Source organism: Phytophthora cinnamomi (assembly GCF_018691715.1).
Source record: "Phytophthora cinnamomi strain GKB4 chromosome Unknown Contig19, whole genome shotgun sequence".
NCBI classification, from domain to species: Eukaryota; Oomycota; class Peronosporomycetes; order Peronosporales; family Peronosporaceae; genus Phytophthora; species Phytophthora cinnamomi.
In genome coordinates this window covers 1279056-1336064 of record NW_027150952.1, presented here as the reverse complement: position 1 = coordinate 1336064, position 57009 = coordinate 1279056, and the positions used below count along the sequence as shown (strand labels likewise).

The 57009-nt window shown below is 51.8% G+C and overlaps 6 protein-coding genes across 6 annotated transcripts; 4 read left to right on the top strand and 2 right to left on the bottom strand.

Annotated features, from left to right (window-relative positions):
• Positions 1 to 7014: 7014 nt before the first annotated feature.
• Positions 7015 to 18505, top strand: IUM83_13111 (Replication protein A 70 kDa DNA-binding subunit; the record flags this gene model as incomplete). The annotated part of the gene is made up of 2 exons (XM_067937770.1): positions 7015 to 7202; positions 18310 to 18505. 2 exons carry the CDS (start codon positions 7015 to 7017, stop codon positions 18503 to 18505), a joined length of 384 nt encoding a protein of 127 aa, XP_067795845.1.
• A 1108-nt stretch (positions 18506 to 19613) lies between these two features.
• On the top strand, positions 19614 to 20735 carry IUM83_13110 (F-box domain; the record flags this gene model as incomplete). The annotated part of the gene is made up of 1 exon (XM_067937769.1): positions 19614 to 20735. One exon carries the CDS (start codon positions 19614 to 19616, stop codon positions 20733 to 20735), a length of 1122 nt encoding a protein of 373 aa, XP_067795844.1.
• Positions 20736 to 20817: 82 nt separating this feature from the next.
• Positions 20818 to 23153, bottom strand: IUM83_13109 (protein-kinase-like protein; the record flags this gene model as incomplete). The annotated part of the gene is made up of 3 exons (XM_067937768.1): positions 20818 to 21903; positions 21983 to 22107; positions 22220 to 23153. 3 exons carry the CDS (start codon positions 23151 to 23153, stop codon positions 20818 to 20820), a joined length of 2145 nt encoding a protein of 714 aa, XP_067795734.1.
• Positions 23154 to 23619: 466 nt separating this feature from the next.
• IUM83_13108 (Ribonuclease H) lies at positions 23620 to 24576 on the bottom strand (the record flags this gene model as incomplete). The annotated part of the gene is made up of 1 exon (XM_067937767.1): positions 23620 to 24576. One exon carries the CDS (start codon positions 24574 to 24576, stop codon positions 23620 to 23622), a length of 957 nt encoding a protein of 318 aa, XP_067795735.1.
• Positions 24577 to 24869: 293 nt separating this feature from the next.
• On the top strand, positions 24870 to 25961 carry IUM83_13107 (pirin-like protein; the record flags this gene model as incomplete). The annotated part of the gene is made up of 1 exon (XM_067937766.1): positions 24870 to 25961. One exon carries the CDS (start codon positions 24870 to 24872, stop codon positions 25959 to 25961), a length of 1092 nt encoding a protein of 363 aa, XP_067795738.1.
• Positions 25962 to 47825: 21864 nt separating this feature from the next.
• Positions 47826 to 48191, top strand: IUM83_13106 (uncharacterized protein; the record flags this gene model as incomplete). The annotated part of the gene is made up of 2 exons (XM_067937765.1): positions 47826 to 47851; positions 47915 to 48191. 2 exons carry the CDS (start codon positions 47826 to 47828, stop codon positions 48189 to 48191), a joined length of 303 nt encoding a protein of 100 aa, XP_067795739.1.
• Positions 48192 to 57009: the final 8818 nt, after the last annotated feature.

The following is a 57009-nucleotide window of genomic DNA, read 5'->3' as shown; positions in this document are numbered from 1 at the left end:
CAGCGAACTCCTCTGCGCGCGTCTCGCAGCGGTGGCGGAGGTGGTGGAAACACGCCTCGAGTATGATCAACGTCGTGTTGACTTTCATCTTGTGTCGCAACACCACCGGGTGACTGTCGTGGAGTAGGTTCCGAGCGCGGAGGTTGCAGCTCTGTATCAGAACCATCATGCCGCGGTTGTGGTGGTCTCCTAAACCGCCTTGAACGTGCCGGTCGGGCGGTATGTCCGACTGTATCAACTGCTCCAGCGCGACTACGCGCTGGAGTGGAGGGCTTCTTCCGCCGAGGCTTTCTCTTCGGATCGGACGAGCTATGTGGCTCGTGCTGGAGGTATGGCTTTAGCCGCCCGACATTCTATGTCGGGTGGAGCCGAATGCTAGACGGTATGTCTAGCGATTAGACATTGCTGTGGCGTGCCAACACAGTGAACGGCCCGAGGAAGTGCGGAGCAAGCTTACTTGCACCGAAATCGGAAACATCATGTTTAGGCATGTTTTGGGTAGCTAACAAAATCAATGAACCCACTTTGAATTCATTTGTGTTGCCCCTGCCAACATTATCGGCGTTCAGCTTCTGTCTATCCACAATAGTTGCAATCGCGTCCTGCCCAAACCGAATTACGGGTTGCTGCGATGGATGAAGTCGATCGCATCCGAGCTGATCTCTTTGAGCTCGCTCTCCACAAGAGGCTCGGCCTCTGCGTGGTTCTTCGCGGTGTCTGTGCCCTGCGCATACCCGCCGTCCTTGTTCCTTGTGGAGTCTGTGCCCTGCGCAGACTCCTTCTCCTTGTCCTGGGTGACGGCGCCCTGCGCTGACCCTTGATGCTTCCTGCCAAGGTCTGCGCGGGGCGCAGACCTGGCTGTCGTATTGGTTGAGGTGCCTGCGCCCTGTGCAGGCCCCTTGTCTTCAGTCTCGCTCGTGCGTTTCGAGCGAAACACTGCTTTTCGTGCTATTGCGGCTGACACTGTGCAAGTATCATCGGCTTTCTGCGGCTGCTGCATTTGCAGTCGTAGATCCTCACCCACTTAAAGCGGGAGCCACCACTCCTAGTAAAGTCGGCAGACGTGGATGCCGCATGGCATTCACGTAGAACGGTGTGTGCCCGGTCGAGGCATGCACTGAGTTGTTGATGGCGAGCTCCGCCATCGACAAACACTCGCTCCAGTAGTTGAACGAGTGAGCGTAGCTCTTTAATAGGTCTACGAGCATGCGATTCACGCGCTCGGTTTTGCCGTCTGTCCGCGGATGATCCGCAGTCGACATGGAAAGCTTACTCCCAAGAAGTGTAAACACTTCTTGCCGCAGGTGCGCTGTAAAGCGCGGGTCTCCGTCCGACACGATGTCGGTCGGCATGCCATGGTGTTTGAACACCATGTCGACGAACAGACGGGCCGTCTGCTTCGCGATCACCTCTGCTGGCACCGCAGCAAGATCGTACATCTTGTTGATGCGGTCGACGAAGACCGCAACACCGGTATTCCCTCCGCTGTCCGGGGGAAGACCAAAGATGAAGTCCAAAGACATGGATTTCCTACACCCCGACGGAGTCGGTAGTGATTGCAAAGGAGCCTGAACAAATGGCGCAGGCTTTACGCGTTGGCATACCTCGCAAACACGGATGTCCTTGCGCACCCACCTATACTGGCGGTACCTGTAGAGGTCACGCGTATGTCATCTCACGTCCGAAACGTCCCGCAGTCGGGCATCATGATGATCCTGAGTCGCAGGTCATGGTCGGTCGGAACGACAACGCGGACAGCGTTGCCGTCAACTGCGTTGTAGAGGAGCAATTCGTCGTGCACCCGATAGCGGTGTCCACGCGCACGAAGATGCTTGGGCAGCTTCTGATGAGCCTTGCCAGAAGGTGCAGTGCCATAGGCCAGTAAGCGTTTCGTGTCCACGTCGTGCGCGTACGCGGCCTTCACGTCATCCAACGAAGACGACGTGGGCGTGCTCGATCGCATGGCGTCGATGGCATTGATGTCAGCAGCTTCTGCGTAGTCCGGCCGACGTGATAATGTGACGTGGTCCCAGCCAATTCTAGGCTAGGACATATCAGCCAGAAGCCCAAACCCTACCATGTACCGGCCACATGTCACTCGAATCGTGGATATTTGTTGACCCGAGTCTGGTCTTTGTACAGAGTTCAAGTCGTACTGGCTACATCTGGAAACTGGGCTCTGTGGACGTCAAGATGCAGCGACCCCGGACTCCAGGTCTGAGATTTGAGTTCGGTCTAGGGGCTGAGGTCTGAGATTCGCTCTAGCGGCCGCAGAGCTGGGGTTCCAGGCCTTGATTTTAGCCCTGGGCAGAGAACTGAGCTTTGGCCTTTTGGATCTGTGACTTGGGATCACTTGGTTGATTAAGTCTCAGATCTCAGATCTGAAATCTAAAAGTTTGGAGTACCGGTGGTTCTGGGACCTGATAATGATGTCGAAAGTCTGAGACTTTGGGCTTTGGAATTCGGTCTGAGGTTTGGCTGTGCATCAGACTCTGAGATGTTCAGTCTGGGGTCTGGGAAGAGAGCGTGGTGTGCGGCGTCTGATTTCACCTCAGCTCTGGGGTGCCACAGGTGGGATATAGATTCCGTATCGTGATTTTGTCCCCAGCTCAGATTTCCAGCAAGGCAGTCCCCGAACCTGAGCCAAAACTGAGATTCGGCAATTGTGCGACGCTGAACTGTGTTCCCGGTCTAGGATGATGGAGTTAAGCGGCTGGGTGAAAGTCAGCTGCTACCCCGAGACCAGGACGAGACTAAGAGTCTGCGGCGTGCCTGCAGGACCCGGGATGTGACTTCGTGGTCTCGTATATGAAGTGGCTACATCGATATGGCTACATGTCGGTCTGGGAACTGTAGTTGCTCTTTGAAGTTGGCGGTTGCCGTTTGGAGGGTCTATGAAGGGTCGCCGCGTTGTGGCTTTTCGGTACCTGGCGTCTGGCACACAAGATTCGCCCTGACTGGTCGCCTTTGGATATGGGCCAATTGGAGTCACAGGATCTTGGCGTCATCTGGATTACATCTGATTTGTACCCAGAGTAGTCAGTGTAATCAAGTGATGACAGATCCAGAGAGGCCAATGGAAGGACGCCAAAGCAGCGACGCGCATTCACGAGCGCCAAGCCTTTTCGTGTTTCGGCCTGGTTTGTCTTCGTTGTTGTATTCTCCACACGCGGGACATTGGTTTGCAGATTTTGCTTGCTGGTTGGCTGGTTGCCTGGCGGTGCTTCATATTTTCGGGCGGAAGGTGCTACGCTCTGAGGTTTTGGCAGAGCAACACCTGGGATAGTGGTTTCTGGGGTTGCTAGCGGTATCCGTGTGGCGCGAATAGTCTGGGGTAGTGGTTCCCAGCTTCGCTGTGTCGCCTACATCAAGGCGTGGTGCGCGGAAGTCGCAGGGTTTCAGAGCTAGAACCCTGGATCAAGACAGGCTCAAGCCTAGCCAACTCTTGGGGCCACTCGGGTCTGAGGGGCGAGTGAAGACCGTTGTGCGGCTCTCAGTCGGAGCCGCCGGAGGAAGTGTCGTGAATGGAAGCGATTCGAAGCCGGAGTCGCCGAGCAAGGAGGAAGATGTTAAGGCCCAGAGTCCAAGAACCTGAGAAGAGAGGTGGACTAAATGTGTGTGAAGTGGACGTGTTTATATTCAAGAAAACGGGGCACAGCGGACTTCGCTCGTGCGTACAAGGGCCTTCCAAGCAAGGAGTAAGCTTCGTCTGGGGGCAACTGGGAACGGTCGAGTGCGGAGGCAGCTGGTGTGGCCGGCGCAAGTCTGGGCCCACAGCGGAGCCTTAGGAAGAAACAAGTCAAGGGATTGCAAGAGTGAGGAACACACGCCTCACCCAGCTCGGAATCTGAGATCTGATCTGAGATTCTGGGTTGAGTGGTCTGAGATCAAGGTCTAGGCGCAAGGCTATTCCCTGATTTTGGAGCCCGCATCGCCACAATAACGCGTCGGCCACCACATTCAACCTCCCGGGATTGTACTCCACCCGGAAGCTATATTCTGCAAAGAGCGAAAGCCATCTCGCCATTCTTTGTCATATGTGTGGTCGGTGTAGACCACGAATGGTCTACTTCCAAGCAATTACACTACGAATTTCGCGAGTGCATGGTTCATGGCAAGGTGCTTCCTGGCATACACCGGATAATTTCGTTCGGCTGGTTTCAGCTGATGCGACTGATAGTAGACGACACGATCACGGCCCTCGTGATCGCGCTGCATCAACGCGCACCGAACGCGAAATCTGATGCGTCACACACTACGTGAAATGGGCGACTTGGTCAGCCACTGCCAAGATCGGCGCCTCAGTCAAGCCCCGCTTGACTGCATCGAATGCCTTTTGGCAATCGGTTGTCCAATTCCACACATCTTCCTTCTTAAGAAGCTGTGACAGCGGGCGGATCTTGTCCGCGTAATCCTCTACGTACCCGCACAAGTACGTGGCCAAGCCAAGGAATTGCTTCCGTTCCTTGACACTTGAAGGCGTTGGCCATTCATTGATCGCTCTGACCTTTTCCTGGTCAAGGCGAACTCCGTTTTTCCCTACGAGACACCCGCGGACGGGTATCTCGCTCGCCCCGAAGATACACTTCTTCACGTTCGCGTAGAGCTTATGCTTTCGCATAAGCTCAAGTAGCTTCCGGAGATGCACCCTGTGGATCTCAACGTCGGTCTTCTCGTCCACAGCCCGGCTGAGGATGAACACATCATCGAAGTAGCTCGGTGCGAAGTCGCGCACCGAGCGCAACAAGTGCGTCACGCACATGCTGAAGGCCGCGGGTGCGTTCTTAAGCCCCTGTGGCATTACTAGCCATTCCCAGAGCATGCCGCTTGGCGTGCTCACTGTCGTGAGAGGGATATCGCTCTCACGCATTAGGATCTGGTAGAATCCGTCTAGCAAGTCGAGAGCACTGTAAACGGTGCTCCCGGCCATCGAATAGATGATAACATCTTTTCGCGGTATCGGCGTCTGCGCCGGTACCGTCACATCGTTCAGCTTGTTATACGCATGAACGATGCGCCATCTGCCCTGTGTTTTCTTGACACAGAACGTCGGAGCACTGTGCGGGGACTTTGATTCCCGCACTTGTCCTGCTTTGCGACGACTTTCAAAGATGTCGTCGATTGCTTTTACTTGCTCTCGCGGCAGTGGCCACTGCCGCGTGACACAGTACTTCGTGCCCGGCACGAGATCAATCTCGTGCTGAATGCCCTTATCCTGCGGAAGGTCCGCAGGAATCTCTTCCGGGAGTACGTCTTTGTACTCCCTCAACAATTCGTAATAGGGACTCGACTTCAGCGAGTCCCAGCCTTGTTCCTCGAAGCGCTCTCGCTTCGTCTTCGCACTGAGAGTGTCCTCCCAGTGCGAAGAGCTTGTTCAGGGTGATGCCGACGTAAAAGTTGCACATCTTATAGCTGAAAATGCTACAGAGGCATTCATGTTGGAGCCTCGGAGTCGTAAAGATATTACTCGTTGGGTGTCGAGCCACTGGCCTGCTTCGCCCCCCCCCCCCCCCCCCAAAAAAAAAAAAAAAAAAAAATGTTAGTGGCTTTGCGAAGGTTGAAAACTGGGTGACCCTGTCAAATTGGACAATGACATCGGGTCGGGTGACGACGTTATCAGCGATATCAAGGATGATGCTTAATTCTATTTCTTAGTAATAGATATAAGATCTTGCTGATGGTGCCGCTACATCCGCGTCTATCTAGATGAGCAACATGATCAAGATGACCAGCTTGGACTTAAAGACCTTAACGTTCTTGGTCTTGTCGTTGGCCTCCACGTCCATAATAGTTGCCGTATAAGAGCGTGGTCGCTACGCAGGTGGAGATGGAGATGGCACCCAAAATGGATCCGTCTCCAGCTCCAGCTTGTTCGTGAGCTGGAGAAGGATCTTTATGGCCAATCATGCACCGATTCAAACAGATCATTCCCCACCACTCCGATGCATCGAGCAGCAGTGCCTTCTCCCCCCACGCTTGCCCACCCCCCACCCCCGCCGCAGACGCCATGTCACTGTCTGCTAGCCAGACGCAAGGTGCAGCTAGTGCTGCGCTAGTAGCCTCGTCAGTACACGAAGATCTATCGCAAGATGCAGAAAGCCAAGACCCACCACTCACGTTTGTTGCGTTCGCTCAAAATGTGTTCGCGACACCTGCATCAACCCAAGAGCTCCATAGTACAGTTCAGCGCAGGCCGACGAATCCATTAACATCACCGAGTCCTGACGCTGCGTGAAGGGAGCTAGTCGCTGCGGCAAGCAGAAAAATCAATCTATCGGTGTGCTCAAGCAACACAGCAAATCATGGCACTGCACCAGAGCAAGCTGCAACAGGCGCCCCAATGCCCCCCCTCTCCCTCACTCCTTCCCCCTTGACTTACCCGTAGTAGCTGACAGTTGGTAGTTTGGAATGTGTTTACTCGTGTTACAAGCATCGTTGCAAGTAACCAGGCATGTTTTCGTGCAACGAAAATTGCTCTCGCTTGATGGTGCACTATTACAGTCAGCTGCCTAGCCAGACAAAATATGTAACAGGGTTACACGCACAAGTGGCTATAAGCCACTTGTGATTTTAACAGATAAGATATCTGTTAAAAGTTTTAGATACTTCCTCACATTGGTGTAAGTCGCACCAATGAATACATTGAAGTGGGCCACCACAATGAGTGGCCCACACCTACCCAAAGATCCTATTGGTAGAAAGCAGCATCTTTCTACCAATCAGAGACATGCATATTGGCGGGGCTCTAACAGCCAGCCGCTGTCAACCCCTTTCATAGATGATAAACAGTTTTAGCATATTTAGAAGGAAGATCAATTTACAAACAATACAGTTCTCATTTTACCTAATCTAAGTCACTTGGGGTCTTATCTGATTCAAATTATCTTTGTATATTCAAATATAATTAACTCAAGTAATTACTAAGTACTTACGCTTCCTCATACACGTAGCGCGACGTGTAAGCTAAAGTAGTGAGTCAAGTTAGACCCACTACACCTAGGGCCATTCTCGCCCATGTTAAACCCGATCGAGAATTGCTTCTCGACCATCAAGGCGATGGTCAAGCGATTTTTGGCCCGCCACGGCCAAGCTATCCTCGAAGTCCCTCCGCATCGCACCATCAAGGAGCACCGGGAGCAGTACTTGCTGCTGACGGCGGACCAGCTATTGGAAGAAGCTATTACCCCGGGTCTTTGCCACAGGTGCTCGCTGCATACCATCAAGTTCCATGCAGATGCTATACAGCTGAAGGACATGCCAATAGGTAACGCAATATAAAGTGTGGCGTCGGCTCTTTTTTATTTTGTGTCGTTTTGGACTTACAATTTGACGTTTTGAACTTGGAGTTTGCCACTTTGAAGTTAAAAAGGTGTAGCTTTCACCCTTGTGAGGTGTCATTAAATCACCTGCAAGGAGCACTGCAGTATGCACGATACCTGGCTCGCCCGAGAGCGGATGCTTCGTCCATTTCATCGTTTCCACACCAATCTCCAGCTGTTAATACCGTTTCCGTCTCCACCTTCTGAAGATGGAGATGGATACAGTGGGTCCCCCCGTTTTCGCTAGGGCGGACCATATCAAATCTTCGGGTGCATAATATTTACAAAATCAAAGCAAACGTAAACGTAGCCGTTGTTAAGTAGGGACCTCAGCTACTTCGTTAAAGTATTGCTTGCGCTTAAGAATTCCCCGAAAGGTAGATACACCGACATTGATGGGCGTCTTGAACTCGGTAGTTGCCTGTTGGCAGTATTACATGTTGGCTCCATGGCAGTTTTGGCACAAAGCTCGCGCTTTTGGCCAGCGACAGAGTGGAATGGTAGGGGGGGGGGGGGCGACGAGACATTGCGAGTCTTATGGGGAAGAATTAATGAGGCGGATTGGGTCAAAGCGGCTTCCCGCCAAGATTTGAAGAGACGTTGGCGGGTGTGTCATCCCTCCCCGAGGAGGGAAAACCTATTGAAGATGAGCGTGAACCCTATCGCACATACAGTGGTATCCACCATCTTTCGATTTGCCAAGCATAAGGTCTAACAGTTTACCAGAGGTCAGTGGGCGCAAAAACGAGGGGGCCCACTAGTAGTAAACGTGGTCTCGGGTTCATTACGCTAGTTAAGAGTCAACTTATTGAGCCTTCTGGCTAGTGTAGCGTCGGGGGACCCACTGTACGGCGAATATCTCCAGTTGTGTTGCTGTAATGAGCGTTATTTTGACCAATCACAACTCAATATGCTTTTGCTTTCGGGGCCATCTCCATCTCCAGAACAGGCTCTAATGCAGCACTGAGCAGGATTAAAAAGCGATCTGCACCCATATCAGGGTTCGGTAGTAGACCCCAGAATAGTAGCGTTGGTAGTGCTATATTACTACTAATTAGTAGTAGTGCGATGCTATAGTACTGGTGGTTTGGACGATTTGTAGCACTAATTGAATAGTAGAGAGAAATAATATTATTTGTAGTACTGGTTAGCACTACTATAGTTTCCAAACTCCGACCCATGTGTGATCTTCGACGAGCGCGAAAATTGGTGGCTTCGCGGCCTCCCCCACTCGCTCCGTCGCTCATTTCTCATTTTGCGGCTCAAGCAACACACCCATGAAGTGCGCTAAGATTGACTGTCACTGGAGCGAGACAGCGGGGACATCTCCTTGCTCTGTTTGTAGCGGTCAGGTACATCACTTGTGCAGCAATGAGCTCTGCATGAAGCCAGATATCGACCTCTTAAAACGGTAACAATGCTGTGGTGATATCTTCGCGTATGATCTGTTTCCCCCAACAATATCTGAATGCAGGTGCTGCAGTCGCTTGTGTGCCAGCAGATTCTTCGACATTGGCAGTGATTCCCAGGAGCTCAAACCAAATCATATCGTTCACAAGCTGCCTAAGAAAGGGGCTGGCTCTGTTTGGCGTGTGATACACCGCTTAGAGAAGCCTACCACCTACAGGGACAAGACGATCACACACATGTGCCTGCTGTGTGAGAAGACGAAGACATGGCATGATTCGCTATGCAAACACAAACAGGTCGAGTTGGCGATCCAAGTTTAACAGCATCGCCTGAGTATCGACGATCACGTTATGGTACAAGTGTCTCCCAAAGAAGAAGCAAAGCTCCAAGCCCCTCCCAACTTAAGTGGATCAGCGGTGCAACCCACCAAGCATCAAATAACGTGGTGGAAAGCTCCGGTTAGTCAAGAACAAACTTAGGGGCATATTACGCAATGGCTGATACGCGACGGTGCGTGCGAATAACTGATATGCTACGCGATTGTGGATCTAACCAATATGCTTGGTCTATCAAGGACTGGCGCACAACTTGGTAACGTCTTCGGCCTTTTATGATTTCCTAGTGGGTGTCACGGGAGACCCAAACGTTACCATCCCGTTCAGCAAGACCTACAACAGGGTCCTTCGTTATGGGTCGCTAAGGACAAGGACTAACAACGAGAGAGCGCAACGGCAGCTAGTATTGCGCCACGATCATCGGGAACGGAGGAAAACAAATGAAAGCTGTGGTAGACGTCCAAATGGGTACACCAGTACTAATTACTAGTGCTAATTAGTAGTGATACTACTAACGCCAAAGCCGTTCTACTATAATAGTAGTAGTAGTGATATTGGATCGGATTCCGTTAGTAGTAGTAGTATCACTACTAACCCAAAATTCTTACTACTACCGAACCCTGACACTTATTACGATCAGAGATTGGTAGTAATATCAATTTCGCCTTTATAGTAATATTAATAATTCGGGAGACGAATTTGATTTACTAAAAATATTATATTACTAATTGTGCGTGAAAATGTAATATTAATAAATATAGTTGCTAAGAGTATTATGCTTTGCGATGCGTTTGTCGTTTTCACCTAGTGTTTTGCCCGAGTTATAATATCTGGCTCCCGATATAAAACAGATGGCCACTAACTCGACCAAGTTATTTTCACCAGCCTCGATATCGATCTCGATTTACGCTATCTGTAGTCGAATTGCCGATCCAAAAACGCAATTCGGGCCGATTTATTTTAAATCGCGATGACTGTGTACGGATTATAATGCCGTGCGTTATATATATAATATGCAATTGGACACTTACATCTGGACACTTGACGAGTGGTCGGCAGATCGCGCTGCCGATCTGTCGAAGCACCGCATTTTCCGAAAACGTTCATCGTGCACAAGTGCAGCATGCACTCTCCCGACTACCGTTGACGAGCTGTTTTTCTTATGCATGTGTATGGAATCTGTATGTTAGCGATATATTTCGGCCTAACGTGCTGTCACACAAACCGATGCGAAGACCCGAAGCGTGAGGGCGCAATGGCGGGCGCCTGTCGAACACTTGAGAGGAAGATTGGAAGTTGAAAAGTGATTGATTGAATCGTTAGTTTGGCGTCAGCTCATTGCCGCCGCACAACCAGTAGTTCTTGGCGACCTGGACACGCAAACAAGTATCCAGGTCCCATCCTAAGTCTATCAATCTCAGATCCTAATTCTATCCTGATCTACCAATGAGGATCTACTAATCCAAAACGTAGCTTGATCTAAATATGCGACTCGCGTCCCATAATCAAAAGTTCGGCTCGAAAACTTGATTCTTGCACATCTCAAGGATTTTTAGCCAATGAGGTCGCATTAAACTCCATGTTTATGCGTCCCATAATCATGATTATTCTTGATATTGACCAGTAGGATAGCATGTAACGAATATAAACCATGCAATGTTTTATTACGCTGTACAGCGTAAACAGAAAGGTATGCAGGTGTTAGCAATTGACGTGGGAGTCCTCTGCCATCTCATTGGCAGACGGACGTCCACGTCACATGACCTCCCTTCCAAGAAGACCCCGCTATTCCGAAGCTGGCTTTCTTTTCTTCGTTTTCCAGTACTTGTCAATGAGACCTGGAATCTGATTCAGGTTCTCTACTGGTTCCCACGTTGCTTCTTCGCGTGATTCACCAAGCCACCAAATCCGGTATTGGAGTTTCTTCTTCTTCTTACGATGACCAATGACTTCGCGCACAAGTTGACCTTCCGTACCGTCCTTCAAAATCACTTTGTTAACACTTTGGCTCCGTGATTCATCACTGCGATACGGCTTGAGCAATGAGGTGTGAAATACGGGATGCAACTTGAGACCCTTCGATAACTTCAGCTCGTATGAGTCACGATGAATTTGTTTCACAACCGGGTAAGGTCCAATAAACCGCGGTGCGAGCTTCTTTGACTGTGCGAAGCCTTTATGACGAATGTCCAAGTTTCGTCCATCTAGGAGTACCATATCGCCAGGTTTGAAGTCTTGAGCAAGCCTGTTCTTGTCGTAGTAAGACTTCATACGAGTTTGTGCTTCACTCATTGCATCTTGTGCCATCTTCAAAATTGCACCTTGTTTGAGCAGAAATTTTTGCGCCGACTTGTGCAACTGTTCAAATTCCGGGTCCCTAGCCACATCATCTGGCATATAGGGCACATAACCCAGATCAGCCTCAAACGGTGACATACCGATTGAGGAATGAACACGTCTATTGTACGCGAATTCAGCGAGATGCAAATATTCATCCCAGTCATTTTGGAATGGGTTCACAACACCCCGAAGATAGTCTTCAATAAATCGATTAGTACGTTCGGTCTGACCATCAGTCTGTGGGCGAAAGGCAGACGACAGATTGTGGGTCGCCTCCAAAGTCTTGATCACTTCTTGCCAGAACTTGGACGTAAATTTGGAGTCTCTGTCAGAAACGATCGATTTCGGCACGCCATGGTCTTTCACATGATTGACCATGAATAGCGCAGCAGTCTCTTCTGCTGTCGCATTCGTATTGGTTGCGATGAACTTCGCACGCTTCGTCAACCGGTCCACAATAACCATAATGGCGTCTTTTCCGGTTTCCGTGCTCGGCAATGCAATCATAGAGTCCATCGACACATCAACCCATCTACCTCCTGGAATCTCCAAAGGCTGTAGTAGTCCGGGCGGCTTCGTTTGGCGTGCCTTATTCCGCTGACAACGTTCACACGTGTTGACATAGCGTTGAATGTATTTCGACATCTTGGGCCAGTAATACTTTTCTGGACACCCAAGTATGTCTTAAAGTATCCGGGGTGACCTGCCGTGACCACATCGTGGTTTTCACAAATAACACGGTTCTTCAGATCTTCATTATCCGGAATTACCAGTCGAGCATTTTCATCATCTCTCGTTTGGTAAAATAACAATCCATTCTTCACAGAGTAGCGTGGTACCTCTTTACCACTAGAAATACTCTGCAACAACTCCTGAACTCTCCGGTCGGTAGAGTACAGTTGTTTGGCCGAGTGCGTCACAGTCGCACTTGGCGTTTGGATACTAGTAACAATTTCACGGTTTCGAGCAGCTTCGATGAGCTCACTGAGACTAACCTGAGCAGCTTTATGCTCAAAGAGTGGGTTTCGGGACATTGCATCCGACACTTGGTTACTTTCTCCTGGAATCCACTTGAACTGCGGTTGGAATTCAGCTAGCTCGTTAAACCAGCGCGCAACACGACGATTGGTTGTCTTTTGTGTCAATATAGTCTCGATGCTCTTGTGGTCTGTCTCCACGGTAAATGGGCGATCGAGAAGTTAAACTCTCCACACACGAAGGGCATGCACGATAGCCAGTAACTCCTGCTCACGAACAAGGTAGTTGAGTTCGGCTGGTTTCTTTTTGCGTCCTGTGTATGCAATCGGATGCTCCAACCCTCCATCGGTTTGAAACAAGACTCCCTCTATGGCAAAATTCGAGGCATCCATACGAATACCGAACGGTTTGTCGAAATCAGGAAGTTGTAGTACAGGAGGGGTGGAGAGACGGCGTTTGAGTTCATGGAAGCATTCCAACTGATGCTCAGACAAGTGTAACGTTTCCTTTGGGCGTAAACCCTTAGTACTTTCGTGCAGTGGGCCTGCAAATTGTGCGAAGTCCGCGCAAAACCGCGAGACGTAGACCGTCGTACCTAAGAAGCTTTCCGATTGTTTCTTGGTATGTGGAATCGGCCAGTCGCTGATAACGCGCACTTTGTCAGGGTCCATTCGAACACCATGACGACCCACAAAGTCACCGAGACAGCGGATCTCTTCGACGCAGAGTTGACACTTCAACAATTTTACGTACAATTGCTGTTCTTGACACCGTTGAAGCACTCTGTCCAACGCGTCGACATGCACCTGCACTCCTTGTCTTGCGTAAAAACGTAGATGGCGTCAAAATAGATGCGCATCACCTCGCGCAAGTCACTGAACACTCGTTGTAACAGCCTGTTAAATGTGCCCGGACTACCGCTCAAACCCATCGGGGTTACAAGATACTCAAACAGCCCATCGGGCGTCGAAAAAGCAGTAAATGGAATATCAGCTTCTCGAAGTTTAACCTGATAGTATCCCCACAAGAGGTCCATGCAGGAGAACCAATAACTACCGCCCATCGCATCAAATGTGTCCTCCTTTCTCGGCATCGGTATCGCTGACAAAATGGTGGCACTATTGAGTTGACGATAATCGTGCACAATGCGCCAACCCACGGGCTTCTTGACGCAGAACGTCGGAGCGCTGAATGCAGAGGTGCTAGGTCGAATAATACCTGCCTGCGCCATCTCTTTCGTCCAATCCTGGATCACCGTTCGCTGCTCCGGGCTTTGGCGCCATTGTTCACCGAAATCGGTTGTGTTCCCGGCTGAAGTTGAATTTCGTGTTCAATCCCTTCGCGGACAGGGGGTGTGTGTGGTACTTGGCAGCTCAGTGCGCAACACAGTATCGCGATACTTGAGCGAGACTTCATATACGGGGTTGTTCACCAGTGCCTCCCATTCTTGTTGCTTAAAACGCTCAGCCTTTTCTGAGTCGCGTGGATTGACAACAAACACAGCTTCGATATCCTTCTCTTTGCGGAGTTCCTTCAGAAATTGCTTCGTTGTGATCAGTTTCGTTTCACCGAACGCACCCTTGTAACCATGCCGACGGTAGTAATGGAAGATTTCGCGGTTCTGATTTGCGTTCTTGAAACGACGGCCTCCGATCATACGCGTTCGAGGTCTGTTAGGTACCACCAATTGAAGAGCCTGGGGTTCCTCAGTCCTTGTACGCGGGCGCAATAGTAAACGTTCCCAATCGATGTCCGGGTTATTCTCCCGAAGCCACTTCATTCCGAGAAGCACATCCTTATCCTCCGGGACAGGCATGACCGTAAACGTTTCACACGTCACCGGGAAATCCGGAATCTGCAACATCATTTCGACGGTACGTCTCGGTCTTTGCACTGTTTGGTTGTATCCTAGACGAACTGTCATCATGTCGTCAGGATGCTCCTTGATGTCCAGCTGAAGTCGTACAGGTAGATCTTCAGTGACACCGTTGAGGCTGCTTCCATTGTCGACGAATATTGAGACGTCAGTCGCTGCCTCCTCCTGATTGTAGGCTAAAGCTTTCACTTCCAAAATGGCGTAGAATGATCCGCCAACATAGTGATTGTTTTCCTTGGTGGACTTGCATTGCGGCTTGATATGACCGACGTGTCCACAATTATGACAAGTGGCTGACTTTCGCCAATCCTCTTTTGGTCTACTCTTCGGTGACAGCTTTCGCTCCGGCGGCTTGCTTGTATTGCTAGCCGCTGGTTTCACAGATGATGCCGCTTTCGAAGAAGGCTGGTGATTCGCCGTGGTCTTTGCCGAGAGTCCTCCATAGTGAGCAAACTCGAAATTCGTTGCAATCTCAATTACTTCATGCAAGAATCTTGGACTGAGCTCCTTCACTTTTTTCGCTGTCTCCGGCCAAAGTCCGTTCTGAAAGTAGAACCGCTTCTCCATCTCCGAAATCTCCAACTCGGATTGAGACATCAGATCCTGAAACGATGACACATATTCATGGATGGTCCCGTGTTGTTTCAGCTGAAACAATCGCTCACGTAGATTGTATTCAAAGTCTTTGGGACGAAAGCGTTCACGTAGCTTCGCCTTAAACAATTGCCATGTTTTGGGAACTCCTGCCGCTTAACAATCTGACGAAAATGCGCGATACCAGTTTAGCACAGATTTACCTAAACTGCTGGATATCATGGTCACAAAATCGGACGTATCGGCCTCCATCAATCCGCGGTTGTTAGCGTAATATTCCTCCATGGCAAAGATCCATAGTTCCAAATCTTCACCGAATTTCCCTTCATACATGGGAGGATCCTTCTTCCGTCGTTCACCTTGCGATGCGAGCAAGTGTTCAAAACGGTTATTGGCTTGCTGCATTTGCATCTGAAATTGCGTTTGTATCTGCGTCTGATACATTTGCTGTTGTTGCGTTAACCAGATCATTAACTGTTGCATTGACATTGCGTCAGGTGCAACGTTTGCCGTTCCGGCGGGTGGGACTTCGTGGTGAGCTTCCTGCGGCGTTGCCGCCTCCGTTTGAGCCGTCCGTGGCACTTGGCGTTGCCGAGGGTTAGGCGATTCACTCTCAGCTGCCTACTCCTTGTCATAGTCATTAGGGGTAGGACAGATGGAATTTTCGGTGAGTGATCCGTAAAATACGGCGAAATAAAACGGAAAAGGAATTAAAAGCTCAAAAAGTGTTTTACAACTTAGTGTTGCTGCGGTTTCTGGCGAATAAGGCTGTTAAGCTTCGCAGCGAGGTTGTCTTGGCACTCCAAAAGGTTCAGAAACGCCAGGTTAAGATGGCGATCAACCTGGGCCTCGATGCTCTCGTCCTTGATCCAGAAAGTCTCTTTGCGAAACTTGCCCAAAACCCGCTTAGCCGTTTTGATCTGGCGGAGGAGATCCACTTGAAATTTAGCGAAACTCTCCGCCTCGGCTGGCGAGAAAAAAAGACTGGTGTCAATCGCCGTAATAGGTGGAGGAGCAGGAGTGGACGTCGATGATACTTTGACGTCACTCACTTTCTGATGCTTCTTCTTACTGCTTTGGTTGTGGCCCTTCTTGTAGCGGGCCATAGACCGACTCCAAAGATCGAAAAAGAGGCAAGGGACTACCACCGGGTAACCAAGGACCGTTATACTTCTACAAATTTCCGCTTTCGCAGACACAATGCAGGCGCCCTGGTGCTAAACCGGCTTCTAGTGAAAGCCCAGCACATAGCAAAGGTTAGGTACAATCCGATCTAAGCGGAGGCAAAGCCCCTACGTGGTATTTCCACCGGCCACACGGAATGATAATGTACCCACTTCTTCGAAGTATGCTCCTCAAAAGCTGCACATTCGCAACCTAGAACTTCCCCACGATGTGGCTGGCTCCAATAGTCACAGGTAAAATTCGCTTCCCACGATGTGGCCACCAGTAAACCTTTCTTGAACTTGAATCAAAGCTTGACACGGCAAGTGCTACTATGTCACACAAACCGATGCGAAGATCCGAAGCTTGAGGGCGCAATGGCGGGCGCCTGTCGAACACTTGAGAGGAAGATTGGAAGTTGAAAAGTGATTGATTGAATCGTTAGTTTGGCGTCAGCTCATTGCCGCCGCACAACCAGTAGTTCTTGGCGACCTGGACACGCAAACAAGTATCCAGGTCCCATCCTAAGTCTATCAATCTCAGATCCTAATTCTATCCTGATCTACCAATGAGGATCTACTAATCCAAAACGTAGCTTGATCTAAATATGCGACTCGCGTCCCATAATCAAAAGTTCGGCTCGAAAACTTGATTCTTGCACATCTCAAGGATTTTTAGCCAATGAGGTCGCATTAAACTCCATGTTTATGCGTCCCATAATCATGATTATTCTTGATATTGACCAGTAGGATAGCATGTAACGAATATAAACCATGCAATGTTTTATTACGCTGTACAGCGTAAACAGAAAGGTATGCAGGTATTAGCAATTGACGTGGGAGTCCTCTGCCATCTCATTGGCAGACGGACGTCCACGTCACACGTGCGGACACTACAACGTTGGTACAAGTTGTTTTTGACCGATGGTGTGGTTGATGAAGGAGATCGAACTAACCGCTCGTCGCGTTGGCCGAGTGCCGTGGTTACCCGTGTTCGAAAGTACGTGAAAGCCCACCCTACATTCTATTTAGAGGAGCTACAGCGGTTCATACGAAACGCTTTTCCTAAAGTAAAATGGTAGCGTAGTATCAACATGTGGTCCTACATGGCGGGGAGCTGCTCGCGCCACAGAGAAGCGGAAAGCGCAGTGTTGCAGGAGCCGCTCGTGCACTCACAGACGGAGCTATCGAGCCGTTAAACACGCCCAACAGAGCCGTACCGGAGTAGCAGTAGCCGGCGACGTTACCTCGGTGTCCTGAGAACCAACGATGCGCCCGTTATGTTAAGTAGGAAGAGGTGGTGCGACTTACCTACGGCTGGAGGTCGATTTACTACCGTCTCGCATTTTTATGTCTTCGAATTATTTTATCTCAGAGATCGATCTAAGCCCTAAATCCGAGCGACAAAATATCTGCAAACCACAATATAATCAAACAACTAAAACGCCCTTACCACAGATTCCGCTCGCATTTCCTCATCCGCTCAATCTCTACGTCGTTGCGATGAGGAATTAGCTGGCGCTGGGCAGGCTCATTGCACGTGCGTGTGCGGAGAGGGCTCTATACAAACGAACCAGTTGAAAAGACTCTTGAAAACCTGTTGAGGAGCAACGGGCATTCCGAGCTCGGGAGGGTTTGTAATGGCCAATATCAGCCGAAATCTCAACACCAGAATTACGACTCGTTGTTGCTTGAGTACGGTTGTCAGATTCCGTGAGAGTAGCTTCATCCACCTCCGTAGGTTGACTCGACACAGATATCCGTTGGCTGCTTGCTGGGGAGGGCTCACCGTCCGGTTGATCTTTATTCCTGAAGGTTAGAACGCACACAGAACTGCAAAAGCTACGCCTGGAGGTGGCCGCGTTAGATACTAGCAATCCATGGAACCTAATAGTGCTAGCCGTACCGTCTGGAAAGCCCAGGCTCACATCAGAGTTCATTGCTGCAGATATGATGAACAGGATGATCGCAGATGCAACACGGGGCCGTATCCGTGACATTAGGCAAACAGCAATCGGCCTTTGAGCATCTCAACGGACCCGGCTGCGATCTTCAAGGAGGAAAACGCAAAAAGAGCTGGAGAATACGCCAGAGCAGCTCGGCAGCCTCCCGTTTGACCAGGGATGGCAAAAAAAATATGGAAGGATTTTTTCAAAATAAAAATATCAAAAAATATTTTAAATGATTTTTTTACCATTTTTATACATCAAACCCCGCTGAAACGGATCGCCTGGAGCACCGTATAACACAGTAACTACCTGAATAGTGGCCTCAACGCGTGGCTGCCGCCGCAGGGCTACTTCAGCTTCAAAGGTGGCGGAGACGACCACGCCGATCGAGGTCAAGACACCTGAGGACTTCAGCGGCGCCATCGGCGAGAAGCAGCCGACCACCGTGCAGTTCTCGGCGCCGCGGTGCGGTGGCTGCAAGATGGTGACCCCCAAGGTGACGCAGCTGACGGAGAACGGATTCCTGGCCGTCAATTCCTAAAGGTGAGCACCGAGGAGCTGGAGAGCCTCTGCAAGGAGATTGACGTGGACTGCATCCCCACCTTCCGCGTGTGCAAGGACGGCGAGATGACCGCGTCGCACGTCTGCAAATATAGGGCCCCACCTAATAGAGCGCGGTTGTCAGATTGTGTCCGATACAAAACCGAAGTGTTTTATTTTCGTACTTACACGAATAAAAATGAAAAAGTATTTTTATTATATTTTTTTCACGGATAAAAATATTTTAAATTTTTTTTGCCATCCCTGGTTTGACACCCATTGCGCGCGTCCTTTGAAGCTATTGACCTTGAACTTCAACCTGGAATTTAGAAATATATTTTGTAGTTTTTAGTACTAAAATCGTGATTTTTGTTCCTATTAAGTTCATGCTAGTACTAACTGCGATACTCGAAAATTGTAATAGTATAATTAATATTAGTATATTAATATTAGTAGTGTATAGTACTAATCGTTATTTTACTACCAATCTCTGATGAGGAATTTGCAAGCGTGTTTATGGGGTGACCCTTAGGGCTAAGACTATATGGTATTACCAAAAAAAAGAAACAGTGCTCGTACTTTTGGTTAATCGACAGCTTTCTCTACGATGCCGTATTCTCCAAAGTTCTGTCCTTCGTGCACTGGGTGACCTTCCAACAACGACAGCTATTTTAAAGCCGCAACTAGGTCTGCAGCAGCAACGCAGGCATCCCTAGGAAGTAGTCCGTTCGTCCGGAAGCCGATCACAATCATTTCGGTGGACAGATCGGCCCATGCTTGTCGAATGGATACACGCTTTATGCCTGCCTCTGGTCAGGTGCAATCCTCATGGCGCTCATCGGTAAGTGGGTCTGAGATCACGGCCTACGTCTTCGTTCGTTGTAGAGATAAGTATTGAATCGTTTAGAAAAAAAGGCACGACTCTTTGTTAAAGTCGACCATCACTCTCTTCGTCCTCTCAACACACCAATCATAAATCGCCAACTCTCTCAAAAAATCAGCCAATCGCAGCGTGCCAAGCCATGCCAAACTTAGTCAGATGGCTACACTGAAGATGTTGTTCAAAGTTTGACAAGCATCATTCCCCAATCTACCCGCCACCCCCAACAATGGCCCGTGCGTCTGCGATGGAACTGTTTGGCTTCATGCAAAGTGGTGCCTCCCGACTTCAACAAACCGTGAACCAGCACCTCCACTTGCTTTCCACCACCACTCCCCAAACCGTGGAACAAGTCGCGATCTCCCCATCCTGCAGCTTCCGCTCGACCTTCGTGCAGAGCCCCATCAACGTCACTATTGCAGCTTCAAACTCTTCCGAAGCCGTACCTGCTACAAGTTGTGAGGGCCACCTCCAAGTCCTTTCGATCGACGGGGTCGCACTGCTGATCGTCTCGTTCTTGGATGGCGAGTCCCTCTCGCGCGTTCAAGCTGTCAACACTGCTTGGCGAAGTTTCATCCAGGAATATCGGGAGCCTCTGTATCGGTCGTTGGTCGAGGAACGCCGGGTCTTCCACACGGTGATCACCTCCACGTCGGCGTTCAAGTCGTACCTCTTCTCGCTGAGGCACGAGTTGGATCGCGAACTTGCTCACACGCACGCAGTACACCCAACACACCACGCGCTAGAGCAGTACTGCGCCTCGACCGAGAACCATGGTTTTGTGGCCATGTTTTGCGACATCATCGAGTTTCGCGACCCAAGAATCGCGCGATTCGTGGCTTGGAAGCGACAGAGTGCTCTGAGTATGGTGCTAGCGGCGACGCCCGACCATGTCATGAATTTCCGTAAGCGATCCAGTTACGTGGGGCCAATTACTTTCGTGCCGGTGGATAACCCACTCTGGCCGGTGTTCACGTCGTCTCCAGTCAATGCACCAGGGTTCATGGGCTACGCGTTCGACCACGTAACGATGGTTGAGGGCTATGAAGGACTCAAAGACACAGTCGTTAAGTCCATTCTCAAAGAGCTCATGATCTTCGACACCCCCGAAAATGCAGCAGCCTACGGACGCAGCATCGGTCGACCACCATACGCTGCGATTCTCGAAGACGAAGACGCCCAGGTGCAAGTAGGCCAGGCTGAGAGGACCGGCCACCTCACCTTCTCTTCCCCACTACGCCGACAACTCAGCAGGTACCCCGTTGCCGATCGTATACGTCGTCTCCGCAACAAAATCAAAGCCGTCGACGACTGCATCGCTGCAATACCAAACAGCACCACACCAGCGTAGGAAAAAGAAAGCACACCTGTACATTGCAATTCATCTAGTTTCTGGATAATCTTCACGCGCGCTATCTTCTATTCGTCGAGGATCAGGACACGGTGCACTGCGCGACGCTGCCGCACACAAATGACGTGCACGATTGCTGCTGGTCCAAAAGCGCCGCAGTAAACCTATTTCCTGCTTGTTGAACTTCCCCAACGGCATCCTTCCCTATCCCACCGCTGCCACATCCGCCGGCCACTTCTGCTTCCTCTTGCTGTGACTGCCAGCGATCTTCGTAGCTCTGTCTGCGGTGGGCCTTCTGCTGGTGCTTCTCGCGCTTCTTCTTGTCGCGTTTCTTTTTCGCGTTATAGTTCTTGAACGCCTTCGAGTCACCGTAGTAATGACACAGCACCGAGTCAACTTGGTCCACCACGACGCGCGGCTGGCTCATATACGTCTGCGCTGGTATTGTACCCTTCGGGTCTATCGGTCTACTGCCTTCGTCCTTCGGGTTAATTAATGGTAGCTTCAGATATCGGCAGATCGGGTTACAGCGGTGCGAGCCTAAGAATCGTTCGAAGCCTCGCAACGCCAAATTACCTTTACCAAATTCCTTGCCGCGTCTCGTGTGTATCTGCGGGTCTGTGTAGTGGTCACCAACACCCTGAATATCGACAACGAGTATTTGTTGGCCGGACGCCTCGTACGTGAAATGTGAAAAAGCCTGCGGTGTGTTGCGCTCGAGCTCGCTCACATAGCCAAAATTGTTGTTGTGTTTGTGGTACTCCCCTGCAATGAACGGTTCCACGCCACAAATTGTGCCGCTTAGCGTCAGATTTTCGATAGTCTGATCTCCATTTCCGCTGGCAGAGCTAGGAATCAGCTGAAGTACCCATGCCTCCAGAAATTCAACACGTCGCGGTGGATTGTAGGAGTTGTAGAACTTAGCGTACTTGGCGGCCACAGCTTGCATCTCGACATCTTTGAAGTATGTGTCCGGATTTTCATTGGGATCGATGGCTATTTTCGCCACGTAGCTGGTGCACTTTGACATCACGCTGTCCTCGTCAATATCGCCTCCTCTTAATGCAGGAGGTGGCATACTGAGATCTTGCAGATGGAATACTTGGCGAAGTCCACCCTTGGCAAAAGGCTCCGTATCGATTTTTATTTTGATCCGTGATGACGTCCACTACAAATAAACAATAAAGAGAAATCAACGGGTCAGTGGTTATACCAACAAATCACAGGAGGTACAGAACCTTACTTACCTTACGGTGCTCCGAGTCAAATACATGCTTGATGGCATCGCGCTCCCGCAACAGTGCGAAGTCGGGCGGCTCTCGATAAATAATGGGTAGCTCCAAGGAGAGCAAGTCCGACGTTTTCGCGATAGCTACAAACCACAATTGCCACATTATAAAAGCCATTAGTTCCAGAAACTCCAGTGTGTGTGCGCGCACGTGGAAACCACGCAGTACGAAAACGAACATAAATTTGCGGCTTACTTTGATCAGCTTCACTCAACTCGTCCACCAGCTGTACGCGGCGGTCCTTGTACTCGGTCACCGTAATGAACCCTTCCTGATAGAGCTTCTGCAAGTTCCGCAACTTTTCAAGATTCTGGCCGTCGCTCTCCACCGAATAATTAGACGTGGACGCAGGCGTGGAGCCCAGTCCGCCATAAAGCCCTCCCTGCAGGGCCTGCGAGGGCCACGACCCGTCAAAGAAATCGTCCACGGGTTGCACGTCCGACCCCAGTGGACCATCTAAATCCTCCTCCAGCTCCTCACTCAGCTCCGCCAGTAAATTGTCCACTGCCACGGCATCTTCCTCGTCGGTCTTGTGCTCTTCCTCCTCCTCCACCTGCCTCTCCTTGCGTCGTTCCTCTCCGTACTCAAAACTCGTCCCAATATCGTAAAAAGAGTTCTCTTTATGGAAAAATGACGACGGCACCCTTGAGCTTTTGGTAAAGTTCTCCGAGCAGGTCCTTCTCCTTATGGCGAGTCTGGCCAGCTCCGCCGGGTCCGCCAATGGCGGCTCGGGCTCATATTGGTCCTCTGCACTCAAATGACTGTAGCTGCTGGCGTCACTGAAGCCCGCCGTGTTTTTCCTCCAATTGGGTCCTTCTTGATTGTAAAAATGGGTAAACTTGGTCCCACTGCTGCGTAAAATGAGGTCGGAGCTGTGGAATCGGCGCCGAATGGGCACGAAGTCGTCCTCTTCTTGTGGGTTTTGGGTCCGATAAATTGGGTACTTCCATAATAATGGGGCGGCGCTGCCTTTACTCGGCTTCGACAGCGGTTCCAGCTCCGCCGACGACGCCGACGACACGGAGCGCGGCGAGAGCGACGGCGCGCGCGGCTGAGACGCGCACGGGGAGGCGGGCGACGCGAGCTGCGTCTGCATCTTGGCGTCCTCTCCGATGGCCGGCAGCGCCATGGGCGCGGGTCGTTTTTTGGGTCTGCGGCTTCTCGTTCCCTTTTGACAAGTGACTGGCGGTTTGTATGCAGGCGACGCGGGAATCAGAACAGCCCGAATCGAGCGCGCTGATTGGAAGAAACAAATTTGGGTAGGAGTAGGTCACTCCCACGGAACAATGACCGCCACTTCAACGAGTTTGTCTCTTGGTGATTTTTGGGGGATCGTTCACAAAGAGACTCAAAGTTACGAATGGATAGGAGGCTGATCCAGTGGAAATGCGCAATGAACCCCACGCGGAGCTGTGAAGTCAGGTTGAAGTGGTTTACGATGGTGTAAATAGCAGAAGCAATGCGCCTGCTGGTCTAGCGTTTCCCACAGCAATCATCCGCTCATTTTACACAATCGAAGAGTATGGACCCCTGCATTTCATTAACGTAGCAACTACAAAAACATACGCATCTCCCACTCGTATAGATCACCCGCCTCACTGATAATCTTCGTTCTCCACAGGCTCGGCGACCCAGATGCAACTGTTTTCACAGTGGAGAAGCTTGATGCAACGATCCCCCTTTTCTCCAGCGACACGCTTCACTAGATCTTGGTTTTCATTGACAGACTGCCAGCCAGTACTTGAACACTTGCTAATGACATCAAAAAGTTGGCGATTCACCGTGAGTACTGTTGCATTCGTTTTGTAAGCTGGGTCCACACATGCAGCACGTTTCAGGAGTTCCAGCAAGGCCAAAAGGCTCGCGCGCACGATCGTGGCATCAGACCCGACGAGAGTCTGCACAACGCTCCAGCCGGGGTGAAGCGGGAACTGGCAGACCATCTGAACAATCTCTTTGCCTTCGCGGTCGTGTGCTCGGCTTCCACAACAGAGCGCGATAAAGTCGGCATTTCCTCGGATCTGCACGCTGTCGAAGTCGGTTCTGCGGCGTTGAGCAACTCTAGGAGCTTCAGTGCTCTCTTCATCTCGCTCACGCTTTGGGGTGGCCACAGGGCTCGCCGAATCCTGACGGTTTTCTTCTTCCCCCGCGGCGCTACGCGCAGTCTCTTCAGTGTTCGCTGGCATCTTGCGCCAGCTGTGATGGTCCAAGAACTCCACGGCCTCTGCGTACGTCGGAAACCTCTTGAGACTGTTTCCAGAGTAGCAGAGCGTTTGGCTCAGCGCTTCACCTCCGGTCCGGAAGACTCCCATTCGCCGCCCCACCGCCACCGCATAGGCTGGACCGCTCCACCCAACCTCAGCCGCGGTACCACAACTCACCGCACGCTCTCCCTCTTCTCTCATGAAGGCTTCCGCCTCTGGCAGCGTCGAGAACGAGTCAAACTTGGCGCCAGGGTACCCGACGGTGGCATCCAACACGCGATTCAGCGACGTGAAGATGCCCGAGCAGCGACCTCCCGTCACTGCGTAAAACACAACTGTATCGCTCATATCCCGCCAGCAAATTGGAGAACTCTTGACCTCAGCGAATCACGAAATGAAGTTGAAGGCTTTGGTCCCCCACATTGGGACGCTGCGCTTGGGTAAAGTTCTCCTCAACGTGACCGTTAAATCTGCGACTTGTGCGAGGTCGGTCTCAGTAATCATCCGTCGGACCAATCAGCGGTGATGTCCCCCCAACGTGGGGCCGTGCATCAACGTAAGCATCGCCGAGTCCGGTGGTGGGATATCTCCATTCGCGGATCCGCCTCGCCGCGCACAGGTTGGTCTCTCCCTCTTCTCCCATGAAGCTCCCCGCGGCTGCATTGCTCCTTGCTGTGTGGCTTTGCCATTGCCCCGTCGATGCGTCGCATATCGCCGAGGTGGAGCTGGACGCCGAGGCCGAGTGCGTGGCTAACGGAGACGCTGCCTGTGTGTCCCCTCAGGGCCCGTTCGAATCCAGCTCAAGCTCAAGCTCAAGCCCCCCTTCTGGCTTCTCGGCCACCTCCGACAACATGTTCAACACGCGGCGCATCGCCTATAAGTTCATTGCTCGTGAACAGGGAGAGGGCGTCGGCGCCACGGTGCGTCGCTCGCTGGGCTCGCAGCAGCTCCGCAACCTGGACCCGTTCCTCATGCTGGACGAGTTCAACGTCGGACTGCCCGGCGGCTTCCCGGACCACCCTCACCGCGGCTTCGAGACGGTCACGTACATGCTGCCGACGTCCAAGGGCCACATGCGCCACGAGGACTTCTTGGGCAACAAGGGCGAGCTGCGCCCCGGCGACCTCCAGTGGATGACGCCCGGCAAGGGCATTCTGCACGCCGAGATGCCGGCAAATGAGGAGAAGGCGCACGGGCTGCAGCTGTGGATCAACTTGCCGAAGGCCAAGAAGATCATGGAGCCGAGGTACCAGGAGATCAGTCGGGACACGGTGCCCCATGTCTGGAACGACGACAAGAAAGTCGAGGCCATTGTGTTCGCCGGCGAGGTGTTCGGCCAGAAAGGTCCGATTCAGACCGAGGCACCCGTGACATACATCCACTTCTTGATGAAGCAGGGTGCAAAGCTTGAGTATAAGATCCCGGACGGACACAACGCATTCGTCTACACGCTGATAGGCAAGGGTAAGTGCGCGGGAGAAGACGTCGAGGCTCACCACGCGATCGTCTTGGAGCAGAGCGGCGACGGCGTCCACGTGACGACGGACGAGAAGGATGGCCTCGAGTTCATTGTGATCAGCGGACAGCCGCTGAACGAGCCTGTGGTGCAATACGGACCTTTCGTCATGACCTCGGAGGCGGAGATTCACCAGACTATTCGAGACTATCAGAGCGGCGCGAACGGATTCGAGAACGCGCCGAAGTGGTCGTCAGAGATTGGCAACCGCCGTTGAAGCAAGAGTAGTGCGTAAAGCGAAGAAAGGAAAACTGAACATGTGTATTTGATGCTGATGTTCTGTCGTGGCGTAAGCTATGATAGCCGGTTTGCAAAGCGCAAAGTGCATCGGGGAACCCACTCAAGGCTTGAGTCAAGCGGCTGACGATGGTTGCACTGAACTGTAACCTTATGGACAGGGGACTGGTCTGTCACTGGCGGTGTCAGTGACGTACTGCCACTCATAGCTAAGACTCATCGAAGCCTCTCTTGCAGGTAAGCGTTCCGAATATACGTGTACAGCATCTAACAAGCGACAAAACTGTAATGTGGCCCAGTTCATTTGCAGGCTAGTAGGAATCAAATGCTTTCAAAGCTTATTGAAATCATGGACCCTGTAGGCAGATACCCGACCATGGGAGAATATACGAATTCCGATGAACATGCTAAGCTTACCCGCGGTGCTGACGCAGTTTTACGACATTGTAGCATTGTACAGTACAAACCGCCTCACTACATAATATGCATATTGCACAGTACTATAGCACGGTGCATTTTTCATTTTGTGTTGCACCAAAACAGGCGGGTACTTGAGTAACTCTCAATAAAATCCCTTCCACATGCATTGACGAATGGATGGGAATGGAGGTTTTCAAGGGATGCGTGAAAATAGTTTATCAGGCGAGGCAGCAAAAGATGAGGGGCGGTCTCCTAGTTAGTTTCAGATTTTCCTGTAAGCGCTCAAGCCCTCCTGCTGCGTGTCGTTGTGGTTCGCCTCTCGCCTCGCTCGTTCCTTCATTTGACCCCCAGAACTAGTCAGCGAGGACTACGACGAACCGTTCTATGCGAAGGGCTTGCGTTTATGGCGATATGGTGGCATTTCGCAGCCTCGATGGAGGCGAAGGGAGGGTGCCCCGCGTGGTATCCGCCCAACACTCAGTGCTGGCAGGCGAGGTGAACAAGGCGGGAGGAGGGGGGGGGGTCGTTTCTTAGGCGCTCTGTATCTGTCCAGCTTCAGCAGCAAGTTCAGCATGGCCAAGTCATCGCGGTGGATGGCGACCGACTGACAGTTCGTTCGGATGGAGACGAATTTGAGGTTGCCGATCAATACGCGACCAAGGTAGCACCCATTTTCGCGTTCCTCCTGGAACATGTCCAGTTCAATACTGACGAATGGAGTTTCGATTAAATTGAAGTGGTGGAGTCTACAATCCTCGATCGAGTGCTTGGTCGAGCCGAATGTGCACAAGCTAATAAAGTATCCAGTGTATTGGCGGGGTTGATGGCGGCCGAAATCCAGCCGACTCCGACGAAGATATGTAATCGGATCGACCCTAAAACAGGACAGCCGACTGAATTCCCGCTGCAGCATGCATTGAGCTTTGCCGATCACGTCGACGGTGGCGTGGAGCCGGTACCTGTTGTTTGCCGGCCACCAGCACCATCAAGACCTACACGGCAACTTGACGCTGATCACGGATCTACCGTTGAAGTGCATGGGCGATTCAACACCTTCCCCAATGACGATGAATCACCCCAGGACCAGTCCGAGCGCAAACCTGCATTGACAGACCACGCGATACTCGCGCACGGAAGTGGCAAGCGGGCGGGAGAAAACCTAGTTATTCTAGACGATGGAGTTCACCACCGGAAGCGCCACCGATCAGCTTTGGATTGATTGTGGAAAAACTTCACGTTAGCCCTGATGTAGTGGGTCTAACTTGACTCACTACTTTTGCTTACACGTTGCGCTACGTGTATGAGGAAGCGTAAGTACTTAGTAATCACTTGAGTTAATTATATTTGAATACACAAATATAATTTAAATAAGATAAGACTTAGATTAGGTAAAATGAGAACTGTATTGTTTGTAAATTGATCTTCCTCCTAAATATGCTAAAACTATTTATCATCTATGAAAGGGTTGACAGCGGCTGGCTGTCAGAGCTCCGCTAATATGCACGTCTCTAATTGGTAGAAAGATGCTGCTTTCTACCAATAGGATCTTTGGGTAGGTGTGGACCACTCACTGTGGTGGTCCACTTCAATGTATCCATCGGTGTGTCTTACACCAATGTGAGGAAGTATCTAAAACTTTTAACAGATATCTTATCTGTTAAAAGCACAAGTGGCTTGTAGCCACTTGTACGTGTAACCCCGTTACACCATCCCCCCCTTAAGGTTAGACGCGCGGGGTCTCCGCACGTCAATCTTCGGAATTGACCATTCGTCAATTCGCCGCGTTTGGAGAAGAAATCCGCGCTCATTCAACGATGAGCGCGCCACAGAAGAAGTCCACAAAGTCGGTGGGGAGTCATCTCTCCATCGACGACTACTTCGAACGCCAGAAGGCGAAGTACGGCGACGTCGTCGACTTCGACGACGACGATGAAGATATGGAGGGCGAGGAGGACTCGCCCTCAAAGCGTAAAGACTCAGTGTCGAGCGAATCGCTCGACCCTCACGCCAAGAACGTTCGCCCGCGTGAAGGGGAAGAGTCGGACGCTTCGAGCTCGAAGCGTTCGCGAACTGAAAGCGATACCCCACTCGCTTCCGCTGGGGCTCTCAGTACTCTGCGCGTTGCTGCTGCAGCGCGTGATGTCAAAGCTCAAGGCTCTCCGCGCGCTGCGCCTGCAGCGCGCGATCCATGGATGCCGTCCGCGTCCGAGATCGCGGACCGGTATGGGAACTCGGTACCTCCGAATGAGGTGCCGCTGTACGTATGCAGCGCCATCAAAGATGACGCCGTGGCTGCCGAGCTGCACGTTGATGTGGAGACGCATCAAATGCGCGATTATTACATCGGACTTTTCCATGAGCTCCGATGGTTTCAAAGCAAGAAGACATCTTCTCGCAGCAAAGTGCCCGAGTGGCAGGCACTTTGTCAAAGTTGGAACGCTTTTGTTGAAAACTTCAACAAGAAGCCGAGCACTTACCGTGATCGGATTAAGCAAGCGCGTGATCGCTTCGAGACGTACTCGAAGCGTGGAAAGTTGGAGCAACTTCATGTTGCTGCTGAGGAGGCAAATGTGCCGTGCGCTGTGCCCGAGGGCTTTCAGTGCACGAAGTGCTTTCCAGGCGCGGTCCGCTTGAGCGACCGCGACCTGAACGGGTACACGTCGTTCCGTGTGCCCGAGAGTCTCAAAGAGCTCCGTGCTAAGTTCTTAGCACGTGAGGGTTCGGGCGCTGGCGATGATCGCAGCGCTCGCTCTACTTCCGCTGTGCCAGCGCGTACTGCTCTTCGTACGCCCTCACCATTTCCGGAACGTCCTCCAGCAAGACGTTCCGCGGCTCCCATGTATCTCGATGGGGAGGAAATCCTCTCCAACGAATACGAAAACGAGCCCCTTGAGGGTTCGTTTTCGGGATACTATGGTCAACAATCCGCTCAACAATCCAGCGGGTTGAGCCGCGGGCGTCACGGATCGGCGGTGGCGGGGGTGGGAACACACCCCGGGTATGATCAGCCCTGGGCTGATCGGTATGCGCCTCTCCACGACCGGGTGACCGCCGTGGAGCGTCTGCAGGGCGCTGAGTTCGCCGCCCTGAAACAGGAGCTGGCGAACCAGAAGGCCCAAGTCGCGGCGGTCTCGCAGACCGCCTCGAATATCCAGGTCGAGCTGGGGACCCATATGAAGGGGTTGCTCCAGCGCGTCCGCGCGCTGGAGGAGAGGCTGCTCGTCGCCGAGGCCAAGGCTTCCGCTTCTGGCTCGGCTCCTGCCGAGGCTTCGGGTCAGCCGAGCTAGATGGCTCGTGCTGCAGGTATGACTTCAGCCGTCCGACGTGAAAGGTCGGATGGAGGCGCATGCTAGACGGTATGTCTAGCGTGTATGCGTTACCGTGGCGTGCCATCACCGTGAATGGCACGATGAAGCGCGGAACAAGCTTGCTTGCTCCGAAATTCGAAACTGCACGTTTAGACAGGTTTTGTGTAGCTAACAAAACCAATGAACCAACTTTAAATTCATTTGTGTGCCTCTGCCCGCATTGTCTGCGTTCGGCTTCTGTTGATCAACAGAAGCTGCTATTGCATCTTGGACAAACCGAATCACGGCTTGTCTTTTGGTAAGGAAGTTGATTGCATCCGAGCTGAACTCGTTCAGCTCGCTCTCCGCTAGAGGCCCGGCCTCTGCGTGGTTCTTCGCGGTGTCTGCCCCTGCGCAGACCCGCGGTCTTTGTCCTTGTTGTTGGGGGAGTCTGCGCCCTGCGCGGACTCATGCGGTTTGTTCATTGTTGCAGCTGACACTGTGCAAGTGTCAGCGGTTTTCTGCGGCTGCTGTATTGCAGTCGTAGATCCTCCCCCACCTAAAGTGGGGGCCACCACTCCGAGTAAACTCGGTAGACGTGGATGCCGCATGGCATTCACGTAGAACGGTGTATGCCCGGTCGAGGCATGCACTGAGTTATTGATGACAAACTCTACCATCGATAAGCACTCGCTCCAGTATTGGAACGAGTGAGCGTAGCTCTTCAACATATCGACGAGCACGCGATTCACGCGCTCGGTTTGGCCGTCCGTCTGCGGATGATCCGCAGTCGACATGGAAAGCTGGCTCCCAAGAAGTGTAAACACTTCTTGCCGCAGGTGTGCTGTGAAGCGCGGGTCTCTGTCCGACACGATGTCGGACAGCATGCCATGGTGTTTGAACACCATGTCGTCGAACAGACGGGCCGTCTACTTCGCGGTCACCTCTGCCGGCACCGCAGCAAGATGTACCATCTTGCTGAAGCGGTCGACGAAGACCACAACACCGGTGTTCCCTCCGCTATCCGGGGGAAGACCAAAGATGAAGTCCAAAGACATGGACTTCCAACACTCCGACGGAGTCGGTAGTGATTGTAAAGGAGCCTGCGCGAATGGTGCAGGCTTTAAGCGTTGGCATACCTCGCAAGCACGGATGTACTTGCGCACCCACTTATACTGGTGGTGCCAGTAGAAGTCGCGCGTGAGAAGGACGTATGTCTTCTCACGTTCGAGATGTCCCCCAGTCGGGGCATCATGATATTCGTACATGATCCTGAGTCGCAGGTCATGGTCATTTGGCACGACAACGCGGTCCGCGTTGTCGTCGACTGCATCATAAAGAAGGAGTCCGTCGTGCACCCGATATCGGTGTGCACGTGTACGAAGGTGCTTGGGCAACTTCTGACGAGTCTTGCCAGAAGGTGTTGTGCCATAGGCCAGCTAGAGTTTCGCGGCCGCGTCGTGCGCGTACGCGGTCTTCCCGTCGTCCAACAGAGACGACGTGGGTGTGCTCGTTCACATGGCGTCAATGGCATTGACGTCAGCGGCTTCTGCATAATCCGGCCGACGTGATAACGCGTCGGCCACCACATTCAATCTTCCGGGTTTGTATTCGACCCGGAAGTTATATTCTGCAAAGCATGAGAGCCATATCGCCATTCTTTGTGATATGTGTGGTGACTTCACTGCAGTGCGCAGTGATGCATGGTCAGTGTAGACCACAAACGGTCTACTTCCAAGCAAATACACTCGGAACTTTGCGAGTGCATATTTCATGGCAAGGAGTTCCTTGTCATGTACTGGGTAATTACGCTCAGCTGCCTTCAGCTGACGCGACTGGTAATAGACGACACAATCACGGCCCTCGTGATCGTGCTGCATCAATGCGCATCCGATCGCGAAGTCGGATGCGTCACACACAACGTGGAATGGACGATCTTGGTCAGCCACTGCCAAGATCGGCGCCTCAGTTAAGCCCCGCTTGACTGCATCGAATGCCTTTTGGCAATCGGTTGTCCAATTCCACACATCTTCCTTCTTAAGAAGCTGTGACAGCGGGCGGATGTTGCCCACGTAATCCTCCACGTACTTGCACAAGTACGTGGCCAAGCCAAGGAACTGCCTCAGTTCCTTGACACTTGAAGGCGTTGGCCATTCATTAATCACTCTGACCTTTTTGGGGTCAAGCCAACACCATTTTTCCCTACGAGACACCCGAGGACGGGTATCTCGCTTGCCCCGAAGATACACTTCTTCGGGTTCGCGTAGAGCTTATGTTTTCGCATAAGCTCAAGTAGCTTCCGGAGATGCACCCTGTGGATCTCAACGTCGGTCTTTCCGTCCACAGCCCGGCTGTGGATGAACACACCATCGAAGTAGCTCGGTGCGAAGTCGCGCACCGAGCGCAACAAGTGCGTCACGCACCTGCTGAAAGTCGCAGGGGCGTTCTTAAGTCCCTGTGGCATCACTAGCCATTCCCAGAGCATGCCGCTTGGCGTGCTCACTGCCGTGAGAGGGACGTTGCTCTCACGCATTAGGACCTGATAGTAGCTGTCTCGCAAGTCGAGAGCAATGTAAACGGTGCTCCCGGCCATCGAATCGATGATAACATCTTTTCGCGGTATCGGCGTCTGCGCCGGTACCGTCGCATCGTTCAGCTTGTTATACGCATGAACGATGCGCCATCCGCTTTGTGGCTTTTTGACACAGAACGTCGGAGCACTGTGCGGGGACTTTGATTCCCGCACTTGTCCTGCTCTGCGACGACTTTCAAAGAAGTCATCGATCGCTTTTACTTCTTCTCGCGGCAGTGGCCACTGCCGCGTGACACAGTACTTCGTGCCCGGCACGATATCAATCTCGTGCTGAATGCCCTTATCCTGCGGAAGCTCCGCAGGAATCTCTTCCGGGAGTACGTCTTTGTACTCCCTCAACAATTCGTAATAGGGACTCGACTTCAGCGAATCCCAACTTTGTTTCTCGAAGCGCTCTCGCTTCGTCTTCGCACTGAGAGTGTCTTCACTCTCAGTGGTATTTCCCATGAAGAACTGTCTCAGCTCTTCGCTCTCGCTCTCCGTTCTTTCGCTGTTCGAAAGAACGCAGACCTGCTCGATGCGTCCATCGTGCAAGTCGCGCGTGAAGCGCTTCCAGCTCATAACTGGAAGCGAAGTCAACTCCGACGCCGTTGTCGGAGGATTAGCGAGTTCCATTTCGCGATACTGGAATCCAGTATCGGTGCGCGTCAAGACGCTTAGAGTCTCGACGTCCGGCGTCACCGCCCCAGTCTGCCCAGCAGACTGTTCTTGTTGCGTCTCGGTCCCGGACCGAGACTTGCGCAGCGTTCTTCGCTTGCGCCGTCTTCTTGTTGTGCGGAGCCGGGCTCCGCACAGTTGTTCTTCTGATCTAGGTCCGGCCGTGGACTGTTGTTCGCCGGCGGACCCTGTCCGCGGGCGCGCGGTATCAAGCCCGGCTTGATCGCATGGCGCTTCGTCGTGCAGCCCGGCTGCACGACAGCATACAAATTGCGTCAGTGCGGTACGTTTGCAACCGTCCGTACTGTTTGCAGCGTCAGCTCTCGGAGTTGACACGCCTTCGTCACCTCGACGCCAGTTGTTGGCGGAGCTCCTCATCACCGAGGGTGCGTCGACTCCCGGAGTCGACGCGTCGTTGTCGACCTGACCTCTTCGGGTCAGGGACTGTCCCTTACACGCTTAAACATGGGTATTGGTTCCTGGAACCAGTACATCTTTTTCTTCTGACGTCGGCAGCATTGCCGACGTTGGGCTCACTTGTGCGCGCCCTCGCGCACCCCTTGGGCACTCCGGGACAGCGGCATTAAGCGCTGTCTCGACTGGCGAGTCGCGCGCACCTGTTGGTGTGTGCGCTGCGGTAACAGGGCCATCGCTCTCTGTACCGCTGTCGCGGCCGAAGCGCACGAGTGTGCGCTTCCTCCAGTCTATCACCGGATCATGCCGTGCGAGCCACGCCATGCCCATAACAACGTCGAACTTATCGTCCAGGTCCAGGACGATAAAGTGTTCGACAAACACCCGTTGTTTGTACGGGAAGCGCACGTTCTCGATGTGCTTCTCGGTCTTCACGATGGCACCTGTTGCCAATCGAACTTCCAGAAGACTTCGAGGAAAAAATTACCTCCTCGAAATCAAGACTCGGTAAATTCCGCAGTCGAACAAAGTTGTTCGACGCGCCTGAATCTACCAAAGCTCGAAGAGAGTCGCTCGCTCCCTTCGAGTAAACCTTCAAGATGACCAGGTTCGGCCTGTCATCTTGCTTCTTGCAGCGAGATCTGGTCTCACTGGGGGCTGCAGTCCTTAGTGTCGCGTGCCCAATGTCGGCACGCGCGACTGCATTACCAGTAGGGCGCCCCGCGCCTACTGGATGTTCGCGTTTTTTGTTGGTCCGTGGCGATGCCTAGCATCGCCACGACGGCCACCACTGTAGTGCACGGGAGCTGTGCACTCCCGTGCAAAGTGACCGATCCTTCCGCAACGGAAGCATCGCACGTTACCTCCCTGCTGCTGGTAACCAGCCGTGGTTGCGTTCGAGAGGTCCATTGGTTCCGGACCTCCCGTGCTCGCTACCAGGCGCGGTTGCGACCTCAGCACGTTCGCATGCAGTTTAACCTGCCGCAGGCTAAACTCTTCTTGCATTGCGAGAGTAATCGCAGCTTCGAGAGTACTCGAGTACTCTCGGAAGAGATAGGTCTTCACAGGCCCATCTCTCAGTCCCTTCATGAACGTGACGACTTTAGTCGCCTCGTCTATCGGGTTGGTCACGATGTTCGAGACCAAGTACCGTACACGCTGCGTGTAAGCATGGACGTCATGCTTACCCTGCTCAAGGTCGAGGAATTCCGCCCACGACCGGAACTCATTTTGCGGGGACTCAAACGCTTGTCTGAGCTCCTCTTCGAATACTTCGTACGTGCTGAAGCACGTAGGATCAGAGAGTCGGCGTCCATACGCCCAACTCCTCGCTCGTCCGCCAATACATGACAAGGCGAACGCAACCTTTGACAACGGGTCGACGATACGTCGAGCCGCAATGGCTGTGTCGAGTTCGACAAGCCATCGGGGGAGAGGCTCGCCCTCTCTTCCCACGTAATTGCTCACGCTCAATTTTAGTGATTGAGCATGCGGTGTGACGCCGTCGCTGAGGAAGCAGCATCGCTCTGCTCCTTCATGATGAACCCCAGAGCAACACCATGTTGCTCTGTCGGCGATAGCGTACGCAGCATCGTAGCTATCGCCGCCTCCCCAATGACTGTTGACAGTCGTTGGAGGGCCTCCCACTCTGGGTCAGAGAGGTGGGGACAGTCAGCGCGTGCAACATGCGTTGCAGGCGTGTTGGAGCTCTCCATTGGCACGTCCGTGCTCATGGGGTTCTCGGCTCCGCGTTCGTACACTCTTTACGAACGTCACGTAGTCGGTCGTTGAACGGACCAATAAGTGCTACCAGGTGTAGTGGGCCTACTTTGGCTCACTACTTTAGCTTACACGTAACCCCGTTACACCTGAGCTCTTAGATCAATTTCTCCGTCTTAGACAAGTTTCACAGGGCTGTGGCAACTCCGTGGGTGCTACGGAGCGACCTGTAGTGGTTTTGAGCAGCCTGGCGGTGGCCCCATCAAGTGCAGTGGTGACCCCACCGAATAAAAAGTCGTCGGGAGTGTCGAAGTATGGCTTTATACTGCGCGAGGATCAAAAAGCAATACACGAAAGAATTACGTCGGCAAAACTACTGTTTTTGTCAAACGTATGGTTCGTTCCGAGCACGTGAAGGTCAAGGCGCTACCTGGTGTTTGTACAAGAGCATATGATATTCATTTTGGCTCTAGAGGCTTGTCGATTCGACACGTTGCCAGACTCTCATAGTCTGATCGCATATGTTGGCTGGAATCCGGTGGTCCCGACTTTGATAATCTTTCCGCTACTGCGGAATTCACGCCAGCAACGCATTGATGACGTGGTAGATGCAGTGAGAGGATTCCTTACCTATGCTCGTGAATATTGCAGTGTTGAACTGGTTGCACTCTGGACCGCATCGTCGAATTTGTCGACGAAACCCTCATGCAAGTCGCCTGGAGCACGAGGGGTCTTTCTGTTCTGGTATACTGGATCAATGACCTTCTAGAAAACTTCAGAGGTGTTGTAGAATCTGGGAAAGACCTACCTCGCATTATCCTTCGCTGCTCCATAGACGATTATCTACTACGAGACCTGACGCTTGTTAAAATGCACCGTCAGGCTGAAGCCACCATCAAGACGGTGACCGCAGTCGCTTCGAGGAACACAAACACGGTGTTGGTCCTCAACGGAACGCTCAATTCGGAGAAAGCAAGAAGCGTCTGGGACGGATTTCCCTGGATGTGCTTCGTCATTTGCCGGTGCAGATGGATCCTGCCTCCGTCAAGTCTCGGAGTTTGAGCATACGTTACCTGTCAAAAGCAGGTTGTGATACCGCCAGTGACGGTAGCATTCTCAGTAACCGCGGTCACTTTGTCCCTCAGACGTTGTCAGACGACGTTAAGGATACCATTATCAAGGATTTTGGCCGACTGAAAAATGAGCACAAACATTTGTGACTCCCCAAGGGAAGATTGACCGCGCGTCTTCCTCCAGTACCAGGAATATCAGCGCAGCATATGTCGGCAAATGTATTTGAACGCGTTGCGAACACCGACGGGGACCTCAATTTCAATTGCAACACGGCCAGCGGCGCAAAGATCAAGATCGGCGTGCCAATAGGGCCCCTCCAGGAACTACACAGCAGCTATTCGCGTGGATACGGCAGGGAAACGTCGGTTGAGGCCTTGCCAACCAAGCCGAAAGAAAAAAAAGCAACGAGCAAGCCGAACGTGTGGACCAGCTCGAGTCAGGAAGTACACTACGGTAAAATCGCGGTATCAAGTGAAAACCAGACTAGAGAACATGGCCATTTGAGGCCTTGCGTACAAAGTTTCCGCCCATCAGCGAGTTATACTGAAGCCAAGAAAAAGTCGCAATCTGATAGCTACTTGTCGATGACTGTCACGAAGAAAAACAGGAATTAGTTTTGCTCAAGGACTTGCGCGACACCAGCTGCAACACCGAAGAGTAATTATGACGGGAACCACGGAACAGCTTATTAATTTATCATTGCAGTCGGCGGAAACGATTCGAACTAAACTGGAGGAGGGGTTACTCCATCAAGAGTGCAAAATCTCGCTGTCCCACCGTAAGCGAGGGTTACTACTCGCGCTGCAACAAGACAGATCGAGATTTGAGATCGACAAGCTTACCTGCGACACCTTATCTCGAATTTTTCGCACCCAGAATATGAGTCTAGAAGAGGCTACGCAGTCCCTCCGGGGGGAAACCACACTATCAAAGTCCCAGTAGGGCCCTTAACCCGGGGAGACTTAGGGTGGTTTACATGGTTACCCGCACCTCGAGTTACTCGGATGGTTCACATAAACTGATGGAGTAACAACAGTTCAGCGGTCACGTGGTGCAATAAGCTTCATTCGAAAAATATGTTCAGCCAGGAAATAACGAAGTACATTGGTCTCGCGGAGGCATATTTCAACCTAAGAGTATCAGCTGCCCATATTACAGGGTCGAGCAACTGGATGGCAGATTCAGCTTCACGTGCTTGGGCGGAACCAAATCGCACTCGGTGGACCAACTTCTCGTCGTGTTGGATGCAGATACCAGTGTCACCACAATGCTGAAAATGCTACACAAGAACGTCAATCCCACTCATTGGCCTCGACATCAGCAACGAAGTGCAACAATATGTGGGAGCAATGATGTCAGTGGTGCGAATGGCTCAACGTTTCAAGATGACTTCCTGCAAACCCTAGTAACCACTCGTACCAACTCGCTCTGTTCGACGTATACTACTGGCAATATGGCCGGAGCAACACATGCAACGGGAATACTGCCCGTATCGTGCTCCCAAAGCTGAGCCATATCTCGTGGCATCATCGAAAGATGCTCGGATACAACGTCAAATCACGACCAGACCACCAGTTCGCAATTACCGGAATGCGACGGTCGAACCCTCTCAGCACACCACATCCCCAGCTACAACATCGATCAACAAACAGCTGCATGGACATCTCAATTTCTCAAAAACCTAGCACCGAGTCTTATGGGGGGCTTCGGTGTTGGGCTTCTTCTTTCTGTAAAGGCGGTCCGAATACCTGGCACAAGGCTCGAAGTTGAAACCGTGCGCACTTCACCGATCGGACATCAAATTTGTGAACGACGACGAGAGAGAAGTAGAAAATCTGTCGGAAGTGTCCGCTGTAGTCATTCACTTCAGAGGAAATAAGGCCGACCAATTTGGAAAAAGTGCCAGGCGCAGGCTTGAACGCCCAGGCGCTAATTGGTGTTGCCCGGTCCTCGCTGCATGGTACTTCGTAAACCACCACAATTCAATCGGCGTGGAGGAAAACACGTTACTGTACGAGGTGGACGCGACGAGTTTGACGGGGCCACACGAGCACCTTGAACAGAGGAAGTGTGCTAACGAGAGTATACAAACTCTCAGTGAACGGCAGTTCACGTGTCTCTGGCCTAAGGGGACTGCTTGATCAGAAGTACGGTAGATCTAAGACTGAGTGTTCATAGGTTAGTACAGATTTGGCCTGCATACAAATCCGAAGTTCCCTATAGTTTATCCTATATAAAATGTATCGGTTGGCTCTCAAGCCTATTGTGTCACTACTCAGGGGAGTGACCTTTTGTAGCCATCCCTGAATAGTCTATTCCATGTAACCCCGTTACAACGAGCAACATGCCAGTGCGTCAAGTTATCGACGCAATAAAATCCGCCGCTCAACGCTCAGGACTCAACACAGAGGATTGCGGGTCCGCTCGTTACGAGAGGCGGCGTTACGGCACTATTCAATGCCGGTTATGATAGTGTGGCAGTCAAAATGTTTGGAAGATAGAGATCGGATGCTGTCGAGCGCTACACACGATTACGCGGGTGTCTCACCGCAGAAATGACAGCGCAAATGGTTGCGAAGCCTACCCTAAAGCAATCTAGAGGGGCCGCCTCCACACCGCTCCCTGACAGCCGAGGTGCTTCAACACAAGCTTCATAATCTGTGCCATTTCGTGGCACGCCCCCAATACCGTAGCAACAATGCCTGAACCCAGACGCTTGCAAAATGTTGCTCGTCGCATAGCTTCACACCATTGAGACGCAACTCGAGGGAGCACAGTACAGTACTACACTGCACTGTACTGTACTGATTTATCCGGTGGACGTAGAGTCGGCTCGGCTAACCCCCACTTTCAATTTTTCCGAAGGCTATAACATATCCACCGTGCCCTGGATCAAACATTATGAAGTTCGCTGCTGTGGCTATACTCGCCTCACTCGTGGTTACCGGCGTTTCGGCTGCCACCGGATCTTCTAGCTGCGGTTGGAGCGCGTGTTCCAAGAACGCACCTCTCCTATGTGCTGCAACGGCATCACCTATTACGAGAACCAATGTGATTTCGAGACGGACAACTGCCTCAAGGGTAATATGAAGTGGACGGTGCGTCACGAAGTCACGTGCCGAAGGGATGAAGGCGCGCAGTAAATGTAAACTCTCCTTGGGTGTCAAGGCGCAACCTGCTGCCACCTATCTGTTGGCGTATAGGCAGCACGACAATTTGGCAAGAAACTAAGTAATGAATTACTTCGGAATTGGCCGCCTACCGTTCGAGTGTATCTTCACTAACGTTACGCCAATACTAAGCCTGTTGTTACTTGCTTGACCGGCGAAAGGGGTCCCCCCCCCCCTCGTGCTATAGTTGAATGAGGCGTTCAAAGAGCTGCCTATAGCTCAATGAAGTTTCGGCGTTTAAGTTGTTTTTTTTTTAGTTTTTGGTGACGTACATTACAGTCATTTAGTGATTCTAAAGACTAGCCGATGTCCGTCTGTCAGAAGCCTACACATCTTCTATCAGCTTGCTAACTACCTCGTGAGGTGCTAGCACATGCAAACACCTTAGTTTTGCCGTTCCGGGTTTGGCGTTCCCCGACGAAATCCAGGTCTGGGTTTCAATCCACTGCGAAATGGGTGGTTTCCTGAGTTAATTCGAGGGAAGGCTATTTTTCCGAGATAAGAAGGCGCGTACGAGCGGAAGAGACCAACTCGTCCTCCATAGTCAAGCGCAAGACCTGGTCCGCTAGCTCTACGTAGTGTAGTTGCAGCCATTTCCAGATTTTCAACGTGCTAGAAGCAAGCAAAACCTTCCAACAACAGCAGCCTCTAACCGGCCTTCGTTCCCAGTCGCGTCACAACCCACGCCCAATTTCCTTAGAAGATGGCGACACTCACGCTCTCCCGTGGTTCATTTCTCCTGGGCTTCCCCGAAGACCTCAACGGTTCGATCTCATCCCCTACTTACGCGAAGGTCAGCAACGCTAGAGGCGCAAAGGTGGCGGCCCGCCTCGAGACAACAGGCGACGACACGGGGTCAATTGTGAGGCTATCAAGAGCTACCGCCTTGACAAAGAAAGGTCGACAGCAGGGACGCCGAAGGCGAGCAACTCGGAACCTGGGTCCGGCAAGCCGTATGTGCCAAGGTCGACGGGTACTTCCGCTACGGCCAAGTCACGGGATACTCCGATTCGAACCTCGTCATCAACACAAAATCCGGTCCAGCCGAGGCCACCAGCGGTGACATCTGTGACTCCGTTTACCCAGTCGTGGCGATGATCATGGGGTGTCACGAGTTCCCCCTTCGCAGTTGGAGCTACAGTCAACTCGACAAAATTCACGATACCATCATGGAACGACTGCTGAACCCGACTTCATCGGCCTTAACAATCTCAGTTGCACAACTACTCCATGAGCTTCTACCCGATGTGTCACCAGCCTACGACTGTATATACAGCTGGATCGACCCGAGCACAGGACGTCGCTCCCGAGTCTCGCTGCAGCACGTGATCAACTACGTATATTACATCGATGGCGGACAACGTGTTCCAGCTGACATGCAAACCTTTTTCGGTACACCTTTCTGCGAAATGAACCCATGTCAACCAGCTGCAACAGGTGCGGGGACGTCAACGGCAAGTCAGATCGATATCCGACCAACCACTGCAGCTCCCAATACGTCATCTTTCTTCGACATGACTGCAGTGGACGACGACGTGGAAAACGCAGCAGACGAAGCTGTGCTCGCCCGAGCCCTGCTATCGAACGGTAGCAATTGTCCTGTCAACGCAGAGTGCACAGTACCAGTTAACCGCTCGCAGCAACCCCAACTAGGTCACGTGGGCCTCGCGTTGGGGCAACCGCGTCAAATCGACCCAATCGCGATCCCTGCTCCACCGACAGTTCCATCACGAATGGAAACTGAAACTTCAGCAGACGTTGAAATTCTGGACCTTGTTAGGATGCACAAACCTCACCTACTGCCCTATCTCCTGGAGTCTCGCCGAATGTCTGTCACGGGAGCCAAACGATCAGCGGAGGAATTGGAGGAGAAAGGACCGACCAAACGAAGCAAATTCAGCTTCACACCGACGCCCGAGCAACGCCGAGTTCATGATATCGTCACATCTGATGCTTACAAAGGTAAGTCTCCCGCCTGTTATATGGCTTCAATGGTGTCCAATGCCGATCTCCTGCTGTGGGCCTACCCTGGTGTCGCCATGGGCGCGTACGACCTCCAATTCGGCAGCCATGGTCTGTCATTTCTGCATTTTACTCCAGTAGACCAACTGCTTCGGCTCAAGCGCTAGCGCGAGAATTTCGTGAACATGAGTGATTTCTCCGTCTCAGTCAAGTTTCTACCAGCTCCGGACCCAGCTTCGTGGGACGACGTCCTGGCCGGTGCTACCGGATTTCAGCAATACTGTGCTGTAATGTGTGACGCGGTGACGCAGCAGCTCGCAATCACACTTTACAACTTCCTTGGAGCTCTCAAGAGCCGTAAGCTCTGGCCCCAGGACATGCTCCTCACGCTAGTGATATGGATTAATTCTCAGCTCGAGCAGTACAGAAATGCTGTGGCGACCGACAGTGCAAATGAAACAGCATCGAGAAACTTGATTTGTTCACGATTTACGCCAGACAACCTCGAGCTACATGGGCTTCTGCTCACAGCCCAACGAGAAAAGATGGAGGCAATGACGCCGTCGTCTACCAGTTACCCTGCTCGCTCGGATGATCGCCCCGAATTACCACGCCAGCATCGCTTTGGGAACAACAAAGCCAGGAAAGTACCGGAGGGCATCTCTATCCCGCGCCAAGACGGGAAGGAAGTAATCTGAAGTTCCTCTCGAAGCGCGGGTGTCCATCAAGGGATCCAAATGTGTGCGACTTTGCCAGCAGAGTGCACTTCTTCCCGGCTGCGCTGTCGGACAGGCTACAAGGATACATTCACAGCAGATTTGGCGGTGTCAACAACAAGTATACCTCCACGTGACGGGGTCCAGGGAACGTTGGTCCTCGCAACCTTGGACATAGTAATATGGACCCTCTCGCAGTAGATGCATCAATTGACTCGGCTTCTCAGTGTGTACCACGAGAGTACTTGCCTGGCGGAGCGCATTCGTCCGTTGCCACCAAATTTCGCGACAACCCAGACGGGTCTTACGTCAGACCAGGACACACAAGCAACACCGCCCCGGCGGAAACAACTCACATCGAATCCCAAAGGCGCCCACACGTTCGGCCCAACGAGGTCAGCCCACACAGCTCGCGTGGCACGACTCAGTTCGAGTCTTCGTGGCCTCAGCAAAATCAACTTCATGATTCAGGCCGCAGCAGTTCGCTAGGCACGGCTCATCTCGAGCCACTGAACTCTCAAAATTACCGATCGCGTTGTGCAAGGCAGCAGGCACATCTCAGTTCGAGTCGCCGGACCGGCATCCTTCTCAATTCATCGGCGCCGACAAACCCCTCAAAATAGGTGGTGGTTTCCCGTCCTACGGTATCGAATCATCCACGTTTAGAAGCATCCACCCGTGCCAAGCCACTTCAAACAGCCGCCGACTGCAGCTGCTCGTTGAAAATGAGAGCTCAATACAAGCAACGCATCCGTTCGCTGGTCCCACCGCTACGGGATTACCCCAACTACCAGGCGGAGAACTACCTCAACCATGTCTAATAAATGCCACGGGGCCATCTCGTCGAATTGTTCACCCACTCAATGACTCCAAACATGAACCGAAGTCGTTGGCAAGTCACGTCCAGAGGAATATGAATGAGCGAGCAACAGCTCGTGCAGCCAATCAAGTACGACAGTTCAATGCATTTTGCACACACCTTGGTGTCTCTCCTCCACAAGCTGTCCCCCTTCGTCAGAACAACGGCCGCTGGCAACTCTACACAGAAATGCAGCGTGTTACTACCTCGTTAGCGTTTGAGCACAAGATGGGCCTCCAAGAGATTGTTGAGGTGGTGGGAGGCCAGGGGCGAGGTGACTTCCGACCGAACAAGACAATGTATCCACCCCGGTTCACCCGACTATTAGATGGCTACAGACAAAAGGAACTCGTGGTGCAGATAGCTCGCACTGGTATCGAACCAACCTGGAAACACCGCAACCCCACTCGAACGAAACCCATTCAAAACCACAAGTCAGCATCTCGACACCTCAATGCTGTCATCAGAGCCATTCGAAAGGGTCAAGACGCGAGGCAGTATCTCGTCCTCGATGCCAAAGTGCTGCAGCAATGGGGAAACATTCAGATCAGCCCCCTTGGTGCTGTGCCGAAAAAGGACTGCGACCCTGGAGAAGAAGTGAGGCTGGTTCATGGTCTGTCATTTCCCCGTGGCCACTCAACAAATGACGCATCAAAAACAGAAAACCGCCCAGATATCGAGTACACACATGTTGCTACAATCGCAAGAAGAATCGAAGCGTGCCACACCCGATACAAGGGAGCTGCTATACAAATCATGAAGGGCGACGTGAAAGGTGCATTCCGCCACCTAATGCTGGCCAATGGACATGCTCGCTGGATGGCGGCCACGATCCCTGAACTCGGAGTGCTGATCGTGGATATGTCCTCTCCGGGTGGACAAGTTCGCCCGCCTATTACGGTGCATTCGGTGGGGCAATTACGTGGTTAATCCACCGCGAGAGTCCAGCCTCCATGGACGAAACCTCTGACGATCACGACCCATTCTTCGCCTACGAATGGGTTGATGACCATGTTCTCGTAGAACCTGATATTGGTAACCGGCTACTACTCGCAAATGAAACGCTTCGCCTGGCAATGCTAGCTATTCTTGGCCCCGGAGTCATTAATGAAGGAAAAATTTCGCCATGGAAATCACAACTTCAAGTACTAGGTCTGGAGTTCGACACCAGCGCACGAACAGTATCAATGCCTCGTGAAAAGATCATGAAAGCTCTAGGTCGCGTTCAAGTATTGCAGAATCAGCAACACGTGACTAGAACCCAGCTCCAGCAGCTACTAGGAAGCTTACGTCACGTATGCTCGTGCTTAAGAGCCGCCAAACCCTTCTATCAACGGCTACACGCTGCGAGTGTTTGGGCGCCGCGCTACGGCAAGATCGCAGTCGATCTCTCGATGCTCGAAGACGTGCAGTGGTTTACCATGATCCCGACTCATGGCCGTCTTCGCCAACTACCTCTATCAATGTTTGCTGAAGAGCAACCCATCGACGTCCATCTCTATGTGGATGCCAGCAACAGTGGGCTGGTTGTCCTTAATCCAGCCTTGCTGCAGTATATCCAAGTGCAATTCGATGAAGAAGAGCAAGCACGAATTCACGCATTAACAGGCACCGACGGATTTAATATCAATGTGCGCGAGCAGCTATGTGTGGCATTAGCTGCGTGGATATTCGGATCTGAGTGGGTGTCAACCTCTGAAAAACCCATGTTAAAGCATGGTCTGATAACACTTCTGCTGTTGCATGGGCAAACCAACTATCGAGCTCAAATCCTCTGGCGCAAGAAATCAATCGTGCGATTGGACTGGCCGAGGCGGTGTTCGGCTTTCGAATATCGTGTGGTCACCTTCCCGGGGCGATAAACCAAAATGGCCGATGCCGGTTCTCGAGCGTGGACATCACCATTTTACGAAGCCTGGTCTAACCTATCTTCTGCGTGGTCTCAGGTTCCAGTCCCACATACGCTACGCAATATCTACATGAACTTCTCGCTCAACTGCAATCCTACTCATTGGCCGCACAATCTCGACCTGAGTACGCCGCCACGTGGAAACGATGGTCCGCGTGGTGCGCGACAAACGGCTATAACAAGTGGCTTCCCTCCGATGTTCAGCAACACTCCTTCCAGCTAGCTCTATTCGCCGTTCACTAATGGTCGACCTCAGTGCCAACCTCAGGCAAACCCCGCTCAGCGAATACCGTGTTGTCCGCGATCAGCCATGTCTCGTGGTATCATATCCGAAACCTCGGATATTCAGTCGGGCTGCACGCAGGACACAACATGGCCGTGCGTGGGATGCAGCGGTTGTCGCCCCCTCCACGACAAAAGCAACCGGTCACAACTGCAATCTTACGTGAAATTCGGAACAGATGCAACTTCCAGACAGCCCACGACCGCGTGCTCTGGGGGGCTGCGGTCGTGGGCTTCTTCTTTCTATTAAGACGATCGGAGTATCTCGCGGATGGTACAAAGGTGAAGACGTACATTATTCGAGGCAACGACGTACAATACAACTCCGCACAAGGTGAGCCAACTCATTCGATCAAAACTGCGTTGACAGTCACAATCAAGTTCCGCGGTAGCAAGTCAGATCAAGTGGGAGCCGGGGCTGCGAGAACACCACACCGATCGGGTTCCGCATGGCTGTGTCCAGTACTAGCAACATGGGAGCTGGCACAACATGCTCGCAGCTTTGGCAACAATGAAGCCCTCTGTGCTACTGGCACCGGCAAGGTCCTTGCGGCAAATCGACTGACTGAAACAATCAAGGCCGCCGCTGCAGCCGCTGGAGCAGACCCCTCGTCATTCGGAACTCACTCCATGAGGAGCGGAGGGGCGACGGCACTGTTCGCGGCTGGTGTAGACAGACTCACAATCAAATTATTCGGAAGATGGTCCTCCGACGCATTCGAGCGATACACCAGAATGAACGAGACAACAACAAGCTCCCTAGCTCAACAAATGGAGAGAGGCGCCCAATCACGTGTCAGCCCAGCTACGCTGGAGGGGCTTCGTCCAGCTCCAACCCGGAGCTCGACTAGCTAACACGTATTCGAACATGATTTGACTGCGCCCCCATCGCTGTATTATCTCGGAAATGGGTGGTTTCCTGAGTTAATTTGAGGAAAGCTATTTTTCTGAGATAAGAAGGCGAGTACGAGCGGAAGAGACCAACTCGTCCTCCATAGTCAAGCGCAAGACCTGGTCCGCTAGCTCTACGTAGTGTAGTTGCAGCCATTTCCAGATTTTCAACGTGCTAGAAGCAAGCAAACCTAGCCCACCACTCCCGGGGGCTTCGTCCAGCTCCAACACGGAGCTCGACTAGCTAACACGTATCCTAACATGATTTGACTGCGCCCCCATCGCTGTATTATCTGGGAAACATCGCTGTTGAGTAGATTCGTCACAGTCTCCCAGTTGGAAGTAAATTTCCGAAGGTCCGTTGCAAACACCTGAACGCTTCTCTTGGTGTCCATTGCCAGGATTGCTAATTTGTCGGCCGTTTTATTGAAATGGCGGAGGTGATGCGTCCACGACGTGATCTGGAGTTGATCCGCGATGATTCGGCATTGCACGTATATGTCGCGCAAGTGCGCGGCCTTGGGAGGGTGGCGTTGCTTCAAATGCGTGAAAATGAGCTTGCTGCCGTCAACAACATGAAGACCCGTCTGTTTCATGTCCGCCTCCCTCCGTAGCCCCACAAGGAGACCCCTGTACTCCGCAACATTGTTCGTCGTGGATGCATATTTGGCGTTTAAGGTTCTAAAATCAGAAAAAAAAACGTTCACTAGTACTCGAACGCCCTCAAGGTTCGGTGAGTTTGACGAATTTATCCTGAAGCTCTCTCTGGCTACGACAATTTGCGTGAAATCATGTTTCTTTTCTTCATTTAATAGATTTGATGCGGTCTAAACAGATACCTCTGGTGGCTGTGCTGTTGCAAATATGGTGGCACCTACTCCGGATAGGACGATCCCTCGTAGCTGTTGATATTCACGGTCACTTTTAGGCGAGGAAGCGAAGTGTTGGAGAGCAGCGGACTTCGAACTTGCGCTGCTCGAGGATAGGAGGCTGGAAAGGTTCTTGCGGCTTGGAGGAAACTAACGAAGTGATATATTTTTAAGGTTAGCGGGGCTCTCACTGCTTGTGACTGTTCATCTTCCAAAACGGACGCCATCTCGATCGCAGTTCCCGCTGGTCCGTTACAACCGTGACATGTGCGCAGCATCCTCCATGAAGACGGATTTCAATGAGTGAAGGAGTAATCTCCAGCATCGAACCCGTAGCTGGTTTAGGATCTTTGACATGGTGCATACCATCTGACACGCATGCAAATAGAACTTATAAGTTAGTTGAGCATTTTTGGTCACGTAAATTACAAAACTAGCGGATGCTGTGACAGGTCTGGTAATTTGTAAATTGTAGAATCTTGGAAAAACCATTTTGCCCCCGTATCACCTGTTAAGTACGATTATCATTCGTAGAAAGGACGGCAACTTGTGGTTGCGGAATTACTTCAAAGGGAAACATGTCAAGCACTGCGGTTCTGGATGTGCTTGTCCGCGAAGGCCTTGACGACGTTCGCTTCCGCGTCACGGACCCCAAGAAGCGGTCACGCTTCCAAGGACGCGACCTGTCCGCCCTGATGCACATCGTAACTCGCCGCAAGACTTACGCCATGCCCCATGGAAAAGGATAGGAAGAATGGGAAGAAGTAGCCACCGAGCTGAATGAAGCAGTCACTGCATCGTATTCCTTCCGCGCATGCCGGGACAAAGTCGCCTCACTTCTGAAGGAGTACAAACGTGCTTCAGCTGCGAGTCAGCGCGCTAGTGGGATCGCAGAGAAACACACGGGGCTGAGCGACCTCGTTGAGGGTTACCTCCAACTAAAGACGCGCTACGAAGAGAAGCAACGAGCAGACAGGGATGCGAAGAATCGTAAGCTGAAACGACTTGCTTCTGCGGGAAACATGGTTACGCGCAAAGCAGCGTCTCGGTATGGGTATGCTCGCCGGTTTGGCACTTACGATCAGCTAAAAATCGTGGATTGTTGATGTAGGTTGAAGCGACACCGAATTGCTGTTGGACGCGGGACGCGCCCACAGGAGAGTGAAGCCAACGACGACACAAGTGACGACCACGAAGTCGGAGGTCGGGCCGGCCGTGACCGGGCCGGCCGTGAGAACCGTGACGATCTGCGGCAATTCCTCGGCGATGCTTACAGCAGTGAGGAAGAGAAAGACGAAGAGGATTGCGAAGAGGACGAGCGCGAAGAGAACGAAGATGAGAGCGGCTCCGAATGTGTCGAGCGAGCCGGAGAAAGCGTCTACGAGTGAGCGAGATCTGGGCCAGGGAAGATATAGAAATGCTCGAGAAGGACAGAGGGGCTCAAGCTACCAGGGGCAATGTACGCAAGGACATGGTTGAGGCATTGGTCAATCAGAACAAAATGTTGATGGTGTACCTCGCCCGCGGTGCCATCAATACCAACAATTAGCACTAATTCGTTGTGCTAACCATGTCGTGCTACAGTCAGTTTTGAGCGGCATCTTAGCTAATTTATGTTACCCATAAGCCTTCTTTTCATAGGCATTAATTCACTATCATCTTTTTTTCTTGCTAGATACCAGGTGACCGCTGGCGAATTAATCCAACCCGGCAAAATATTCTTCGAATGTCGGTGGGACTATATCGAAGTAGCTACTAATGACGTTTTGGTTTCTCGAAATAGTCACGCGGTTCGCGAAGATAGCAACCACCTCGTAGAGCAACCCAACGGGAACATTGCCAATAGTCATCTTGCTTTTGAAGTCCACCATAGCCCACTCATTGGTAATCTCCTCAAAACTCCACTCCACTGAAATCCACACTTGCTCAACGAGCTGTTAACCGCCAGCTCCACACTAGTTGCACCCGCTTTATCAAATGGAGATGCAAACACTCCCGTTTGACCGTACGCTGGGTCTCCGTAGAGTAAGTACCCTCGAAATCGTTGATCACGACTGATGATCGTTTTCAGATCGGAATTTTCGAGTAGTGTGAAATCATGTAAGGTACAATCCACATAATTATTATTGTGAAAAGCACTCAGAATGTCGAATCGGATAGTAAATCGGCTGATTTAGTGCCTTATTTAGAGACGGGAACCCTTATTTATTTCGACCCATTCCTTATTTAGAATTGGTTACCCCTAATTATAATCGGTCTTATGCAGCATCGCGTCAAAGCTATTTTAGAGTCGGAATCGATTTGGTCTCTAAATAGGCTGAAATGTCAGCTCCAACCTCGGCATTCCGAGGAAGTCCGCACAAACAAATCCACCGAGCAAGCGGCTATGCAAACACTAGCCAAAATATCAGTCAAAATAGGAGGAATCAACAGGACGAGCAGAACCAGCGTCCGTGTCAAGGACGCGGAGTTTCGCTTCGACCCAGAGTGCACTTTGATGACCTCTACGCGAGAGCGGAAGAGCGCATCGTAGCCGCGCTAGCTGCTTTCGATATTAGGACGCTGCGCCCTGATACTAATATCTACGCTAAGCCAAGTCAAGGCGCCACTCAGCAGGGCTGGGTGGCTTTAACCGAGTCAAATTGGACTGCCGCTGTGGCCACGGTCCGATCCAACTTCCAGCGGCGTCGCAAGGAGCAGGGCCGCTCTGCTTGGAGCTATTCTCATTTGCTGTCAAGGAAAATCAGGCCGGCGACACAACGCGGCGACGAAATTCTGCAGCATACATCGTGTCTCCACTGTCTCTCTCCCTCATTGAGAGCCCAGTTCCCAACCCCTATTTAAGCCGACTTACTCAGATTAGTACCCACATTAACTTCCTATTCAGTACAAATTACCTCGTATCGTTTTTGCTCATAGCCCTGATTTACAGAGCTATACGGAGTGACAAAATCACCGGTTTTCACAATATCTATGAACTGCACTACTTACCAGGATAACAAGTTGTCGAACCCAATTCAGCCCCAGCTCTTGAGCCACAGACTGTCATTGCTAGCTCACTATCGGAATATAAGTTTGTATATACAGACTCAACATGCTACACAAAACCATCTGCTAACCCAGCGTCGGCTTCACGGTACCTAGCTCTACAAAAGTTCATTTCATTTCATTATGGGTTCATAGGAATGGAATCACAATCCGAGTATTCTGAGTGCTCGCAAACAAAGGTTCACGGGTCACCCACCCTACCCGCCCGACTGGCGTGCTGATCTGGTATCGGACACCCGCACCCGCTCAGCAGGTCCCTCCGGGAAGTCCGGGTACCCGTACCCGCAGTTTCAATAATACTAAATAAATATAAACAATATATGTAACCATCACCTCCTAACCAGAAAGTGACTAGCATGTTTGGCAACCATTTTCGGATCTATACCTATCGGGTCACCGTACCGCCCGCAATGTCAATCGGGTACCCGCGGCGAGCTCTGGTACCAACACAATTGTCACGGTCAATGCCAGGTAAAATACAGCAATAACGAGTGCACGGTGTCAGTAGTGTCAGGATAGCCAACTTAACGTTAGTGGAGATACACTCGAGCTGTAGGTGGCCAATTCCGAAGTAATTCATTACTTTAGTATCTTGCCAAATTGTCGTGCTGCCTATACGCAAACAGATAGGTGGCAGCAGGTTGCCCCTTGACAGCCGACGAGAGTTTACATTTACTGCGCGCCTTCATCCCTGCGGCACATGCCTTCGTGGCGCACCGTCCACTTCATATTACCCTTGTTGCAGTTGTCCGTCTCGAAATCACATTTGTTCGTGTAGGTGATGCCGTTGCTTGCACAGACGAGTGGTGCGTCCTTGGAACACGCGCTCATGATGCACGCTGGGCCTATATCAGCAGCAAAGACACCGGCGATCACGGATGAGGCGAGTATAGCCACCGCAGCGAACTTCATGATGCTTGATCCAGGTGCACGGTGGAGTTCTTCTAGTCTTGGGAAAATTGAAAGTGAGGGTGACTCTAGGCCTACCAGGTAACCCAGTACAGTGCAAGTGCAGTACTGTACTCCGTCGAGTTGAGTCTCGACGGTGCAAAGGTACATGTACACGACGGGCAACATTTCTCCTAGCATCTGGTTTCCATCCATTCGCCAATGCGTGTGGAAGGGTGTTTATGGATAGGTGCGGGTGAGTACCCGCCTGTTTTGGTGCAGCACAAAATGAAAAATGCACCGTGCTACAGTACTGCAGTACTGTGTGTACATATTATGTAGTGGGGCAGCTTGTAGTATACAATACTTCAATATCACAAAACCTGCGTGAGCATCGCAGGTAAGCTTAGCATGTGCATCAGGTTCATCGGCATTCGTATATTCTCCCATGGTGTAGTGTTTCACAGAAAACACAGTTGGGTGAGTCGGCTACTCCCTGGTGGTTGTTTTGTTTTTGTTTTTTGTTTTGGTACATTGTTGTCACTTAACTTCTTGGCTAACGACGTCAACCTGGTGGTTGTTGCCGTAGTGCATTCGGTAAAACAGAAGTGAGGTTGTTCTACAGCGGCTTGCTTGCCGCTTTACTTCGTAGGACTCTCCTTGCAACCGCGTAGTCAGTAGGCTACACATCATGCAGGCCGTGCAGAGTTGATGCTATAATATGCGTGCCATGTGAGAGAAGCACTCTGGCGCATGAGTGGCGTCAGGTCTTATCTACTGCAGATGCTAGTAAGGCTTTCGCCCTGTTATTAATATCCACTACAGCCCCCCATCAGGCCTTGTTCGATTGCTCGCCATTGCATGGTTTTGTCCATGATTACACTTTGCGTGATTATGTATGTTTATTTTGAGTAAGGTGCATTGTTGTCACTTGACGTTTCCTTCAACGCATCGGATTGTGTTTGGGGATAGCAACGGTGATTAAGGTATTGATTATCGGCCCGACCGCATGAGTGCTTGTGCTCGTGCTGCGGGAGTGGTGTGGTGGGTAGCTAAGTAAATTCGAAAATGTCTAGACCTGCCCTACGATTGCAATTGGCGACAGTATTGAGTCCTTGGAGCTCTTGGAGAAATCGCTGGCTGGCACTGCGTGAAGGTGTCGACTGGTCCGAGTGCTTCAAGCATAACGAGCGCCATGTAGAGATGTTCTTCAAGTTGTGTTTACCCCCACTCCTCACGTTCCGGAAACGAGCTCTTTGTTGCCCAATAAACCCACAGTTCACTTTACGTGATTATGGGCGTGATGCGACTGACGCACGTATCCAACTTCAACATGTTGAAGTGTTACAGGTTTTGTGCCTGGTTAAATTCCATATCTTTGCGAATATGAGTTAGAAACATCCAATTGTTGCACTTTTCCTGATCGATTTTACCAGCTCTATAATATGGTGTATTGTATCGAGTATAGTCTTGAAAAAAAGGTGCATTGTGCACTTGTGTTTCCTAGCCAGAGAGCTTCGGGGTAAATTCGTCTAATTCCCCAATGTTGAGCACAGGACAAGAATAGAGCTCTTATGTTGGCTATAATAGATTTTTACATGTTTTGGAGAGGAACCTTCGGGGTTTTATCATCTTCAAACTGGCCTAGTGTACTCCACTGACATGTTAGTCCGTATTACTAGGCACTAACTAACATGTTAGTCAAAACTATACATGTTAGTGCCTGTTAGTATTGTATAGTAAGAGCACTCAGAGTAATGTATTGATTAAAGTAGTCTGCGAAGCAGGGTTTTTACTTATGCAGTGGGTCTCCACGTAGCTCTGCCGCGCCAACGCCCTCCTGGAACTTTGATGTAACTTGGCCATACCCCTTGGTTTTCCACTCTTTCAAAAGCCGCGATTTTCTGTGCAGGCAAATTGCGAGCGTCCTATGATTCAACTTCATCGTGAGCCATATTTGCATATGCAATGTCTCTCACATTATTGAATAATTATTAAAATTTGAGGCCATAAGATAGCTTAGTTGGTTCATTATGGGAGAACACTCCAACATTTTTAATAACAACACCCAATTCTGGGCCAAAATTCGTTGAAACAATTGTTCAGCGACAATTTGGCTAGCGGTTCACTAGCTAGCGTGTTACAGCTTTGCAGTTCCGGAATTGCATCATGGTGGCCACGCCACGGAGGTCGCCACGCCAGCCCAGTCTTACGCATGTCTCGTCGTACCCGTTGCGAAGCCGCACCCCGACACCAGGCAGCTCTCCGTCGACCTCGCAGCCCACAGTGCTTCACGCACATCTCCATCGCAAACCGACACCCGTAGTCAAGGAGATCGACCACTACAAGTGACGGCACCAGCGCTTCGGCAGCAGCGGTCTCCAGAGCTCCGAGCTCCGGCAGCACCCATTACAGCTTCGCCTGCCCGAGCTGTGGTGTAGCGGGATCTGCCAAAATCTGGTTAAGGCTAGATCGGGCTTCCCACCAATGCCCAGACACCGAGTAACGGAGGGGGTCCCCCAACGATCTGTGGCGAAGCGGCTCCGCGAAATTTGCAGATCGCGTGGTTCCTCTTGCACACGGCGCCCGAACGGCCGACTAACGGAGGGGGTACTCCGATCTTCCGTGAAGTTGCTGATCCTCACCTTGTGTACCCGTCGGTGGGCTGGATCGCGCTTCGGGTGATGTCGGAAGACGCGCTTGCGGTCGAGTCTTGGACTGTCTGGCGGACAGCGGGAACTTGTGGCAGCAGCGGGGATACTTCTACGCGCTGCGCCGGTGTAGGGTCGAGTCGTTGCTCTTGAGTTGCCTGGATCGAGACTCGTAGGCCGGTGTTGATCTTGGCCTGGGGTTGCCTTGTGGTCGGTGTGTGACCTTGTCTTGCCTTTCCTTGCTTGTCGCTTCCTCTAGTGGTGGGTTGAAACGAGGGTTGACGAACGCTGGACCAAGCAATCCTGGCGTCCGGGGTGATTCGATCTTGGTGGTGTCCCTGACTTGGCGGTGCGTCGGGTGGGCCAAAGTATATCCCGTGCCCGCTAGCGCGAAGGCGAAGACCACTTGTGATGAAGAAGGAGAAATCAACTCTGTTTAATGTGTTACCATGTTCTAGTACTGGCCCTGTTTGTTCTCCTACACCACTAATATTGGCGCGCTATTACTGCCTCCCTGGACCTCGCTGACTCTCTCTATAGTGTTTGCGTCATCAGTGGGACTGAGATTCGGTGTCTATCTTCAAGATCAGCATCATCCCTGTCAAGATCGATATCGTCGATCCTGATCCAATGTGCCGGGTATTGGGCCGCCGGCTTCCGTGACACCTCCCTTGTGACCCTGACACTCTTCCGAGGCATTGCATCCATTGCCCTTGATCGATAGGTTGAGATCGCAGTATAATTCAATTCTCCGCTCCGCCACAACTGTCCCCTGCACGACAGAACACAGCGCACCGGTATTCACTCGCTGCATCGTCCCAATCGCTGCATTGTCCAATCACTGCATCTTCTCCCAGTCACTGCATCTTCGCCGACACGTGCACTTCGTAACTTTGCTAGCGACGGATCGAAGTGATAGCGTGTCCGGCAGTTGGAGCATTCCAGATCAGGGCTCCGAGGATCAACCTCCGTCATCGTCTACAGATCGCGTGCCTCCTTCCAACTCAAGATCGTCGTCGATAGGCTTGGGCTCGCTTGTGGCGGCGGCTGCTGCGAGCTCCGAGGCTGCTGGCGGCACCTCCGACGAGCACTCGTCACCAGGAGACACGTTACCGTGTCCTGTATGCGCCCAGGCTGCGTGCGCACCGACCGTGCGTGTAGATCGCCCCCCCTCTTGATCTCGCTGAAATCCGCACCTCCGTCTAAGCTATCAAAGCTTCAATCCAGCGCGTGGAAGCCACCATGACACGGGACGTACTATCCCGAAAACTTCATGATGAACACGCGGATCGCCAGGGTGCCCACACGACCTCGCTTTGTCACTCGGCTGAGCTACACCGTCGCCTTAATACTGCAGAAGCCAGCGCCCATTCATTCGTTCGATTTTGTCAAGACCGCCACGCCAAGTTGATCCAGGAAGCAAACTCGCTGCTAGTTTCGCGTAATGCGGATGTACACACCCTCGGGGAGCAAATTGGACGCATGGACAAGCGCAGGGGTGAACTGGAGCAGCGGCATCAGAATCTGACAGTGATACCGCTGTCCGGGATCGTGAAGCTGCCGGCCAAGATCGTGACGCCGTTGTCGCCGATTTCCATCCTACCTTACAGCCCACCGTGGTGCCCCGAAGATTGTGGATTCCGGGGTTTCGTCGGCAGCGACTGTTCCGCTTACGCCTTGGAATGTTTGTCTCGTGAGTCACCCGCTTGTGGCCCAGATCGACCTCCGTGTTTTGAATACGCTTTTGGTGAGCGTTTCCGAGTGGCTATTTCCAGAGATCGATCCTGAATCTCACAAGTACATACGAACCTCTGATAACTGAAGCAAGCGTGAACGCGTCGATGAGTACGTCATTTCCACCGTGGGCGAATCTGGACAACAACGAGGCTCCATTGACTTTGATCCCCCATCTCTTTGGTCGACCGCTGCCTCCCGATTTCGCGCAAGCGTATATGGAGCTTAAAGAACGGTTTCTGCAGTCGTATTGGTAATCAACATACTTGCTGCCGATCACGGACACAATGAGCGAGACTGATACCATCTTGGTAGCCTATCACGAGCAGCGGCGTCAGAGACGAAGCAGGGCGGGTGCTGCGTGGCGCAAATTCCTCTTGAAGCACGTCATACCAGCGTTGTGACAGCGCCAGTGCGATCTCGACATTCTGCTTGATCCCCTCTTTTTGCACTTCCCGAAATCGCGTGTTCCGAAGCACTGGTTCCCGCAATTTATAGACGAAGCAACAACGCTCGCTGATGCGATCAAGATCGTAGATCTCGCCGAGCCATGGCGACGCCAGTACCGGCAGAGCCTACAGGATCATCCCACTATGAGAATCGCCCGTCTCAGTGACAAGTTCCTTGATCCTCGACATGCTCAGGGCACTGCTGTCGTCGATCTCTGATTGATAATCTCCATTCCATTAGTTCGTTGTAATCGAGTTGAGTATTTTTCCATAATAACGCACATATTCTTTGCATCAACTTCCTTCTCAGGCGACCATGGTCGCCACGTCGATCTTAGGTGGCACCCAGATCGACCATATACAAACTCGTATATAAACCACCGTTCAAACTGACTTGCAGCCTTCTTACAAGTCATTCATCCCAACCACGTTCGCGCCGTGACCACCTCACCCGCGATTTCACGCCTATCGATCTTCATGTTACTACATAACCTCAAATTGATGCCGGTTGGCCTGCTCTCGCAGGTAGGCATGTAGCAATGCTCCGCACAAGCATCCCACGAGCTGAGCGGGAGCGCTGTTCGCGGGAACGAGCACGAGCAGCAAAAATCCTGCAAGCGCGCTCGTAGGAATTTGAGCGCTACCTATGGATTCGATTCGACAGGGGATCGCCAATCCCCCGCTCATGCATAGCATTATTTATTGGATAAAAATAATAAATTACTGGACCGGGATTCGTTAAAATAGAGCAAGAGGGGCGCTCCTGCTGCTCATTCCTCGTCGTACTTAGTAGGGGAGCTCTATAACCTTATTCCATGTGTTCGCTTGATCAGCGAGAGCTCGCAAGTTGAATTTTTTTTAGCTCGCTTGGGCCTCTACTCGTGGGAAGCTTGTCTCCGCAATTCAAATCGACTTCATCAACCCAGGTAGGTTCGTCATACCCCTTCCAGTACACCAAGAACTCTCTCAATGTGCGTCCATAGCGGGTCCGCCGCCCAGATCGCATGTCGGCTATACCCTCCACTTCATACTCGTCGTCAGCCAGAACAGTATCCCAGTTATCTTTCGGGAGTAGCCCTTCATCGAAACCGAGTCGATCTTGATCTTCAATCGTGAGACGAACACTTGGGCGGTCTGGAAAGATGCGGACCGGCTTCGATTTAGCAACGTGTACAATGGGAAACAGCCGGTACACTGTACCGGCAATCTCGAGACGTACCGCATAGGTATTGATCACTTCGGCCACCCTAAACGGCCCATGCCACATATGTGCTAACTTGCGCGCGTAACCTTCCTTGACTCTGTCGAGATACAACCACACCTGCATACCAGTTTCGATCTCAAGCGGACGGACTGACTCATTATGTCGATCTGCGCGACTTTGGATCGCGTCACGTAGGCGCCCATTGGCTTCTTCCCGAGCCTGTTGATAGTGT